The sequence below is a fragment of the Hyaena hyaena genome, unplaced genomic scaffold (genome assembly GCF_003009895.1).
Source record: "Hyaena hyaena isolate Hyena2069 unplaced genomic scaffold, ASM300989v1 scaffold_794, whole genome shotgun sequence".
In the NCBI taxonomy this organism is placed as follows: domain Eukaryota; kingdom Metazoa; phylum Chordata; class Mammalia; order Carnivora; family Hyaenidae; genus Hyaena; species Hyaena hyaena.
Genome location: NW_024081427.1, coordinates 442,591 through 514,679, shown reverse-complemented (window position 1 = coordinate 514,679; position 72,089 = coordinate 442,591). Strand labels below are relative to the sequence as shown.

Genomic DNA, 72,089 nt, shown 5'->3' with positions numbered 1-72,089 from the left:
AGCATCTGTGGAGAATTGGGAAGGGGACGTTTTCTGGCAACATGCTTATAACCAGTATCTCCAATCGTTTTATGGCAGTGACCAATTGTAAGTGTGTGTGTGTATGTGTGTGACAGAGAGAGAGAGAAAGGCGGAGAGACAAAGAGGAAGGGAGAGAGGGACAGAGGGAGAGACAGGGAGAGAAAAGGAGGAGAAGGAGGGAGAGACAAAGAGGGAAGGAGGGAGGGAAGTAGGAAGGGAGAAAGAGGAAGAGAGAGGGTGGGAGAGAGAGAGAAACCTTAGAAGGACAGGAGGAGTTGCTGTCTACCAGCAGTGGAGACGGTGTTGGGGGCCTGGTCCAGTGGGTTATGAGAAGGGCTGTTGTGTATTTTTGACATTGTCTAAGTGGAGACTGAACGCCCTCCCCTTGGGAATTATGTGGACTCTGGTTGATTTTTTTTGGACTCAGAAAACCGCTAAAATATATATATTTTTTGGTGAAGACATAAATCCACCCATCCATCCTTTTGTACATCCACCCCCTTATCCATCCGTACCAAAACTTCAAAGAGCAGCTCTCACAGGAAGTTTACAATTGTGTAGATCTCATCATTTTTCCAGAAATATCTCTGATAGTTACTATAGGCTCCCTGCTGCCTCAGTACTCTTATTTTCCCTATTATAATTTTTGTCCCTCTTTACTCCACCTGCGTATTTTCTCGTAGGTCTCAGTGGCCAGCCTGTGCGCTACCTGTTCACCTGTATGCCTGCCGAGGCCAGTCCCACACTGGGCAGTCAGTCTGGATGCAGCCATCTGTCTGGCTGTATATAAACACTGCTTTCGTTTGTCTGTTGAACACTGACAAGGTTCTCTGGCCTTATTCCTCCAAAATTACCCTCAACCCTATTTCTTTTATTAAATGATGCTGCCTTTAATATCTTGCCTCTGTAAGAATGTGCAAAAATAAACAGCATAGTCTTCACTTTCCTGACTGCTGTGCCAAGAAACACAACAAGAAGGTATATTGATTTTTATTTCTTCTGGGCTTCAGCCACACACGTTCCCACACAGTTCCAGACATTAGCAACTGAGGCAGGCCCTGGCATTGCAGTTCTGGGAATTTTAATGACAGCGTTGGCCTGCATAGCTCATTCATCTCAGGACCTGTGTCTCCATCTGCCAGGCTGAGGTGCTTTTTCCAAGATGCACTCAAATACACGGAGAGCGTGTTCGGTGATGGAGAGTCTCTGTGTCGGCGGAATACTCCAGGCTGACGCCTCAGCAGCAAAGAGGGCTGAGCAGAGTGCTGAGGCAGATGTAGCAGAAGTAATACACTCTCTGGAGAGGAGCGGTGACACTTTTGTGAAGGAAAACAAACTTCACACGTGCCTAGCAGCTTCTCTCTTGAGAAATCCATATTTTAGTAAGAGCCAGAGAAGGGGTTGAGGGTTGAGAGCCATGCTTGCCTATATCTGTGGGGATGGAGAGGTGGTACCCCAGTGAATAATCTTCTTGAACATTTCCTAGCATGTGAGCATTTGCTGTCTCTTTTCTGGTGTGGAGCCAGTTGTTTGGCCTGATCTGAAAGCCAGCGAGTGAGTGCTTTTCTCAAAGGATATATGTTTGGCTACCTGCGCACTGGAGAACCATAAGATATAATTGCTTCCTGTTTTCTTCGTTTTCCCTCTATATTAATTATTTCCCTTTTCTTCCATCCGATGAAAAGGAGTCCACAGGACACAAAACTACCCTTTCCCATTTGGTCTTAACTAACAACGCATTAATGTTCAGTGGTTGGGGGCACAGTTGATGGAGTCTGTGGAGATTAGAGCTAGAGTTACCCAGCTCTGAAAATGGCACAATTTTAAACTCAGAGGGAAAACGTCTTCTGTAAAGTCCCCCTAGGAGATAGGCAAGTGAATGATCTACTTTAGAGCCTGCTTAAATATTCACCTTTGTGGTTGACTGCAGCATCGAGCGGAGGTCTCCATTAGACTATTTGCATGGCGATATTTTAAGAGAATCAGAGCAGGGAGGTCAGGCTGGGAAACTCATTTTGCCACACGATGGATGCAGAACACACACAGTTTGCTCAGACCAGTGCTTTGAGCCTCTGAATTGTTTGCACAAATCATCTGAACTCTAAGTCCCCATGCAGGACATGAAAAGTAACTTGGAGAGTGATTTACATTCTTCAGCTTGAAATTGGATTATGATCTAATTTAACATAGGGTTTTTTTTTTCTCTTTAATTCTTAATTTTTTTAAATTGTGGTAAAATACCCCTTACACAGAATTTACTATCTTAACCATTTTTAAATGTACAGTTCAGGGGTATTACATACATTAATAATGTGGAACCATCACCACCGTTCATCTACATTGCTCCTTTCGTCATGTAAAATGGAAACTCAATACTCATTAAACACAAACCCCCCATTGTTCCCTGCCCGCAGCCCTGGCAACCACCAGGGTGGTTGTCTACTTTCTGTCTCTATGATTTTGATGACTCTACATACCTCACGTAAGTGTAATCACATAATATTTGTCTTTCTGTGCCTGGTTTATTTCATTTAGCATGATGTCCATCCATCTTCACCCATATCCAATATCCATGTCCAACATGTTGTAACATTAACAGAATTCCCCCCCTCCTTTTTTTTTTTTTTTTTAAGGCTGAGTAGTATTCCATTGTGTGAATATACCATATTTTGGTTATTCATTCGTCCATTGAAGAACACTTGGGTTGCTTTCATGTTTTAGCTTTTGTGAATAAGGCTGCTAGAACATGGGCATACAAATATCTCTTTGAGACTCTGCTTTCAATTCTTTTGGGTATATACCCAGAAGTGGAATTCTGGGTCAGACGGTAATTCTATTTTTAATTTTTTGAGAAACTGTCACTGTTTCATTTCTATTTCTCATCCTTCTTCAGATGCGAAGATAGATCTGAATGTATATTGTGGCCTTGTCTTTTGATCATTTTCTTTGCCCACTATTTGTTCAGTCTCCTATATATGTCTTGGGGCATATATTGCTGCTAGTAATATTAAGTGGACAAGACAATATGAACTAAAGCCTTGATTTATAGGTGATGTGGATTAAGGAGTACATTTGTTGTGATGATCACTGGATATTATATGTAATTATTAGATCACAAAATTGTACACCTGAAACTAATTATTACATTGTTTTTAACTAAAATTTAAATAAAATCTTAAAAATACATATGTGAGATAATTAAAAGACTTTAGGGCTGTGTATAGGCTACATAATAATCATTATTATTTACTGAATGTTTTTTACATGTCAAGAGCTTTATTATGCACTAAGGCTACACAGTAGGAAAAACTCAGTGCCTGCCTTCAAAGAACTCATTGTCTGGTGGAGGAGAGATATATACACAGGGATTTCAACATCACAATTAATGTAATGGAAATATAATTGTGTATAAGGCACAATTGGGAATGTCAAGAAGGAGCTTTAAAGTTTGCTTGGGAGGGAAACCAAGAGATAAGCTTTTAGTTGAAAACTGCAGTAAGAGTTTGTCAACTGGGAATGGGCCAAGGACATTCAAGCAATGGGAGGATGGGGTACAAAGGGAAATGCCAGAAGTTTAGTGTGGGTGGAGTGGAGAGTGGTGAGACTGGATAAGAGCAAGAGATGAATAAGTAGGCAGGAGCAAGATCACAATAGATGCCGGACTATCATAGCTCTTCCCTTCAGTAGTGGGAAGCCGCAGAAAGGTTGTAGGCAAGAATAAATAGTATCTGAGTTGAGGTTCAGAATGTTCCATGTATAAGACTGAGTGGTAAAGGCTTATTCTGGAAGGAGGGAGAGCATTTAGAAGATGTGAGATTGGTTCCAGAAAAAAAAATAATTGAACTTAAACGAAGGCACCAAGGCAGTGTTTTGATAAAAAGGAAGGATATGGTTTTGGGAAATATCTTAGAGTAAAATATATAGGACTTATTAAATCACTGGAAATAGAATGTGTCTTCCAAGGAAATCCAAGATTTTAGTTTGAGTGTTGCAAAGACAATGGTTTTACCATTCAAAAAAAATTCAAAAAAAATATTTATGATATATCTATGGGTCCCAAGAAAAGTGGAGAGTGCTGAGGATACTTAAGAGACAAAAGATAAGATCTGCCTTCGGGGAGTTTGAACTTTAGTAGGAGAGATAGATATCACAACTTACAGGTAAAATGTGGCACTTGCATCATGAAGTTGTAACTGTTACCTCCAATAAGGACCCCAACGTCTTGAGCTTAAGGAACTTGCAAGATATCCAATGGAGATGCAGCAGACACCCGGTTATATGGGAGCAGGACTCAGAAGACACATATTTAGGAGTAATCAGGGTTGAAGTCATAGTCAAGATCTTGTGAGTGATGATATCATTAGGGAGAGTGGGGGTGTCATAAGAGAAAATGGGCAAGGAGAGAAGCAAATTTTAAAGGAGTAACTGAGGAAGAGTTGCCAGCAAATAAGACTGAGAAGGAACTGTTAGCAAGACAAGAGGGACACATTTGCATCTTACCTTCCAAAGTCCTGCTTTGGTGGCACATAGGAGAAAAGTACCCCTATCTAGATACCCAGTATCTATTTTGGTGCCTAGCTTAGAGTGGGCACTAAAAAATGTTGACTTAGTTAAATGTAATAGGGGTTAGGAAATTAATTCTATCCTAATAATGTGATGAAGGAAGTGGAGAAATAATGTGATACACAAAATTGGAAAAGAACTGAATTGGTGTTTATTGAATTTGTGATCAGGGAAGCTTTAGTTCACAACTGGCTTCATCAACTGCGGGGCAAGTTACTTGTCCTTCAATATTGTATTTATACTATGTGCTTCCATGTTGTCCTTGGTAAGTCAGGGCATTGGGATAAGAGGCAAAGTCTTATTTGGTTCTAAAATCCTGAATTTGGAAACATAATCAGCATGTCAAGCTGAAGATGTGATATATTATCAAATGGAGGTATCCTTGTCTGCTTTCACTGATATATTATCTTATAAAACATTGGGACATTAAGTATTTGATAGCGGAACTCTGGATATTGATTTTGCCCCCAGTCATAAATGGCCTTTGCTTCTGAAGAATGGTAGGCATTGCAGAGTTGTTTATACCAGTAGATTGCGTCCCTGCAAAACGAATGTCAAACAGTGCATCTGGGTATTGTCTTGATAAATTACATGACTCAGTGATCACTGACCCACATTTTGTAATATGATTTTATAAAACCCGCGTGACAACGCTAATGGAGATAGATGCACTATAGTTCTTACACAGTAGAGGCCAACAGTGTTCTTGGAAAAAAAATGAAAATAGGAAATGTAATCACAGATTTGCTATTATAAGATTTCATCTAAAGAAAGAATGTTAGGTGGGTGGATATTCTTTACAGGGATGTTGTTAGAATTTCAGGCAAATTTACTGCATGCCAACCAATAATACTGCTTTGTCAAAATAATTGTTTATTTCTGTACTTCTAGAATTTGCACCGCCACAGCACCAGGTGTGGGATAATAGGTTTGCACTCTGTACATATGCTGGGGTGCATGAGACTTTGGTGTGTGCAGTCTTGGTCTGGGATTTCCCTTTTATGACTTCATTTTTCTTGTGGCAGCCTCCATCTGAGGATTCATTCAGAGCAGAAAAAAGAGACTGACCTTATCAGCGAAGATTTTAGCCTCACTCATCAAAGGAAAAAGAGAACCTTAGACAACAAATTCACTTGTGTTTACAGCAAAAGCATTAGGAGAGTTTTAAAGATTTTTTTTTTCTTGAAACACAGCAGCTTGAATGGTTTTGTCATGTAAACTGCCAAGAGAGAAGGAGGAATTTAGTGGGCTTCAATGTACCAGACTTATTCATAAAAATCCTTTTTGTGTTTTGAAAATGGAACATTTGAATTCTCAGAGTTTTGTCTGTAGGTTTCAGTTTGGAGTCCGAGTTTTTGCCTATTGAAAAAAAATGCAATTATGGGCTGCTGACTGCGTGTGATTATAGCTACCCTTCTAATTTCACTTCTTCAGTAATGGAAGGAATCTAAAGAAATGCTTGGTTTTTGATCACTTTCTGAGAACAGAGTTTCTAATCTCGATTTGCTAAGTGTCCTTAATATTCTATTATTTTTCATCTTAGTAATTCATTGCTTATAGATTCATTAATTAAAATCCTGGTAGGAAGGTGAAGCCAGATAAGAAAACTGGACAGTGAAGGTTTACAATAGGACTTTCCCTGCTCTGTTTCTTTGATGGGTTGGGGACAAGGAAAATGATGAGTTCAGCCTTGGTCACTTTGAAGTCATAAGCTTATAGCATATGCAAGTGGAGATGTGAGCCTGGAGGTCAGATGTCATCATCGACGGTACGAGTTGAAGGTTGTGCATGGAAGAGATTACCCAAGGGAGAATATGAGGAATGAGATAAGTAAAGCGCTGCAAGTAAAATCTTAGTAAAGATCAATTTTTAAGTAGCTGTTGGAAGGAGACAAGGGAACTCAAAAAGAAGAGTCAGCCAGTCACAAGGAAAATCTTGAAGGTTACAGCACAAGGGAATTTTAAAAGGAAGGGAATGGTCAAAAATGACAAACGCTGCAGTAACATAAAGTAATAATTGGACTGGAACGTGTCCATTGCATTTGTCAACCACAGGATGAAACTGACCATTGAGAGAACCAGTTTAGTGGAACAGTTGTGGCAGAAAATCAGATTGCAATAGATTTAGGAGTAAATAGGAAAAGAACAAATAGAACAAATACTATTTTCCTTTAAAAGAAACTAGTCTTTCTTCAATGAAGTTGCAATATGCTGTGTGGGGGAGGGAGAGGTTGTAAATTAAGATTTCAAGGAGAAAGAAGATTTTAAGAATGTTGTGGTGATGGAAAGAAAAGTATCTTGGGCCAGTTTGGGGATTTTTATCAAGACAATAAAATTTGATAGGATGTGGTGGTGGGTAGATTCGATGCAGGATTATTCCATAAACTTTCTTGGAAGAACATGGAGTGTAAGCAAAGAAACAAAAGGAGGAAGGCAAGGGCTGGAAGTTGAACTGAGTAATGGAGTGAAGCTCTTTTTTTTTTTTTTTTAATATTTTTATTTATTTCTAGGAGAGAGAGAGAGAGAGAGAGAGAGCGAGAGCGTGAGCAGGGGAGGGTCAGAGCGAGGGAGATACAGACCCTGAAACAGGCTCCAGGCTCTGAGCTGGCAGTCAGCACAGAGCCCGATGTGGGGCTCGAACCCACGAACCGCGAGATCATGACCTAAGCGAAAGTCGGACGCTTAACGGACTAAGCCACCCAGGCGCCCCTGAAGCTTTTTTAAAAAGATGCAGATTATAGTCTGTATCACAATGGAATTCCAAGGTCATAGGTATGGGAAGATCGTTCTCAGAGCCCGAAGTAAAATTTGCCGGTAGCTTTGAATACTGAAGTTTTTGTGAAGGAAGGAGACTGGAGGCAATGGGCTGTAGGCGTGGCAAAAGTATAGTTTCAAGTAGTGCAGGTGGGGTTGTAGGAAATGGTGACTCTGACAAATGTATGAGAGATACCTGTAGTTGCATTTGAAATTGCTCTACAGGGGTACCTGCGGGGCTCAGTTCGTTAAGCCTCCAACTTCACGATCTCATGGTTTGTGTGTTTGAGCCCGGCGTCAGGCTCTGTGCTGACAGCTCAGAGCCTGGAGCTTGCTTTGGATTCTGTGCCTCCCTCTCTCTCTGCCCCTCCCCCCCACCCCTCTCCCACTTGTGGTTTCTCTCTCTCTCTCTCTCTCCCCAAAATAAATAAACTTAAAAAAGAGTAAGAATAAAAAAGAAATTGTTCTACATGTGAGAGGTCCAAAGTGACTAGGGCACCACTTTTAGGCTTGTTTCCCAAAAAGTATATATATAACGCTGAGGCAGGGGTCTTGTGAAGCAAAGGCACTCATGGCTCATGACTGGAACGACTAGCTCTTACTTTAGAATTCCTTAAGAGTAACTCATCCCCAAAGCTTAGATATCCTTGTTTATTTATACTACTACATCTGAGACAATGGAAGTACCTGACATTTTAAGGGAACATAAAAAGTGATGAAGAGATGTTTGAGACCCTTTCAAAGAATGTCCAAGAGAAAGAGGAATCAATTCTCCAAAATGTAAGATAACTACTGAAGTAAAGGTGAGGATGAATCTAAAGCAACAAAATTGGCACGTGGTAAAGTCATTCCCTTTTAGTCTTTTAGTGACACAGAGGTCAGTATGGTTATGATAAATTGTTTATAATAGGGTCTCAAAGTGGGAAGAGTCTAATCTTTCCTTCAATTAAAAAAATTCCCTAACAATTGGGTGAACATCTCCGGTAAGTCAGGTTCATGACTAGCCACAATCATCGTTAGTGTACATCTCTGAGTAGGAAGATCATAGCTGTAAGGCTGTCCCTTCCATTTACAAATTCTAAGTTCTTGTCCACCAGTGTCCAAAATCCTCCCAACCTCCCAAAATTAGTTTTTCGAAAAATGTCTTACTTATGTAGAGATTTCACTCAGTGATCCTATTTTATGTGCTCTGGAGTTGTTCTTGTAAAAATTTAGTGACCTCTATCTTTTTCCATATGTATCTTTCTATCATTTTTCAATATCATATAGTTTCCAGGTCTTCCAATTCCTTGTCATTGGTATCAGGATATGGACCTAGACAGAATTCTCCAGATGTGAGCTGCTAGTGTTAGGAGAGCCATTGCTGATCTTGATTCAAATACAATGATATCATCAACAGAGTCTGGGGGATTTTTTGTTTTTGTTTTTGTTTTCTTAACTCCTAGCAAGGGGCTCATAGGCCTCTCTACTATAGCAGTTTTTTGACCTTAGAATTTAAAATTTCACACAAAGTGATAAAAAGTGGGGATTACCCATTTTATCCTTCTACAGTAGATTATATTTTAAATGTGAATACAGTTGGAAATTTTGTCTTGCTGGTTTCAGCCTACTTGAGAGCTTCCCAAATCTTGATAATGCTGGGCAATACATCTGCCTCCTTCCCAGCTTTGTGTCATCTGTAAAAAGATTTTGCCCTCATTCTCGATACATTCATTGAATAAAAAGAGAGTCAAGGAAAGGGTGTAGAAAATGCCAACAAACCTCTTTCTACTTGCTAACCATTTTACGCACTGTCATACCATAGAGCAATTTTCCAAATAGTTACAAATCCACCTACCTCATTCCTGCCCATCCACAGCACTCCACTGTGTCTACAGTAGTATTATGAAAGTCAACCAAATGTCTTGGTGAAATCATTATGTGTTTTCTGGCTTGAAGATCTTACAGAGATTCTCCGTTCCTCTCAGAATAAAGTCTAAACTCCTCAACACGGCTTTCAGTTCTGATTTTGCTTGTTTCTCCTGCATTTCTCTCTTCATTCTTCACTCTCCACTTGAATTCTATGTTCCAGTCTTTCTGAACTACTCACAACTCCATAAACCATCGGCCTCCATCACTCCAAAGCTGTTCACCTTTGATTCTCTTCCAATGGTGTGTCCTTGGTCCCCAGTCCCCATGCCTTTTGGCCTCACTTATTTCTCTTTGTCCTTCCCCTCATACAATGAGACTATTTTCTCACTTCCAAGAGCTTCCTTTCATCTTCCTCCATTACATCCGTACTTAACCCCATAAAGGCTGGCCTTGTTTTCTTTTCTAGCTCTCCCTTTAGACTGAAATCCCCTAGAAGGCAAGAACTGGGCACTTTATCCCCAAAGCCTCTCTGGTACCTAGCACATGGTACCAGATTTTTTTAGAAAAATCAATTCTGACTGGTGTTTGAATACATTTTACTTGTAATATTCTTTCCATTTACTCTCCTGCTAATGTAGTAAAGTAGTTTGCACTGAATTGTTTTTGGCAACCTCGTGCTGGCCTCTGATGCTCACCTCTTTCCCTTCTAAGAGCATATCAATCATCTGGTGAAGAATACACTTTAGGATGTTGCTGGCTTCGAAAGTCAAACTCTTCTGGCTTTAGAATACAAAATCTCCCTTTTTGAAATCTGAGGCATTTGCTTAGCTCTGATCTGGCAATTTTCCCATTCTCTGATTTTTTTTTCCCAGGACACTAGCAGCTGTGATAACAGCTGCAAATTGTTTTAATTGTCTTAGATGTAATGCATCTGGACTTGAACACATTTTAAAGCTGCTAGACACTCTCTTACTATCTCCCCTACTAAGATTTGTGTTCCATCCATTGCAACCTCAATATTACTCTCCTCTGAGGAGGAAAAATGGAAGCAAACCAAAGAGAGAAATTTTCTGCTCTTTTTCATTCATCATTATCAAGCAGTTAACTTATCATTCCTTTGTCTTATTATTAAAAACATAACTTTGTTCTTTTAAGTTTATTTTTTTGAGAGCGTGGAGAGGGTCAGAGAGAGAGGGAAAGAGAATCCCAAGCAGGTTCCTCATTGTCAGTGCAATGTCTAACATGGGGCTTGATCCCATGAACTGTGAGATCAATACCTGTGCCAAAATCAAGAATTGGAAGCTTAACCAACTGAACCACCCAGGTGCCCCTAAAAATATAACTTTAAAACAATAATAATAACAACATTCTTATTTTGGTCTCATCTGAGTTACATTCTGGAAGGTTTTATCAGCCAAGTGGTTGGGGTAGGAGGAATATAAATGGATGTAGAGGAGACAGGACTCATATATTCTCTCTTTCTTTCTCTCTCTCTGTCTCTCTCTCTTTCAGACCTGCTTGGTTCCAGTCATTGTGATAGACAGAGATCTTGCTGTAAATATGATTTATTCTCTGTTCTTAGGGAGCTCACGGTCAAGGGTCAAGTAGAAAATGTTAAAGATCATAGTGTTGTATTTGAGTTAGCTGTGCATCAACCTTGGCAAAAAAGAGGTGCTGATAACTATTTTTGCATGATTTAGCTTTTTATCCATTCTTCCATATATCTTCTAAGTCGTGGCTCTCAACCATAGGTGTGTGTTAGAATCACGGAGGGATTCTGGATTGAATAGCAATAAAGTAGGTGGACTTGGAACTATTTGGAAACTTTTATAACACAACAAACCAACTTGATCAGGATCTCTGAGGAATGAAGTCTAGGGGTGGTATCTCTTGAAAGCTCCCTCAGAGAATCCATAGTCAGAGAGTGGATTACCTTGGGAAGTACTTACAATCTGTTTAGTAGTTCTGTGCCAGGAACTGAGGAAGACACACAGTGTCTTAATGTACCACAAAGTCATTGCCAGAGGTAACACTTTGAATAGACAAGGCATTCTCATGGAAAAGAGCAAATTAAAAATGCACGGTGGTATATTGTATGATTAAGAGCCCAAGTGAGCAGTAGAAGTAAAAAACAAACACACACACACATGGAAGTTATAGGTAAAGAAGACAAATCCTGGGCAAGAGTTGTGAGAAAAGAGTTGGGGCAGGTGGGCTAAGGTGGACTTTGAAGAATGCGTAGGATCGCTCAGGTGATAGGCTAGAGACATGCTGTTCCGACCAGGAGTATATAATGAACAAAGGCTTGGTGGCAGGAATGAATGTGGAGTATTCTGGGCATTTTGTGGGCTGGATAAGCCAAAATGGAGCAGAAGTTTAATTCTGAGGACCAATCAGACTAAGGTTATGGAAGTAAGGTCCAAATATGGAGAACTTTGTATGCTATTTTGAAGCATTTGTCTTTAAAGTATAGGCAGCACTTTTTTTTAAATTTTGAAAACATAACCATAGTCCTTGAACATTTCTCAAACCTCTTTCAAATGACAAAATATTTTATGGCATTGATCAAATGCTACTGAGTTTAGAATCTGTGATACAAGCTTGAAAAGGAGAGAGGAAGCTGGATCTCATGGCCAAGTGTAAGTCTTCTCTGATGCTGAGAGTCCTTTGTGTCAGTAGTGTCCTGATGAGTGGGTAACAACCAACACTCTCTAGGGAGAAAAAAATCCCTGATTTATAGTGTTTGCCGATTTCCATGGTGTAAATACTACCACTGTGATCAACATGAAGACAACCATGGGTTTAAAAGCCACTTTGCAAAATTCCTGGAAATTTAACATTGACTCTCACAAGCTGGTATGAGCTGGCTTCAACATACCACTGCTCATGTTTACTACATCAATTCTCTCAATAATGATTTGTTTCAGGGAAGAGGGTCATTGGGGCATGGGAGATTTGCCTTCGAAGTATAATATTCAGTTTAATCTAAATTTATGTAACTCATTAAGAAATGGGGGTGGTGGTGGTGGAGGAGGAGGAGAAAATCCCTGACACCTTCACTAGAGCAAATAGAAAGAGCACGTGAACATCCAAGTCTTAGGAAATGTGATTCCAGATGCGTCCTCTGCTGACAGAGGGGCCCCTGAGTGCGTTGTGGCTGGGTGGAGTGTCGCACCTTAGCTCGCGATGTTTTCCAGCAGAGCAGCTAAGGGTTTAGAAAGCCTGGGGAAAAATACGAGTATGTTGAATAAATCCAATTTCCATGCAAGGGTGCTCTGTGTGCCCCAGGAGGAATCACAGGCAATTGTATTTGTGTGAAACTCAGCTCCTGCTGTAAGGGACCCTTTCAACTTTGGCCTCTGAACCCACGCCCCCTCGGTTCCCAGAGACAGCCCAGTGGCACCAGCATTGCCTCTGAAAACTCTGTGAGATCTGGAACGCCATCCGACCTGATCCGATCGCAGTTGCCCCTCCCCAGCGCCCGGGTCATTCCTGAGGCCATTTAGCTCTTGCCTTCAGTACTCCGTCGCGGCCACGTGGGGGTGAGAGCTCAGGGGTCCACTCGGAGCGTCCAGACGCCCTCTGGGGCCTGCGCCCAGCCTAGGCGACCTTCCGCGGGCAAAGCCGCCACAAAGCCCGCCGCTCAATCCACCTTTCCCTTTTCTTCCCTCCTTCAAAAACAACTCATGTGTGGGTAAAAAAACAAAAAAGCCGTTTAGTCAAAAATAAAGACTAAAATGTTTTTTCCTTCTGATAATGTTCCTGGTTCCGTCACTCGGCATTATGCTCCATAATGTGCCGCGTGCAGCCATTTTGTCATCGCTTTGGGTCATCCTTGCTCACAATTGGTTATTTACTCAGGGGCTTTTGAAATTATTGAGTTGACACATCTGTCAGACGGCAAAAGCAGAAATGCTAAAAGGTCACTTGGAGAGAAACCAGCTGCTCCAGACAAACCTTTCTGCCTCCAAATAGCACAATCATTACAGCCTGGCAGATGGGGCCTCTGCTTTCATTTCTGTCGCTCCCCTTGCCTTCAGGTATTTAGCTACACTACCTCATTGCCAGGTCAGCCAGGCCTCCTTGTAATCACCCACACAATAGGCATCTCTCTGCTTAAGAATAACAGCTCCATTTTCTCTAAATAGGAAACCAGTTTCCTCACAGATATGAGCTACCCAACACTTGCCACAAACTTTCCTATTAACAGATTCGTTTTGACAGTGGTAAGTATGTTTCTATTACTTCTGCAGCCTTCATTATACCTAGAAACATGAGGTTTGGCCTGATTTAACACTTCGGAGGGCTTTTGAGGGTCTGAGTAGATGGCCTCTGGGGAGTAGGGCTGGGATTCCCTTTCCTCTCCACGGATCCCTCCTCATCCTCGTCTCCTTCACCTCTGTTGTGCCCCCAAGAGTTGGTGTCATGTCAGGAGGAAAAGGGCAAGAGGTGACGCCTGTTTGTGCTGCTCCATGGGGAGGTTTCATTTAGACGCCTTTTCTGTCAGCCTGGCCCCCTGAGGCCTCAGGATCTGAAAGTGTGTGTGCACACGCGTGCCTCTGTTTACTGCACTGAGAGATGATGTAAAACAAAAATTAAAAATAAAAGTAAGCTGATATCGAACCTCAAGTGTATAGGGAAGAGAATCTTCCATAAAGCAGGTTCTCATAAACTGCTTTGGGGAACAATGACTATGTCAGCAGCTATAATAACAGTGTCTTAACCTTTCTGAATAATAACAAATAAATTGTTATTTATATATACTATATATATACAATTTTATATGTATATATTTTATATATTGTACTTTGTATACATTCTGTACATTTTTGTATATACATTTTGTATATATTTTTATATATTGTATTTTATATACAATTTTATATACTGTATTTATATACAAAGTAAACGTAAGGCAGTGTCTCTCAATTAGTGGCCATGGCGGTGTTTTTCAGAAAACCTAATTTAAATATGGTTATTTTCCCCCGAAGTAGTAGTAGTATCCACAGTAAGGTTAAAGTTTGCTCTTTGTCATTAGGGACACTTCAGGGGATAAGTTTGAAAAGCGACACATTGAGATACATGCACGAGGCAGAATGGAAAGGGATTTGAGAGCTGGCTTGTGATTATGGTTAGAGTTCTGAAGTCATCACATACTGAGTAGATCACATGACCTCAATATCCCCTTTCAGCATGGTGGGGCTTCCCACATTAGTAGACGTGAACCTGGAGACTTCACTTGGGAAATGCTATCAAAGAGCTTCAAACAGAAAAACACTAACAAAACTGTCGACAACCCAAGATCGTGACAACTCATGACTGATGCCCCAGACATTGATGTTTTCACTTTTGTTTCCCGTTGATCTGCTTACTACCTTACCCTTCAGACTTCCATTTCCACCTCTGCATTCTCTTCGATCTCTTATTCTGAGGGCTAAGCAGTGACTCTACGGTTGCTTTAGGGTCTGTGAGCACCAAGAAAAATTGTGATCAGCAGCAAAAGTGGGGCTCTCCACATTGTACCTCCATTATCCTATAAGAATTCAAAAAAGTTCCATTATATATGCCGTAGCCTGAAACTAGCTGTGAATCAGGAAGGAAGCAGAGAAAAGTTTGGAAGTCAGACAAACTGACAACTGACCAAGTTGTTCTAGGTGATTCTTCCTTAATAAAATACTGTAAACTAGTAAATGGTTTTACTGTTTGCTACCAGAAATTCTTGCAAATTAGTTTATCTGGGCAAAGAGTTTGGTCACATGGGTAAAGAGTTCTATCAGGATGAGAGATTGCTCATGTAGGCAATGGTTCACTTACCAGACAGTAGTTAACACTACTTGCTTTAATACATGAGTGTTTCTGTATTCATCAATTCTACATTACTGTGTCATAAACTTTGTCTAATCTCAATGAATCTCTTGTCTTGGAAGGCTCCCCCTCAAACCAGATCCCAGAATCCTAGAAATGTCTTCTGATCTCGGTCTTGTGAGATATTGCGAAGATGCTGTCAAGGTGTTATCTCCATTACTGCAGTGAGTCTGATAAACTTAGCTCAATCAACAGCTTCTCCAGTGGTCTCGTTGGGGAAGTTGATAGTCAACAAAGTGGACCGGTGTCCAGTCGTGGAACAATCACTACAGAAAGAGAGAGTGCTCTGAAGAGATCCCCAGGAAAGTTCTGATGCAGCAGTAATTCTGAACATGAGCGATGGGGCAGGACACAAGATAGATTTGGAGGATGTATGTATCCTATAGGGGTTCCCAGAAGTTATCATGGAGAGAAACTGGTCAAAAAATAGACGTCCTATGATTCATGGGACAAAAGTTAGAGTCATTACAAATTTATTATTGAAGAATAAACGGTGGGGTGTGGGGCCAACTTAGTCAATAGAGCCTGGGACTCTTGCTCTTGGGGTCATGAGGTTAAGCCCCATGCTGAGCCTAGAGCTTACTTAAAAAGAAAAAAGAATAAATAGTTTTACTTTAAGATCACCAGCTGTTGAAACTCGGGGGCATATTGGGTCCTTAGTCAGAAAGGATATATTCTGGAGCTGTGGAGGGAAGACTTTATGCAGGAGGTGGCTAGCATTTGAGGTGGGTCTTGAAGAACGGGTAGAATTTCTGTGTGCGTGCGTGTGTGTGTGTGTGTTTATGCGGAAATGGGTCATGAGGACATTTGGAATAGAGCAAGATGTAGGAGGCAGCATAATGAAGTGGTTAAGAGAATGAGCGCATAATTCAGAGACCTGCATTTAAAGTCTAATTCCACCACTTACAATTGTGTAGATGAACATGGGCAAGTTGCTTAACTTCTCTAAGTCTCATCCATAAAATGGGGATATGATACCTACTGTATTAGGGTTCTTCTGAGGACAAAAATGAGGTACTGTATGTGAGGTAGTGAGGAAATTATGTGGATATAGTTAAGACTCACTAGATGATGGCTATTATTATCATTCATTATTATTATGATGATGATGATTACTATAGGGTAACACAAAAGAGAAGTGAATGGAAAGAAAGTTCAGGGCCCATTCTGGGACAGACTGAAGCTGAAACTATGCATGCAAAAGTAGGAGAAAACAATTTAGGAAGAGTCAGGGCCAACTGTAAAAAAACCTTGAATTTATTTTAAAATATCTATTCAGTAGGCAGAGGGGGGCCCATAAAGGATTTTGACACAGGGGAGCAATGATCGGAGCTATCCTGGTAATACATGAGTTGAATGAGAGGAGAGGAGAGACCAGTTTCAGAGACCCGTGAGCTAGCAGGCTGTAGCAGAGTCAAGAGTGTGGTTTCTAATGCGGGAAGAAAGAATAACTGTAAGAGAGTTTTGGAAGGGTTTGGGGATTAAAATGTCCTCTTGCCCATTTAATTCAGGCTTAAACAAATCAGCACAGAGCTGTAAGCCTTTAACCTAAAGCACATCAAATGAATTTTAGCCACAAGTTTAAAACTAGCTCATCATGCTAGTGTTGTAGTTTATGCTCTGAGCCTCCCGCTATATGACACCTGGTCCCCAGAACACTGGGCATGTGGCATGAATGCGTAGCAAAAGCAACGAGCTAATGCATCTGAACTCTGTTTAATTTATAATATATTTACATTACCTAAGAGCTTGCCATGGAATTGGAGTCCTTTGAATAGTAGAGTGTGTTGCTTAGTTTTACCTGAGTTCTGCAAATTCCAACCTACTCTTTTTATTATATAGGATGCTAAATTTGATGCCCTCCCCCTTCCTTCTGAGTTCATATCAATTTAGGAAGGAAGTATTAAGAAATCCACTGCATATAGTATTTTTTGAATCAGTTCTTGCCAGGCTTTACCTATTGGCATTCAAATTTATTTAATTAGTGGGCTTTAATTTGCACTAAACAGAAAAGCCAGGATTCAGAGCCAGCATCAGGTGACACTAATGTTAGCCTAATTGGTCGATCTGTGTTAATTATCAGGTAACTTGGCTAAATAATAAAGCCATTCACAGACAAGGACAAAGTGATTTTAAAAGTCTCTTTTTAACAAGGCCTCACTTCCCTAGAACAGTCTAGCAGCTTTTAGAGCCACAACGGGTTATTTATAACAGCTCTTGTTAGAGATTCTATTTTCAGATGGACGAGGAGTATTAAGGATTGGGATGTAAGACTGGGAGATACAAATCAGTTAGTGGAAGCCACGTAAGGGAGGGAGATCGGCTTCAAGGATTGCAATGATATTTAGAATGAAAATGAAGAACGTAATGTGTTTTATTCTTAAATAATTATTAAACTTTGGAAAAGACTGAGAACAATCTAGATAAAATCCAAACCACCTTCAAGAAAAGGTAACCCTCCCCTCCCAGGACTGGTATCATGTTGTGCATATGGTGTGGTTTTCTGATCCTTTTGCGTAACCATCTGAGAGCATTTTTCCCCATAGTATTAATTATTTCTCAAAAACATTCGTCTAACTTCACAATTAAGTTGGCTAGATCATAGGTCATATTTTAATCTTCTTATATGAGGAAGGAGGTAGTGAACCAGCTCAGGGTGGGAGAGGGTTATTTGTAGGGTCCAAATGGTTACAGAGAAGTGCTTTATGTAGAGAGGAGGGAGGCGGCCCCTTTCTATCTTCCTGGGCAGTTAAAATAAGATGATGCTGGCAGAGTGTGAACACTACTCACCTAACTGACTTAGGCACGTTTCTTCCTCCACAGCAGAACTCATGAAATCGTCCTTTCTAAGGTTAGGTTTTAGGATTGTTAAAACAGGAAAATATGACCTGGGGACCAAATTTATGCCCCTGCATGTTTTTAGACAGTCCATGATCTAAGAATATTTTTATCTTTTTAAATGATTATAAAATATCAAATGAAAAATATTATTTTGTGACATATTAAAGTTATATGAAGTTCAAATTTCAGTGTCTTTGAAGTTTTACTGGAACCCAGCCATTCCCATTCATTTGCGTGTGGTCTCTGGCTGTTTTCTGAGGCCACTTCCCTAGAAAAGTGGTGAAGCCCAGTGGTTGCCACGGAGTCTGTCTGGCCTGAAACACCTAAAATATTGACTGTCTGGCCTTTACAGTGAAAATTTGTCCACCCTTGCTCTAGAAGATGAATTTTTATGCTCATACCCACATGTCTTCCTAGACTTTTAAAAGGAATTCCAAGCCTTCAATTATAACTTCCTGACATCGCGATCTCATAGCCACTTGTTACTGAGCATATTTGTTTCAAATAATTAATCCTCACTAAGAAGAACACTGCAGGCTGGACTAACTTTCCACAGCGGCGCTAACACCTGAGTCTTTAGCCTCACTTCTAACTCACTCAGACTACATATTATCACACAATCAGAATCATTCACTAAGAGAAAAAAAATGACTTTTATTAGTTTTTTCATTAAGCCGAGAAAGAAATTTTAAATATTATGTTAACATAAAAGTGATATGATGTTAATGACTTTGCAAAGCACCTTGAGACGTCTTGGATGATAATGAGAACTGAATGTGTACTGGGTAAAACTACGTGACAGCTATTTATTCTAACACGTATTTACACACTGGAAGATAAAATTACCTGGAGATTATATCCTTTTCTTTCTCACTCTCTCTGTCTCTCCCTCTGCCACATACATGTACACATACACACACACACACACACACACACTTTGTGCATGCGCCCCCATACTCAATGGCTGAAATCCAAACTGGCGTTCGTTTTTTCTTTTTTTAAATTTTTTTAATGTTTTCTTTATTTCTGAGACAGAGAAACAGCGTGAGCAGGGGAGGGTCAGAGAGAGAGTGAGACACAGTATCCGAAGCAGGCTCCAGGCTCTGAGCTAGCTGTCAGCACAGAGCCTGATGCGGGGCTCGAACCCATGAACCGTGTGATCATGACTTGAGCCGAAATCGGACGCTTAACCGACTGAGCCACCCAGGCGCCCCCAAACTGGCTGTTCTAAAGACAATAGTGATTGTCGCACACACAATAGAGCATGTATTTTCATGAGTCATTTGAATCAAGAGTTATATGGCAGCTCTTCTTGCCTTATAGACTGTTCATTATTTATGAAACATACGGAGAGCAATGTTTTTATGTTTAGCATGTAATAAGCACTTAATAAAAGTTACCTATTACTGTTATTAGTAGTGGAAACTTGATTAACTCGAGTATGTCTCTAGAAAATATTTTGGGGGCCAGCTAATAGAATGCTGTTTGTGACTCTTGGTGGCACAACTGGAGAATATATTAGAGATTAGATTTCAGGCTGTGATGTGTCTCCAGTAAAGTTTTGCTATATGTAAGGCCCGAAATCAATTGTTTTCGTGGCCCATTTAGAGCAACTGAGATAGTAGAGAAATATAATGTGCTTCTCACAGAGTCTTGGCAGAGATTAGTTGTGGGAATCACAGACTGGGGCCCCAGGGTTGAATTTGGCTCAGAGTAGCTTTAATTAGCAAAGTAAGTATTGGAAAAAAGTAAATTTGAGTATTTTTAGACAGGCCATGTACTCTCAGCTTTGCCATTGTCTTCACTATAGCACATTCCCCGACATGGTGCCCCGTCTTATCCCTCAAGGCATTTGAATTTGTAACTCTTGATCAGAAACATTGTTGAGGTATCTATCCATTAGAGGGATGTTTTAAGGGACTTGGATCTGCATGCCTGTGTGTATGCATGTATGTATATATAGGTAAAGAATTAGTTTTGGTGCTAGATTCCAGATTTCAAGACCATATAATTTAATAAAGCACCCCAACTAAAAAGAACTTAAAGCAAATTCTGTAGTACAATTCTTTGTTTTTTTTTGTTAAAATTTTCTCTTTTTTTTTTTTTTTTTTTTTTTTTATAATTTAGTCTTCTTACTATTTATTATGTTCAACGGTAAAAGTCGAACAGCATCAGCTCACAGAAGCCTGGCTCGGCTCTGAAAATATGTGCATCCTTGGGTTACATGAATTTGCTCTTCTGATCTGAGGGTACTATACTGCCCCTTAGGGAAAGAACAGAATGCTTTCCTGTCCAGAGAATTTTGAACACTGCCCAGAGTAAATGAATGTACTCTGGCTGAATGATGAGGCTCAGACTTATATGTAGACACCTGTCCATTAAATAATTGTTAGACACAGTCCTTTTGCTCTTCAGTGGCCCTGGGTAAGTCTGATTTCTTTTCCAATCATATATTGTGGGATATTCTGAGAAAATGACTTGGTTATCTTGGAGTTGCTAATGGTAAAGGAAGAAAATGTTAGATAGAGTCCGACAAGGTACTAAGGTTAGAAAGAGAATTTTTAAGAGTTTACATAATGGTTTCTGTTGCCAGAAACCATGGAAAGAAATAGTACTCAAGAGGGGAAGGAAGCTGTAAAAATGAAATATGGACTATGGCCCTGGGATGGCAATCCAGGAACACATCTGCTCTTTGTGGGGACGTGGTCCCTTTAAGACAAGGACGTTCCTGACCAAAAGTCAATTGGTGCCACTTGCGTCTGTGGGCAGACTTGAACTTTTGTTTCTAACCTCGGTTCAGCACCTACCCAGTTGCCCTCAGGTCTCTCACTTCAGTCGGGCCTGTTGGAAACTCATCTGTCTGTTCTTTAGTCTGCCTGTCATGCCTTTGCTGTCTGGTCTCCTTTTTCTCTGTCCTGTATTGCACAAAACCAACTTTGGATCACATACTGTGCAAAATTTTGAGGTAGATAAAAAGATCGCAACTTTTACTTTTTTTTTTTTTTTTGAGGTTTATAGTGAAAGAGAGAGCCAGATGTAGGTACCAAAATAGAGATAAATGCAAAGAGCTAAGGGAAAATGAAGGAAGACTCTGTCCCTGTTATTTACATAGCACTATATAGTCACAAACATTATCTCACTTAATCTCTCCGTTATCCTGTGATGCAGGCAGAATTCTCGCGACAACGAGAGGAGAACAAAGCTTAGAGGTGAAAGGAGAGACAATATATGAAAGATTAAAAAGCTCAGAATGCAGTAAGATTGGCAGGGGAAGGGGACGCTAAAAAACCCCAAAAAGTTTCTCTTCTGTGGCTGGAACAAAAGGGAAGACAAATAGGCCCAATTACAGGAGCATTTAATGTTAAAATGATAGAAAATAGAAATTACTACAGAAGCGGGTCCTATTTGGTTTCTGTGTTCTATAAAAAGAATAAAAATCCATTGACTGTCAAATTCCCTGGAAAGACACTAAAAGACACCATTGAGAAAACAAAGCAGTAAGAGAAACAACCTTTTTGAAAGAAAGAGGGCAAAAGTGGGATATTTATGAGGTTTTTAGGGGTATGATTTAAAGTCTTTTCAGTATGGGGACCTGACTGGGATTGAGCAAAATTCACAATGTGACTGTTTGGGATTAACAAGGTGGATTTTAAAGGATAAACAATCACGCAGTGAGTCTGGTTGGGAGGCCTATTGTCTGGGGAAGGGGCTATTAACTCTGAGGAGGGTAGTAGAGTTTTTCATTGTTTGGAGAAATGGATTTTCAGAATGTTCCTGAAACAAAAACAATGCAACGTTATTTTCTTGGAAAACTTCCCTGAAAAATTTTCATGGAATATTAAAGTCCTATGAATGCAGACAGGTGAAAAGTAGAGTCATGGTAATATAAACAGTGTTGCAGATGGTTTTCATTCTCTGCAGGGAGAACCTGGAAGTGATGGGGGAGACCCACAGTGTGGCCTAAGGCAAAGCTCTGTCAGGCTGTCCCTGTGTGGAGTTGTTTGGAGCCCAGGCAGAGTGGGTTGCTGCAGTGGTGGGAAGAATGGGGGCTGTAAGAAAAAGGGTTCTGAAATGGTGCACAATACAGTAGGATTATTTAGGACAGAGACTCTCTTCATTGACTTTCTTATCCCGTACCCAACATAAAATGCCTATGTTTGAGAATATTTCTGAATTTTTGCTTATGATGCTGGAATTTATTTTATTTTCATTAAACCACATTTATTTATTTATTTTAAGAGAGAGAGAGACAGAGAGAGAGAGAGAGAGAGAGAAAGCAAGTGAAATGGGGAAGGGCAGAGATTGAGAGAGAGAATCCCAAGCAGGTTCTGTGCTTTCAGCACAGAGGCCCCCATTCGGAGGTCTGATCCTGTGAGCCCTGCCTCACGAACCATGAGATCATGACCTGAACCAAAGTCAAAAGTTGGACACTCAACCGTCTGAGCTACCCAGGTGCCCCATGGCATTTATTTTAATTTGGAGCAAAATTTATCCCACAATTAGAAATAAAAGTTGGAATTGTAAGTTGATATGTAAGGATACAATGACCCACATCTATCACACTGAAGAGTAATCAAGCAATTGTGGTACAATTATCTAATAGTTGATCTTTTCCTGATCTGACAGAAAGAAAGGGAAGTTAAAAGGCATGGGCATTGGAAAGTGGGAGAAAGATTTACTGATGAGAACACAGGGTAGAAAAGGGAGCTGGAATTCCATCAGCAAATATTGAACACTCTGTATTTGCTAGGCACTCTCCTAGGCGCTGGGATAGAAAAGGTTATGAAACAGACTACATCTCTGTGCTCTAGAGCCCACGTTGGAGGAAGGAACAGACATTAAGCAAGCAATCATAAGAAAAATATGTCAATGAGGACAAGTCCAACAAAGAAATATAAAGGAGGATAGGTATTATGGAAGGTGTTATTTAAAATAATTGAACAAGGGATCTTCTAAAATAAGGTTTTATTATTTTATTTTTTATTTTATTATTATATATAAACATGTATTTATATATACAAATGATATACATATATTATAATTTATTATGTAAATAATAATCATTATAAAACTTATTTATTAAATAAGTTTTAATAGAGATACAAAGCAATTGAAGGGGGATGACATGCCAAAGACTGGACAAAGAAGCTTCTCCACAGAAAGTATGGCTTGTGCAAAGGCCCTGAGCCAGGTGCATGCTTATCATATTCAGGGAACAAGAAGGCCAATGTTTCTGGAACAGAGTGAAGTAGGAAGAAAATGGAGGAGATGAATCCAAGAATGGCCTTGGGTGGATTGAAAAAGGACAGATTGTTTTTTTTCTAGACTGACGTTTTTAAAGAATAATCCCTGTTTACTTCATTTGAGCATAAGTACATAGAAGGTAGCAGATATACACTCCCAGTTTAATGAGGCATCACCCTGAAGCACTGTGTGCACCTTTGCTTGCAGTATTTCCTGAAGCCCTGCCTCATACCTTCCATGCTCCATAGGTGACAGAAACTTTTACTTCAGAGAGAAAAGAGTCCAACATGACTCTCACCCACTACCTATGACTCAATTGTATCTGCTTTCATCAATACATGACCTCCATTTTTATTCCTTAAGGCAAGATTTGTCCTTCATCCTGCCCCTGTGAGCTCAGGGTCCCATCTTCTGAGCGTCCTTGTTTATAAATCATCTACTTCCTCTCTTTATTGTCAACTTCCCCTCTTCCATTTGTTATTTGTCATCAGCTTTTAGAAAGACTCAGGTCTTGCCCATCTCAAAACAACTCCCCATTAACCTGATGACAAATTCTAGCTCTTGCCAATGTCTTTCTTCTCTTTCATGGCCCACATCTCTGTCATGATTTGACTCATGCTCTGTGGTTTTTCCATCACTTTCATTCTGCAGCCCCCTAAAGTCACGACTTCATACCATTTCTCCACAAAACCCCCTTCTCTCAGTTCAGCAGTGACTTACTCTTTGCCCAAACCGGCTCACACCTTTCAGTTTTCATTCTATGCAAATTCTCTAAAGTCCCCTTTTTTAAATGTTTGTTTATTTTTGAGGGACAGAGAACGCTCAAGTAGGGGAGGGGAAGTGAGAGAGGGGGGACAGAGGATCTGAAGCGAGCTCTGTACTGACAGCAGTGAGCCTGACGCGGGGCTTGAACTTGCCAACGAAGATATCATGACCTGAGCTGAAGTCAGACATTCAACCGACTGAGCCACCCAGATGCCCCCTTCTCAAATTCCTTTTAACAGTTCTTTCCTCTTCTGTGGCTACTTCTTGGTTTCCTTTGTTCTTTTCCAAATGCCTAAATGTGTTTATTCCATAAGACTGAGCTTCCCAACCAGCATAAAAGAGTGATCCCCTTAGTTCTTGCTTTGACCATAGCCCCCAGGCTATTTGCCTGCAGACCTGAGCTGTCTTGTCTGTTGACCCCACTGGGATGCCCAAATACCTATTTGTACTGACATGAAAAAATGCGTGGGAAGTACCGCCCTGGGAGTCTATCCTCAGCCTTCCAGATCTGATACTCTGAGTGATCTCATTCACACAACTACCCCCTATGGGGAGATGAATTCTAAATCTATCTCTAGCATTTCTCTGTTGAATTCTAGACCAGTATAATCAAACCAAACACCTCATCTTGGATTATCCTCAAATTAACATGTTCAGTATTAAACCTTTTATCCCCAGTGCTGTTCTTTTCAGTGAATGATGTCACCAACTATCTCCAAATGTGAGTGATTCTCAGTCCAATTGCATTACTCACACATCAAATCAGCCATCACATCTTCTTGATTTGGGTTTTGTTCTATCATATCTAGTCTTTTCTGTCTTCACTCTGATGCCACTTTAGTTCAAGTCTTTATAATTCTTTACCAAAACTATTGTGGTAGACCTTATTGTTCAAAGTATTTACAGCTCTTCCCCAAAGTATTTCAGTTCCCTTTCCTGTGATAAGCCTTCTTGTGGGAGAGTTATACAGTCTTCCCTCAATGAATTCAGATGGTGTGGTCTAGGGTTTGCTTTGGCTAAGGAAATGTGAATAGAGTTAGCCAGACAGCAAAGTTTGAGGGCACAGCCTTGAGACTGCCAACTCTACTCAAGGCTTCTATCACCAACTACAAGGAGGTAGGGTCCAACTACAATGGAGGGAAAATCCAGATAAGGCCACCCTCACTTCTGACACCAAATGCAAGTTTAGGGGTTCCTCAAACCACTTTCAGGTTTGATATTTGTGGAAAGACTCAAAGAACTCACTGAAAGCTATTGTACTCATGGTTACAGTTTATTATAGGAAAAATATACAGATGAAAGATTAGCCAAGAAAAGATATGCATAAAGCAAGGTCTTTGGACCTAGGAGGGTTCCAAATGTAAAGTGTCCATTATACTCAGGACATGTCACCCTCCCAGCATTAATGTGAGACAATATACCTGGAGAATTGCCAACCAGGAAAGTGTACCTGAGTTTTGAGTTCAGAGTTTTCACTGGGCCTCCATTATATCAGCATGTTTAATTGATTGCCCATGTTATTGACCCAAAATACTTATATCTCTGGGCAAGGGCAAATTCTTTACTACATAGAAGTGAATTGGATCACTGCTGAGAAGCAGCTTTAAACACCAGGGTAAGATTTGCTGTTTCCTTCCCCCTACCATCTGACTAACAATGTTGCAGATAAGTAAGTCTGGGTCTAGAGTGAAAATGGCAAGGAGCTGAGTTGCAGCTGGCCCAACATGGCTGGGTGACATGAGCAAGACATAAGTCTTGGTGTTTGTAAGCACTTAAGATTTGGGAATTGTTTGTTACCACAGCATTACTTGTAGCATGGAATCATCTCATGGATGAAGCAATTGGCATCTGTCACTTGCTTTTTTTTTTTTTTTTTTTTCCACTTTGATCTCTTGGACCTGCTTGAGCCCAGGCATCATGAAAATCTGTGTTTCCAGTCTCTGGTGGCAAACAGGCCAAGAATCACAGATTTCTCTCTCTCTCTCTTTCTCTCTTTTTTCATTTTACAGAGAAAGAGTGTGCCAGTGGGGGAGAGAAGCAGAGGGAAAGAGCAAGAGAATCTAAGCAGGCTCAATGCTCAGCATGGATCCTGATGTAGGGCTCAATCCCATGATTCTGGGATCATGGCCTGAGCTGAGATCAAAAGACTCATGCTCAACTGACTGAGCCACTCAGGCGCCCTCAGAGAGCCCAGATTTTTATCAGGCCAGGCTAGATTTCTGCTCACTTTATTCCAGCTCCTCCAGTTAGTCACAGGCTATTTAAGTCAGGGGAATATAGGACCCAGTTTTCAGGGAGGGAGGAGAGAAGCCTTGCAACATTCTCCAATCCAGCTTTTTGAAACTATAAAGTTGATCAGGGATTTTGATTCTCCTCTGGCTGCTATTGTCTGCTCTCAATAGGTTAAGAACCCAGAAGGGGAAAATTGGTTGCTCAGACACCCCCAACCCTAGATACCAGTAAAGGCTAACTCTGCTGACTTCAGTACTTGCTGGAGGTCAGGACTGGAACTGGTAGGAATTGGTAGTTCAAGTCGATCCCATTGGTAGTCCATCTGTAACATGAAAGACTATTCCCAGAACAGAAAATGGACAACAGTCTACTTGCTCCAAAGGCAGACAGGAAGGAGCTGGTGGGGTGTTTCAGGAAGAAATAGACATTTTAGTGTAATCACTTTGGGTTGCCTTCTAGGGTAGAATCAACTAGTGGTGAGGCAGTTGGCATTTTCAGTGAGTCTGAGGCTGTCAAATGCACAAGCAGGAAAACCAGAAAGAGGCTGAATGGCTGGTCACAGTGCAGCCCGTCAAGAGGGCGAGAGAGTCTCTGCAAGAGGAGCTGGAGTGGTGGGAGGCTCTGAAGAGGAGGCCAAGAATCTATATTTGATCTGGGAGGTAAAAGGACAAAGTGGTTGAAGCAGTTCACATAAGAATTAATTTCCAGGGAAACAGGATACTTAGCAAATTGTCTCTTTTCCTGAATTGACAGATATGATCGGAACTATAGTAATACATCTCAAAGGATGAGCAGTTTATTCCCAGGGGTACTTTATTTACTGAAAAGTAAATCTCACTGAGAACCCGGCTGGAAATATCTTTTCATTTACTATGCTCTTCGCCTGCCTTGCCTTTAATAGAAAACAAGCCAAGAATGTTCTCAAATAAAACTAAAGACCATACGGCCACTAGTGAGTTCCAGAGGAACATTTATAACAATAATTGCAGACAGAGGATCATTCTTTCAGAGACTGCAGTTCCCAGGCCCCCTCGCTGAAACGGAATAGAGCAATACTGTGCAACCCTGGGGCCGATGCTTCCTATAAAGCTCAGAGACAGTCACCTGGGACTCAAGGGGAAAGAAAATGTGAACAGAAAGAAAATATCCAAGAGAAAGATTTTTTTAAAAGATAGGATGACCTTACAGGAAGTATGTTGAGCTATTCATTAACTCATGAAGAGCTACAACTTGCTCCTTTACTCTCTCTTCTTTTTCTTCTTCTTCAGCCTCCAACCTTCTCCTACATCTGTTTCCCCAATCCCAGTAACCTCAGTAGCAATCCCTGGAGGAGACTAAAATTAGGACAGCTTTTAGAAGCACTGATAAAATTTGGAAAACTAGTAGGGTAATGACAATGACAAAGGCAGAACAACCATAACGAAATAAACACATATGTAAAGTAGCTGTCTTCTCTTCACGTGGTAATCTTCATCAATATGTTTGAGACTTGGCAGAGAAAGTATACATTTCCTTTTTTCTGTCTTTCTTTTCTTTCCTTTTCTTCCTTCCTTCCTTCCTTCCTTCCTTCCTTCCTTCCTTCCTTCCTTTCTTTCTTTCTTTCTTTCTTTCTTTCTTTCTTTCTTTCTTTCTTTCTTTCTTTCTTTCTTTTATTTATTTTTTTTTACTGAAAGGCAGAGAGAACCGCTCCCGAGGTGGTTGTGGTGGGTTTGAAGCCATCATATGGTGCACATGCCTCAAAATATTGCCTCTCCATCTTTATTCTTGGAATCTGAAAGCCACTTTTCATGCCATTAAAATTATTTCTTGGGAGCCTGCTGAAGACATACATCTTTACTAAGCTAAGCCATGGGGCCATGGCATTATCTGGAGGGAGTGAATACATGTGTTCAGTACAATGCTGTCAGAATACTTCTTTCTCCTCTTCAATCATCTCTGTGAGGAGAGCAGCCTCGGGGGGAGTGGGGCCTAGGCTGGGTAGATTTTGATGGGTAAGCTGAGGTCTGGAGTATAGATGGACTTCTGTCAGGATGTGGTGAAGATGATGGAAGATGCTGGTCAAGCACAGGGTTGCGTGAGTGTTCTACATGTGCATGCATGTGTGTAGGGGGAATATAGACAGGTGACACCGAGTGATAGATGAAAAGGGGAGAGTTTGTAAGACAGAGATTTCAAAATTTCTTATTTCTTGATCATGCCACATTAATTTATGAACTTTATCTCTAGTGGTTCCTGTAAGGTGTGTGTGTGTGTGTGTGTGTGTGTGTGTGTGTGTGTGTGTGTTCTCAAGAAAAATGGATCAGGTATCAGGTAGTGGAATTCACATACACATATCCTTCTGCCCCCAAATAGAGTTCCCTTATTATCATTTTATATTAGTAAAGTCTCTTAGTTACAATTAGTGCACTGATACTGATACATTATTAACTAAAGTCCATGGTTCATATTAAGTTTCATTCTTTGTTTTGTGTAGTCCTGTGGATTTTGACAAATGCCTAATGTCATGTATTTGCCATCATAGTATCGTACAGAATAGTTTTACTGTCTCAAAAACCCCTGTGCTTCACCTGCTATTTCCTCCTCCAAGATTCATTCTTTACTTCAATATAATGATGAATGGAATAGTTAATTAAATGTACACACATGCACATAATATATGAATATGTAAGTGTATAAGTGTACATGTGTGTATACCCTCATACACGTGTGCAATCTTGTATTTAAGCTATGTAGTTTCCTTATTCTATCTTCAATAAAATAAGAAGGCACATATATGTAAAACCTTTATGTTTCTATCTTGTGCTTGAGGTATTTTCTATAACAGGACCATCATCTATCATTAAATCCACAGAAGGTCAAACTTCTCACCTGACACTAGCATCATGATCCTTAAGATGTCCTTGTAGAGGCTCGGTGTCATGGCAACCAGTTTTATATATCAGGATGCAGTGCTGCTGAACTACTCTTAATAAATCAGGCATAATTGGCATATATTCACTATAATTAATTAAAAGTTATTCAAGTGGAATGATTTTATATCGTGCAACATTAAGTCATTAAATTTACTTGTCCTGATCTTCCTTCAGTGTTGGTATTCTTGTTTAGCTTAAAAAAAAAAAACCTTACATTTTTAGTATCAGGTTCTTTAAAAAGTAGCTATTTACGGATACTATATTGTAAAATAGACCAACGCATTATTTATTTATTTATTTTGATATGTTAATATTAAATTCTGGCGGGTTTTGGTCAGAGAAGAAAGAGGTATAAGACTTTCTCTCCATTCTTTAATAGACTGATGCAGTCTGCAAGGCACCTCTGTGTGGTCAGGCATGGTGCTTGTTAGCCCTGTGGTAGATAACTACTGCCTGGGCTAGATTGCATGGTTGCCAGAAATGGTTAGCTCACATGCCACACCCTTAGGTTATCTTCTTGGTGTGCTCCAAATCTGGGATGGAGCCAAAAAAAAACCCCCAGTTGTTCAAAGCCTGAGGGCAAGGAGGAATTTAGGAAGGGCAAATGGCATCACACCTTGCTACTCAAAGAGTAATTAGAGGGCCAGCAGATCGTCTGGGAACTTGTTAGAATTGCAGAGCTTTCAGTCCCAATCCAGATAGACTGAATCAGGATCTGCTTTTGATGGTGATCTCCAGATGTCTCACATGCACAACAAAGTGTGAGAAGCACTGGCCGAGTGGTCCAGAACATGCACTCTGGAGTAGGAAAGCCATGAGCTTGAATTGCAGCTCTACTACTTTTTAGTGGTAGGGATTAGACACATTTCTCAGTTTGGGTTTCCTGATCCTTTATTGTGGGAATCACAGTGTATTTACCTCTTTGGAGCATAATGATAGAAATAGGTATAAAGTGTAAGGACAGTGCCTCTGATACAGTGGTGCATGTGCTAGCTGTGATCAAAACTGGTTGGAGAGTCAGTGTGACTAAAGAATGCCAATGTAAGTGACAGAGAAAGAGCCTGAGCTTGGAAATGTGAAAGTGAGTCTGAGTCAAAATCAGTAAAAAATGGTGAGCAACTTAGAATTTGGGAGATGCCAAAGGAGAGAGGAGGCAGTCTAACCCAGTTTCCTCCGTGAGTTATAGGGCCAGATCTACCTTACAAGTACATTTCGGCTTCCCTAGTATTTCAGATCATCTCAGCTATTCAGTAATCCAGTGTCCTTGCCTCAGTGGTTCTCACAAATTAAGAAGAAGGTAAATGAGCAGATGAGAAAGGAAGCATCCCACATTAGAATCACAAGAGATCAAGTTTGGAAGGAACCTGAAAGGTGATCTAGCGTGATTGTCTATTTCATGTTTTGGTTCCCACCAAGTTGTTGCTCAGTCTATGGATGAAATTGCTCTGTGACTGAAAACCCACCAGCTCCACTGACTCAACTGTAACAAGGCCACTGTTTGTGGGCAGAAAAGTGTTTTACAAGTCAGTGGACTCAGATATGTAGCATCCAATATACAGACAAAACAACTAGAGAATTTCAAACAAGTTACCTGTTTGCAACCACACTCATTGAAGCATCTACTATATTCTAGGCATCAGGCTAGGTGTTTGAGATAAAAATATGAATAACACATAGAGCCCATAGGTTTGCTAAGTTCATAGTCTGGATAAGTGACAGACATGTAAACAATAAGTATAGTGCAATAAAGGCAATGATAGAAGAATGAATGAGTGGGTCAGGTCACAGAGCAAAGGACCACCCATTCTGTTGGAGCATGTTGGGGATCTGTTAAGATGATGATTTTTGATATGTGTCTTTATTATAGACCTTTAGTGTTTGCTGAATGAATACATGGGTATATGAATTGTATGCATTTTTGTGTGTGTGCACACACGTGTGCTTCAGAATTAGGCAGGTGCTCTTGAAAGGAACATAGCAAATGTGTACTTGCAGTCCTGAGATTGGCTCCTACTCCATTCCTTCTTTGCTAGGTGATGTTGGGAATATTTCTTATCCTGAACCTCAAGTCTAAGCAGTTCTTAGTGTTTTCTAATAAATAATACTGCTCTTCAAAGTCCTCTTTATTTATTTTAAAAAGTATTTACTTACTTATTTATTTATTTATTTATTTTTCAAGTTTTTATTTAAACCTAATTAGTTAACATATACTGATTTTTAGAAGTAGAATTTAGTGATTCATCACTTACATATAACAAACACCCAGTGCTCATGACAAGTGCCCTCCTTAATCCCATTTATCCCATCCTCCACCTACTCCCCTCCATCAACCCTTTGTTTTCTATAGTTAAGAGTCTCTTATGGTTTGCATCCCTCTCTGTTTTTATCTTATTTTTCTTTCCCTTCCCCATGTTAGTCTGTTTTGTTTCTTAAATTCCACATTCTAAATTAAATCATATATTTGTCTTTCTTTTATTGACTTATTTCAGTTAGCATAATACACTTTAGTTCCATACACATCATTGCAAATGGCAAGATTTCATTCTTTTTGATGACTGACTAATATTTCATTGCATATATACACATCACATCTTCTTTATCCATTCATCAGTTGATGGACATTTAAGCTCTTTTCATAACTGTTGATAATATTGCTATAAACATCAGGGAACATCCCTTCAAATCAGTATTTTTGTAACCTTTGGGTAAATACCTAGTAGTGCAATTTCTGGGTCATAGGATAGTTCTATTTTTAATTTTTGATATTGTTTTCCAGAGTGGCTACACCAGTTTGCATTCCCAACAATAGTGTAAGGGGGTCCCCCTTTCTCAATATCCTTGCCAATATCTCTTGTTTCCTGTGTTTTTAGTTTTAGCCATTATGACAGGTAGGGGGTGATATCTCATCTTAGTTTTGATTTGTAGTTCCCTGGTGATAAGTGATGTTGAGCATCTTTTCATTTGTCTGTTAGCCATTTATATGTCTTCTTTGGAAAAATGCCTATTCATGTCTTCTGTCCATTTCTTCACTATTATTTCTTTTTTGGGTGTTGAGTTTGATCAGTTCTTTGTTGATTTTGGATAATAACCCTTTATGAGGTATGTCATTTGTAAATATCTTCTCTCATTCTGTGGGTTGCCTTTTAGTTCTGTTGTTTCCCTTGCTGTGCAGAAGCTTTTTATCTTGATGAGGTCCCAATAGTTTATTTTTGCTTTTGTTTCCCTTGCCTCTGGAGATGTGTCTAGTAAGAAGTTGCCCCAGCCGATGTCAAAGAGGTTGCTGCATGTGTTCTCCTCTAGGAATCTGATGATTTCTTGTCTCACATTCAGATTTCTCATCCATTTTGAGTTCATTTTTGCGTACGGTGTAAGAAAGTGGTCCAGTTTCATTCTTCTGCATGTTGTTGTCCAGTTTTCCCAACACCATTTGCTGAAGAGACTGTCGTTTTTTTCCATTGGACATTCTTTCCTGCTTTGTTGAAGATTAGTTGACCACATAATTATGGGTACATTTCTGTGTTTTTGGTTCCATTGATCTATGTGCCTGTTTTTGTGCCAGTACCACACTGTCTTGATCACTGCAAGTTTGTAATATAGTTTGAAATCCAGAATTGTGATGTTTCCATCTTTGCATTCCCTGTCAAAATACCACCAGCATTTCCCACAGAGCTAGGACAAACATTCCTGAAATGTGTATGGAACCACAAAAGACTCTGAATAGCCAGAGCAGTTTTGAAAAAGAAAAGTAAAGCTGGAGGCATCGAAATATAAAGTTCTCTTTAAACCTATATAATGTGTGATAATAGAGATTTAGAAAACATAAATAAGGCTATGATTAGACACATAAACTCACTCTTCATTTTATAGGAGGATTTATTTTCAGAATGTTTGTATTTTCTCTTCAGTGCATTTTAATTGTAATTTGACTTACTTTTTTATGTAATGTTGTGCTTTTTAAAGCAATGTGTATCTCCATTTACTCTTGATTATAATATAAATATTTGAAATAACAGAGAAAAATAATTTGTGTTTGTAATGTATGGATCATGGAAGCAATTGGAAAAAAATGTACTGAATTTAAAAAATTCTAAGGGTATCCCTTCTGTTAAACCATTCATCCATCCACCCAACCCAGTAACCCATTCACTATTTCAAGTCAAGAGTTATTATTTTTTCCTAAAGTTATACTGATATTGAGTACAACAAACTTAAAAATTAATCTTGAGTATTGAAAATTCTAAGATATTGTCTAGTTGTTTCTCCACTTTTCTCAAAAATAAAATTTGGATTGCCCATATACTTATACTTGCGGTAAACCATCAGATAACACAACAGATTATTTCTTTTTGGTTCATTTTCAGGTATAAATCTGAATTTTAGTGTTTGCCTGAAATGAGTGTTACTCTCCAAATATTTCAAACCTCTTTCAAATAAATTATTCTTGTATGCCTACTACTTGGACCTCAAATATTTTGTAACCCATTTGATACATTTCACCGTATTTACCTAAGAAAAACTTCTAAACATCTGAACCACTTATAAGGATGTCTGGCTTTTTGGACATCAACTTGGTACAAAACAACAGTTTGTTACAAAAGATGTAAGTGAATTAGAAATGGATAATATTTCTGTGAATAAATATAGTTAAAGGTTTAAAAGCTTGCAGTAAAATATGCACTAAAACCAAATGGCTGAACAGTTAGCCTAGGAGCTATAACTAACCTTAAATAGGTTAGGATTCCCTTCCAAGTCAATCTCAAAGTGTTTGGTGGGTTACTCATATCTGTTTAGCCACATATTCAGTCAGTGTTTGTGACTAACTGGAACTGTCAGACAGAGTTAGAGTACCTGACACACACGTGAAAGAAAGTGTGCTTTAAGCCACCTCATCATAGCTTCGACATACCAACCATGACAGTTAGGAATCACTTTAATTTTTCTGCTATAAATGTACACTTGTTGCATCCAGTAACTGCTTTCATTGAATCTATAGGATAGGCATTATTGGGTCACATCCAGCGTTTGCTCAATTATGAACCAACAAACTAAATTCAGAAGTAGGTCTGATGTTTGAGATCCAGAAGAGGGCAGTAGGACACAGTGATTAAATCCCACTCCACCAGTCACTACAACAATGGTTGCTAACAACTACTCAGCGTTAGATCTAACACTTACCTTCCCTTTGGCATACCATGAGCATGATGTAGCTAAGAAAAGAAACTAACCCTTCTGCATCCCTACTATATGTCAAGCACTAACTAGGTATTGTTCATATGTGTTAAGTCATAACAGTCTTGAGAGGTAGCTGCCATATTATTACCATTTGTATTAATGAGAAAATCAATGCTCAGAGAGCTTAAGCAAGTTGCCTGAGGTCACACAACAAGTAATAGAACCAAAATGAAAGTCCAGATCTGACTGCATAGGTTCTGTTTAACCCTATTAGAATTCGATTACTGACCCCATTATTTATAAACTTAACGACCTTGGTCAGGCAAGTAATTAAACTGTTTAGAGCTTCCTTTCCTTTCCTTTCCTTTCCTTTCCTTTCCTTTCCTTTCCTTTCCTTTCCTTTCCTTTCCTTTCCTTTCCTTTCCTTTCCTTTCCTTTCCTTTCCTTTCCTTTCCTTTCCTTTCCTTTCCTTTCCTTTCTTTTCCTTTCCTTTCCTTCTTTCATTGTTTTCTTTCTTTTGTTCTTTCTTTCTTTCTTGTACACATAATACACATGAACACGTGGGGGAGGGGCAGAGGGAAAGAGAGACTGAGAGTCTTAAGCAGGCTTTCTACTCAGCATGGTGCTGGACATGCAGTTCAATCTCCATGGCTATAAGATCATAACCTGAACCCAAGTCAAGAGTTGGATACTTAACTGACTGAGCCACCAGGTGCCCCATAATGTTTTAAAGTAGAATAAAAAGTTACAGAAAATTAAATCTAGAAGGGAAACAAGAGCCTATCCAACACTTACAGATGATGAAAAGGCCCAGAGTGTTTCAGTGACTTGGAGACTATCAGAAAGCTTGATAGTGATGGACACTAGAACTCAGGATTGACAACTTTTTTTCAGCTTTATTCTCTCTTCTCTCTGTGTCATTTGCTAGAGATATAGACACATGGAGATTTTCATGATGCTGCTGCTGATGAGGGTGAAGATAACAATAAATATGCCTGAAGAAATTATAGAAGTTATTTTATTTTATAAGGAATTTATTTCATTAGGAAGTTCTGCTTCCCTGGCTCTGTTCATGAGGGAGGCCACTATAAGGCTAAGACTGAGTGAGATTTGCCCAAGACTGCTGATTGATAGGAGGGTGGGAAGGGCACAATTAAGATACTCTTCAAATGGGAAATGTGAAAATGTGGAGCCCAATCAATATGAATGTTAGATTTATTTGTTTCAATCAGTTTTACTGGTTTTTTCAAATCTATGATGGAGAATCTGACCACTTGGAAACAGTAGAGATTGATCTAATGTAGCAGTGATTCCTTTGAGAAAATTTTGTGTTATCAGCCATATTTTATCCCATTTCTTCTAACTTCCTCTTTTCTGAGTTTGGTATAATCCTAGTCCTCACAGTACGTTCATTGGGATTCCAGTTAGAGAAAGAGAAAAGGAAAAAAGAAAAAAAAAGGAAGAATTGGGAGAAGAAATGCTTCAGTATCCATCACTAAGAGGGTAAGAGGCCCAAACACCTTGTATATGTGTTTGAAGAATCCCCTAGGTTTCATTGGACTGTGGATTTATGGACTGTAGCTAGGAAAGCTGATCATCATTTATATAGATATAGAGCCTTTCTACTTAAAATACTTGTAATCAGAGCTAATGGTTTTCCTAATTTACCTAAAGGTAGCTTTATGTGTTAAAATTGTTTGAAAATAGAGGTTTCTAGTAGTTTAAATGGTCTTTCCCCTGGCTCACCTTAGGGATAGTTTCCCAGATCCCATTCATGTCTCTTATTTCATCAGATCCTTGGGGCTTTTCCTTTCCCTTGCAGTGCTAGAAAAAGAACTTCTCAGAGGTCTGGAGAAAGGCAGCTCAGGTGGTGAACCATGAATACACATTGCAGGAGCGATAGCACTGTCTTGGGGGCTGAAGGAAAGGGCAGTGATGTTTTGCTTCCAAACTCAGCATTGGAACACCTGCATTGTTCACTGACCATTAGTCATGTAGTACATCTTCCAGTTTTCTGTTATCACTGGCCAAAGCTTACATTTTCTTTGTGTTTTGTGATTATATATCTTATCTCCATTATAGGAATGCCCAACCTCAACTCACACTCAGGATCTAGAACAGTGCCCTAAATGCAAGGTTATGATACTTACTGATCATTTTGAATGACCCTCTGAATAGGACAAAAGTTCTGACTTCTGTCCAGTCTATATGGAATGATTGGAAAGGTGGATTTTGGGAAGTGAACTTTAAAGAAATAGGGGAAAAAACAGTGGTTTAGTAATGTAATCTGGTATCTCTGGATGCAGAGTATAGCATATTAACAAATGACAATATTACCTGTGAAGTGCTGAAATAATTCCTGATATGTTGCCTGCTGAAAGGCAGCAAAGTGTGAGACAGCACTGCTAATGGTATGGGAGATGAGAGATGATAGGTTCTGGAGTGTGCTTATTCTACGTTGTATAGAGGGCCTGCAGCCTCAGGACACTATTATTTAAGCATGATAGATGTTTGATGTAAGTTATAATAATTTCATCTCCTACAGCATTCCTGGAAGACAGTTGATAGGACACACACACACACACACACACACACACACACACACACAGCAGAGCCTTTAGTTATCCATGAGGATATTATAATTTTAGATGTTAGAATGACTACAGAAAAAAAATAATAAGGTTTGAGAGAGAAATTATCACAATAAGTATTACAAGGCTTGTATTGTCTATGATAACAAATAAGGAGCTGTTGCTCCTTAAAACACGATCAGTTGTATAAAAGGTTAACATGGTCAATAGTATTTAATACAGGTTGGTGGTGTGTTGAGTTATGAGAAGAACAAAGGTCTGACTTTGCCATTTGTACAGTAGGTCCAATGATGGATATTCAGAATATCTTGTGTCTCATCATTCTGTAACACCACTATCATTTTTATCATAAAAGAATTATGTTACTCCATATATGAAAAATGCATTCTTGAACCACTGTGAATTAGTTTTTAATGTACTGTGACCTTGGATTGCCCTGGGATATTAATGCTAAATGATTACTTCTGAATGCTTTTTGAATAGCTGCATAGTGCAATTAAATGTGCAATACATCATAGATGACATAGCTAAATGCCTCTTCTGGTCAAGGAACCCAAAGAGGTCTTGGGAATGATGGTAATTCTGCATTGTTGAGGATGGGAGAGAAAAGGATCTCTTGTTAGTAGAGAAATAAGTACATACTGAGTGGATGATAACCTTTTCCTGGGGTTAGTCAATGGGAAATAAATTTTTGATTAAGAACAGTAAAGGAAGATGATTTTTCATCACTGCCAAAGTAGTGTCCCATTATATCTGCCAAATGTGCAAAGTGAATAATTATCATTAGTCTTTCTGAGTGACAAGTTGCCAAACAGTATGCCTGAATATGTGTGTGCACATGTATGTGTGCACGTGTGTGTGTGTGTGTGTGTGTGTGTGAATGTAGAGATGTAGATAAAGAAATAAAGAATTTGGTTCATATTCTAGCCATCTTTCTAGAATGGGCTTTTATTCAATTACCGCTTGCCTCAGTGTGGAATCTCATAAATCTTGCACTTAATCAAATCCTTTTTTTATCAAATTATTGGGCCTGGGGAAATATGACAGATGAAAGGGTGGTGTGGAAAAGCCAAGATGAAGTAGAGGGCCTTTTACCTATTGGTCAGTAGTTTAAATCCAACCTTGTTGGCTGGTGGCTGAGGGTGGTCACTGTCCTGCTGGTTGTGGGCTGGTGGCCAGAGCCCGGTTGTCAGCTGACTCCACAGTCTTCAGAAGAGCCTGGAATTTTGGGCCCCTGGTGGGAACTGGGCTCAGTTCTCTAGCAGACACTCTTTGTCTTTAGGTGACAGGAGCTACTCTGTGAACAGGCTGCTGCCGAAAGGCCCAGCACTAATGCGGTTGGCTGAGTGATCTGGGATTTGAAACTTTGAACCTTTGAGCTTGATCAACAAAGAGAACTTTTTACTAAGGCAGAACTCACTGAATTTCTCTTTAACTGGTGACATTTTAAAAAGGAAACATTAATAGGGATTTTGGTTCTGTCTCATGAAAATGAGCCACAGTTGTGCAGACCAGTCTAAGTTCAGACCTCAGCCCCAAGTGTATCACCTTTCCCAGGGCCAGCCTTACCATGGCCTCTTGTGAGACCTACTTGAGGTGCTGGGTCAATACCAAGGTGCTCCATTAAGCCCCTTGCAGAGATCCCCTGGGGCTTTATGGCCTCAATGTGCCCAGAGATAGAAAGGGCTTGGGTTCCCTATTCCTAAACTCCCATTCCTGCACCTGCAATTGGAGACCTTGCTTGCTGTTTGAAGAATGTGACCTTGTATTTTGTCTGTCTATCTATCTATCTATCTATCTATCTATCTATCTATCTATCATCTATCTATGAAATAAAGAGCACAAGCAGGGGAAAGGGGCAGAGGAGGAGGAGAGAGAGAATATTAAGCAGGCTTCAGCTTGGCATGGAGCTGGATGCAGGGCTCGATCCCATGACCCTGGGATCATGACCGGAGCCAAAATCAGTCAAATGCTCAATTGACTGAGCCATCCAGGCACCCCTGTGACTTTGTATTTTATTTTATTTTATTTTACTTTTTTTAATGTTTATTTATTTTATTATTATTTTTTTTTACAAATAGTTTATTGTCAAATTAGTTTCCACATAACACCCAGTGCTCATCCCCACAAGTGTCTTTGTATTTTAAATGCTAGTGTTTGGGGGATAATAGCACCAGCCTAGATGTACTAATACTTTTTTTTTCTAGAATGATACTGATATAAATTAAATATAAACATATTAGTGCCTATATCTCAACTGATTGACTTCTTGGATGAGCCTTCCAGGACGTTTCTATGAGTGTACATGTACAGCTTCTATTACTGAGTTTGGCATTCTGTTGCTGGTTTATTCATAGAAATTTGCATTTTGTAATTATTTATTTGCTTATATATTTATCATGTAGGCTGCCAGTTCCTTGAGGCAAGGATTTTGTTTTGTTCTTATGTACCCCACACCTAGAGAGTGCCTTCTACATAATGGGCAGTCAATAAACATTTTGGGGACGAATGAATGAATGAACACATTTCTTAGGAACATATTTACATGTATGAGTGGAGAAAGGGGCCTAGAAAGAGGAAAAGGGTAGGCGAATAATTTTATAACTAATAAAGTTATGAGTTTGGAACTTAATTACAAAAGATACAATGTGAATGCAAAAAAAAAAATTCAAAGATCTTCATTGAGGCAGAGTTGAATCAGAAAAGCTTTGGTGCTTCCTTGCTGGCTTTGCAGTTCACCAGTTTTGAGCTAATTTCCTTCTTAAATGTTTTTGAAAAGCTTTATTTCATTCATATTTCAGAGCAGCAAATAGGTCCTGTCTCAGTTCAGACTCAGTTCAGTTTCTCACCTGGATTGTAGCAAGAGCTTCCTAACTAACTTCCCTGATCCAAAAGAGGAGCCAACCCCTCTCACATGCTTCCTCCTTAGAGCTGCCAAGGAAATCTTTCCAAAAGGCAGACCTGACCCATGCTATGTCCCAGATTTCTGATTGGCTGTAGGACAAAAGCCAAATCTCTTTTTCTTTTTTGATGTTTATTTATCTTTGAGAGAAGTGGGTGCAGAGAGCGAGTGGGAGAGAGAATCCTGAGCAGACTGTGTTGTCAGCACAGAGCCTGATTTGGGGCTCGAACCCACAAATCACAGATCATAACCTAAGTCGAAATCGAGAGTCGGATGCCCAACTGACTGAGCCACCCAGCTGTCCCCAGACTTAGTGTGGCCTGCAAGGCCTTTCTCAATCTTCCTTCCTCTGTTGTCCCACCATCCTGTCTATCAGTTCATTTTTGTTTGTTTTTTATGCTTACTCTACCTCTCACTTTACTACTTAGACTCTACTTCTCACATTTGGCCCTAATACTCCTGCCTAGAAACATTGCTTCTACCTGTATTGCCTTAGCCAAAGCAAGCCCTAAGTGGAGATATATTGTATTCTCATGGGAGAGAGTGGCAGTAATTATTGTGAACAGTGACGTAGCCTATCACATTTCCCCCATTGTACCACAAACTCCTGGAGGGCAGGAAGGTTGGTGTTCTCACAATCCTGGAACCTGGCCAGATCATATTACTTGTTTTCCTTGAAGTGAAGAGCAGAGGTGGTATGTTTCAGAAATAATGAAGACTTATTTGGAATATCATACTCTTTTTGTTTTTTTGTCATCAGTTATATTTCCGTTTGTGTGATCTAATTACTTAAAAGCCCTTATTATTTTTTCCCAGTTAAATATTTAATGCTTGATATTCATTTGAATGTGTTAATTGGTTGCTTGCTACAGAACTCTAGTCAACAGAGGTATGTCCTATTCCCCCAACGAATCTTGACCCATTTCTCGATGCTAGCTCTCTACTTCCTTCTCCACAGTAAATCCCATAGTTGGTACTGGAGGCCCTCTGTGATCTGGCACCAAATGATGGTGCTTGTGTTGACTTCCACATCTAGGCGCACTGAGCCTTGCCCCAAGGGTGTTGCATGCGTTTCCCCTTTAGTGTCTTTGCTCTGGTTATCTCCTCTGCCTGGGATGATCCTCTCTCCCAGCAGCATCAATTCAGCTCCTTCTCAGTCTTCACAACCTAGGTTAAGTACTCCTTCTCCCATAAAGTCTTCCTGGCACTTAGGGGATGTGATCCACACTTTCATGCCATGCTTTTTCTCTTCCTCCTCGGGCAACTCATTTGTTTTATCCTGTGAAGGAGGTTAGGACCACAGGATTTGTATAGTTAGAACAGAATTTGAACTGAGGCTCTGCCACTGAACTACTTCTCAAAACTGGGTTGAAATTCTTATCCTCTGAGTCTCAATTGCTTCATTTGTAAGTAGGGGGTAATAATAACTGTCTCATGGGATATGTTTGATAAGTTATGTAAAGTGATTTATCACCATCCCTGACATGTAGGAAGTGTACAACTAATGAAAGTCATTATCTGATAGAGTTATGTACTACTGGGTAGGATTTCTTTGCTTCACCCTTCTATCTCCCTCAGTGACATTGCACAGAGTAAAATGAAGATATTTGTTGAGTGAATTAATGCATAGTAGAATGATGCTAGAGAGATGGCCACAAGGCTCACTTTTCAGTGAAATTCATTACACCAGACAGTCTTGGTTATTTTCCCTGAGGTTGAGGTTGCCTAAGTTTTTAATGGGTTAGGTCTAGTGGTGGGGGTCCCAGATCTAGTGATAGGGCAGGGAGAGATGCAAACTGTTCCAAAAACACTTGAGAGGTGTCCCCTGGTGGAGGATCAAAGAAAGTGGAACAAAAATTCTCCTAACATATTTATAATAAAAAAATTACTGTCCAGAGACCCAGATAAAACCCTTTTATGTATCATCCCAACAGTTTACTAAACGTATCTTATTTCTTCTTCCTTTCATTATGGCAGACTGAACAAATAACCACTTCAAAGACTGCGTCTAAAATTTGCACCGTAAATCCCTGACATTGCAAACATTTATTGAATGGTAAGTAGCAACTACAGAGCAATCATTTACCTGATTAGGAGAATGCTGTTTGGAGAAATCACAAGCTGTATATTTCAGGAATCTTGTAATACATCAATGTTTTCAAATAAATACAATTTCTCTTCTATAAGCTGTAAATAATATCACAGTTGATTTAAAAGCACTATATTTATTTAACTCTTCAAACAGTGACTATTTTAAATCAAGCTCAGTGCCACTCCTTTTTTAAATTGGCAATGTTGTCGAATTTTTGGATTCCTGTTCCCCAGTGAGGACAGCTGTAGGAACTGCCTGAGTACCAGCAGAGGAGTCCAGGTGTTAATGAAGCTGGAAGCCTCCACTCCATGCCAGAGTGGGGCTCAAACCCAGGGGTTGTCCTCCGTACATAGATAACTTAATCTTGGGACAAACTTTGTAGTGAATCAGGTTCTTTCGTGTGTGTTTCCTGTTGCCATTGTAACAAATTACTAGAGACTGAGTGGCTTAATACAACACAAGTATATTCTCTTGTAGTTCTGAAAATGAGTCTTATGGGGGCTAAAATCAAAGTGTCACCTGGGCTCGGTCCCATCTGGAGGCTCTACGGGAGACTGTTTCCTGCTTCTTCCAGTTCTAGCCAGGCTCCGGACTGCTTCTGTAGCCACACTGTCTTCCCCTCTACTGTAGTCAAAATTCCTTCCATCTCCTTATTATAATGACATTCATGATTGCATTCAGGACTTGCCCCGATAGTCTAGGATAATCTCCCTGTCTCAAAAATTCTTCAGTTAACCACATCTGCCAAGTCTCTTTGCCATAGAGTGTAATAGTCACAGTTTCTGGGGATTAGGACAGGGATATCTGGGGGTGCCGTTACTCTGCCTACCACGCCTTGCCTTTCAAAAGCTTTTCTGTATATAGACGATCGTATTGACTTTTTAAAAACAAAGAATAAAGTACTGGCTTTCCCAGAGGGAAAAGTAAGGCATTTCAAAAGGCTGTATATACAGGTTGCGGGATGAGGAGTAGGTTGGGAAGATTCTTTTTTTGCCTGAAGCATGGCTCAGTTTGGTTACAAACAGCAGTTTGTCCCTGTCATTGGGTGAGTTTGTGTTTGTTTCTATATCCAAATGCAAGTGATGAAAACCCATGGATATGATTTTGAAGAATGAGAACCATCATAGGATTCGCTTCATCTTGCACAAAATAGGTGTGTAGGCGCTTAGTGGTCTAATCAAGTATCGGCATAATCCTTCCACTGTTCCACCTATAGCCACTGTGTAATCCTAGGGGCTGAGGGTCACACTGCAAACCTAATAAATGGCTGTTCAAAGTGGAATTGATTTTAAATCTGCTTGAAATTAGAAATGGAAAAATTCATCTCCGCCTTCTCCAATTATTGTATCTTTCTTTATAACTCTGGGTAGAGAACAGTTTAAACCTTAATTCTGATGGTCCTTAATTTTATGAGTTTCATTAAAACCCTTGAGAGTCATTTAATTTTATGGAGTTCAATGTTAATATCAAAATGCATTCCCTCTAAAATAGATTTTTACCTTGTATTATAGAGATTGAGCCTCCATTTTTAACACATATGTTCTTAGTGCTTATGCAAATTTCACTACTTATCTTTAAAATTGGCATATCATTGTTATTGTTATTATTATTATTGTGTATTGACCAAGTTGAATGCCTCATTCTCAAGGGATTGCTGTCAGAGTTATATAACACAAGAACAATGGGTGAATGTTGTTCATTTTAAATGTGAAATTATAAATCAATTACAGTGGTGGCTAAAACCCCTTCATGACATGCCACAATTTACTTCCAATGACATTTAAACCTATCTCACATGCTGAACAATCTGTAATAAATTATGATTTTTTTTTTGCTTCTGAAATGAAGCTATAATTATGACAGTTGAATTCTTGTTCTGGGAAATAAGGTGGCATTTAATTCCTTGAGAACAAATGACACTCACAAAAGAACAGTTAATTATTCTCAGCTGCAAAGGAAGGGAGGAGGGGAGAGAAAAATTATGAAAAAGAACATGGTAGCACTTTATGTGAAGTATCTATTAACTAATCCTTAACTAAAGCTGAACTACAATTGAACTTCTGGGGCTGCCCCTGGGCCTAGGTAACACTTTTCATTATTTCAGTTCTCCATAAAACCCAAACAGAAGGAATTAGCAACCTGAAAAGTTCTCTATTCCTTGACAAATATTCTCCCAATCAGCCTTGACTCCAAGAATGTAGGTCTACCCAGTAACCCAGTTAAATCAGACTTGGGCGGTTGGGGCGTGGGGAGTTGCATGGTATCAGTTTTCAATTACAGCTGTCCTAATAAAGGTCTTTAACTGCTGTAGTCATTCAATCAATATTGCAAATAAAGATAAAGGAAAGCATTGTACACCCCCCCCAACCCGAATTTTTTATGTTGTTTGTTTCTAGTTCAAACAGCAACTATACTTCTATTGGCTTTCCTCCGATAGCCCTTTCCTGTTCATTCTGGCAAGAAGCCCCAGTGCAATCGAATATGCCAGCAAACACGAGGCCACTCTTCAGAGCCAGTCCTGACACCATCAGCTGTGATGTTAGCAGCCTGCTATTAGAGACGCCTCTTTCTTTGACTTCCCTTTCTTCCTTGGGAGGAATAGATACTCCAGAGAAGGACCCTGCTGAGTGGAATTCCCCATTTTGACTGCAATTAGGGATTGTGACTTGATTGATTTGGGGGCTCTCTGAAATGTAGCAGGATCAACACAGTTGCACACAAAACAAGGCATAATCCACTGGGTTAAATTAACGTTAAATCAGAGATGATTGGATTAATTGCTATTACATTTTATCTTCTGTGCACATGTGCTGTTGGCAGGCTTTCAGAGCCTTTTTAAAATTAGCTTAGAACTGGATGGAAATGGTACAGGTGCAAATGATTTGTGCACTGGGTCTTTCAAGTACACAGTGGGCTCATAAGAAGGTGCATTTTTTTCCAAATCATATTTTGGATGTGATTTACGAAAACTGCACTGAGAATAAACTTGGCATCACTATACAGGAGCTATGGATGTGTTAAATGGCAAAAGGACCCTGTTGGCTAGAAGATAACTTGGAAAGTGGATCTCCTTTGTACTGTGGCCTTGGCACTGTACCTCTCTTCAGTTTCTTTCCCCTACATGCTTTTCTGCCCTCATGGGAGTCTGTAGGGTCCTGGAGACTGATGCATCCAAGCACTTAGTGTGACATTTGATATCCCGGAATATATTCTTCAAAAGCCCCATCCTTTCAACAAATTTTCAAGATAAAATGGTGACATAATGGCTGTTAACAGGATGAATCTGTTTAACAGAAATAGTGTGGAATATGCAATTGAAATATGGAATGATCAGGTTAGGGACACAAAGCAAAGATAGTCAAAGGCTAGTATCTTTTTTTTTTTTTTAATATTTTTATTTATTTCTAGAAGAGAGAGAGAGAGACAGAGAGACAGAGAGACAGAGTGAGCAGGGGAGGGTCAGAGAGAGAGGGAGTCACAGACTGAAACAGGCTCCAGGCTCTGAGCTGGCAGTCAGCACAGAGCCCGACGCGGGGCTCGAAACCATGAACCGTGAGATCATGACCTAAGCGAAAGTCGGATGCTTAACCGACTAAGCCACCCAGGGGCCCCAAGCTAGTATCTTTTTATGTGCTCATGTGGCCATCAGCCAGTGGCTCAGGCTTGCTGCCAGGCTGACGGTGTGAAAACCTACTAAACCACTTGGAAGAAAGGGTTATGTTTTTATGTTTGAGGAAATGGGGGTGAATCAACAGCTCCTTTTTAAGACCATGGTGTGCACAGCACTATAAAACAGGTATTGTGGAAGAGAGAAAGATTTCATTTCTGGGGCTGATCGTATTTTGGATCAATACAAATAAATGAGTAAGAGCATGATATCTTCTCTTCCTTGACCTGCTAAGCTTTGCCAGCAATACCAGGCCCATGAGAGCAAGCAGTGACTATTGACGGGGTTTTCCCCTCCTGTGCAGAATTCCTTCTTGGGTCTTTTGCATATTAAGCATTTGCTTCTATCAGCATGCCTGACCCGAGCATCCTGGCTTCTCCTATCGCTTTGTCATCCCTGTCACTGGCCCTCTTCAGACTGGTGCCTTTTGCACTTGCGCTGGCTTCTCGAATCTGTCTTTGCTTTGCCCCTTGTCTTTGTTACTCTTCATGCATACTTGTCTCCCTGCTTCTCCAGGCAATGTCAGTTCCCAAAAGAAAGGGTGTGATGATACATACAAATGTCCAAATGTAACAATTGGGAACTTGGCTCACAAAATTATTTCAACTTACTACATATACATACATACATACATATATATATGTATATGCATATATCACCTTTTAATTTATTCTAAGTTCACAATTGCCAATAGTTACACTGAAAAGAAAGTTTCCTTCCCATCCATGACCTGACCGCTGGTATTCCAATTCCCCATTTCAGAGACAGCCACTGTTTCTGGGTTTTATATTTTACCCATTCTTCTAGAAATATATACATTTATAAACACACATGCATATATGACATACCTCATCCTTACACACAAAGCAAATGATGACATCTCTGCTCTCTTTTATATTTCCTGCTTACTGTTTGCTTAAATGGATTTTGGAGATTGTCCCATATTTGTGCACATAGGGATGCCTTATTCCTTTAAAGTTTCTGTCATGTCCCTGGATGTGTCATAATTTATTGAGCCAGTCATCAACTGATGAGCACTTACTCTGGTTTTCAGTTTTTTGATTTCATAAGTCATGCTTGCACCTAATTTTTAATATGCTTAGGCATTTGCATTGTATCTACAAAACAAAATTATTAGAAATAAGGTTTTATGGATATATCACAAAACTTCAATAATACACACTTAAGAAAGGTGAATAAGTCATTGCTAGTGGAACGCCCATAGAACCACTGCTTGGGTCAAAAAAAGACTTGCTGGGGCACCAGGGTAGCTCAGTTGGTTGAGCGTCCAACTTTGGCTCAAGTCATGATCTCTCAGTTCATGAGTTTGAGCCTGACATCGTTGGGTTCTGTGCTAACAGCTCAGAGCCTGGAGCCTGCTTTGGATTCTGTGTCTCCCTCTCTCTCTGCCCCTCCCTGACTCTCTCTCTGAAAAATAAATAAACATTAAAAAAAAAAAGCGACTTGCCACCACCTGAAAGAGCCCATTCCTGGCGGCTTCCATTTCTTACCTGTTTCCTTCTTCCACTTGCATTACGTATTAGTTTTTATTGCTTTTGCACTTTGTGTAATTGACTTACACAGTGCTATAACCTGCATGTTTGTGTCCCCTACAAATTCACAGGTTGACATCTAACTTCCAATGTGATGGTGTTAGGAGGTGGGGCCTATGGGAGGTTGTGAGGTCACCAGACTGGTGCCTGCATGATGGGATTAGTGCCTTTATAAAAGAGACCTTGGGGAGGCCTCTCACTCCATCTCCCATGTGAATATAGTTGAGAAGATTGCCTTGTATGAACCAAGAAGAGAGCCCTCGCCAGACACTGAATGTTCCAGCACCTTTCCAGATTCCAGAACTGTGAGAAATAAATATTGTGCAAGATGTTCAGGCTATGCTATTCTGTTATAGCCGCTGGCATGGACTAAGACACACACAGTGTGCGGGGTTTGGGTCTGGCTTTTTTACTCATTGTATTTGTGAAGGCTCTCCATGTTGTTTCATTGTCTCATTGTAATTGGAGATTTTTATTGATATATATTACTTCATTGAATGAATACATCACAATTCATTTATCTATTCTTCTGCTAGTGGACATTTGGGTTCTTTGGCTGTTTAGAATAATGTGGCTAGGCATACGCTATTGTGGGGTACACACATACCCTAGGAGTGGGTTGTAGTATCATGGATTCCATGTACGGTAAATTCTGGTATGTAATGCCAACATGTTTCCGCAAACCATATTCATATTGGCATGCATAAGAATTCTTATTGCTCCACGTTCTTTCAAATATAGATAATGGCATTTTATTTTTAGGCATTCTACTAATTGCATAGTGATATATCATTGGGGTTTTAATTTCTATTTTGCTGATTATTAAAGTGGTCTTGGATATGTTTCCTTATTAAAATATTCTCTTTGTGAAGTATCTGTCAAAGTCTCTAACCCATTTTTCTTTCAGGCTATAAAGAGCTCTTAGAGCATTTTATATATTCTTGATACAAGCCTTTTGATATATATGTATGTATATATAACATTTTCTCCCAATCTATGGATTGCTTTTCCACTTTCTTAATGTTATCTTTTTGTGAAAAAATTTCCTAGTTTTTTTCTTAATAGTTTATTGTCAATTTAGTTTCCATATAACACCCAGTGCTCATCTCCCACAAGTGCCCTCCTCCATGCCCATCACCCTCCTCCCCCTCTCCCCCATACCCATCAGCCCTCAGTTTGTTCTCAGCATTCAAGAGTCTCTCACGGTTTGCCTTCCTCCCTCTCCCCAACCATTTTTCCCCTTCTTCTCCCCCATGGTCCTCCATTAAGTTCCTCCTAATCCTCCTATACGTGCGAACATATGGTATCTTTCCTTCTCTGCCTGACTCACTTCGCTCAGCATAGCACCCTCAAGTTCTATCCATGTTGCTACAAATGGCCATATTTCATTCTTTCTCATTGCCATGTAGTATTCCATTGTATAGATAAACCACATCTTCTTGATCCGTTGATGGACACTTAGGCTCTTTCCATGTTTTGGCTATTGACGAGAGTGCTGCTATGAACATTGGGGTACATGTGCCCCTATGCATCAGCACTCCTGTATCCCTTGGGTAAATTCCTAGCAGTGCTATTGCCAGGTCATAGGGGAGTTCTATTAATTTTTTGAGGAACCTCCACACTGTATTCCAGAGGGGCTACACCATTTTACATTCCCACCAACAGTGTAGGAGGGTGCCCATTTCTCCACATCCTTGCCAGCATCTAGAGTCCTCTGACTTGCTCATTTTAGCCACTCTGACTGGCGTGAGGTGGTATCTCAGTGTGGTTTTGATTTGTATTTCCTTGATGATGAGGGATGCTGAGCATCGTTTCTTGTGTCTGTTGGCCATCTGGATGTCCTCTTTGGAGAAGTGTCTGTTCATGTCTTCTGCCCATTTCTTCACTGGATTCTTTGTTTTTCAGGGTGTGGGGTTTGGTGAGTTCCTTATAGATTTTGGATACTAGCTCTTTATCTGATATGTCATTTGCAACTATCTTTTCCCATTCCGTTGGTTGCCTATTAGTTTTATTTATTGTTTCCTTTGTGATGCAGAAGGTTTTTTATCTTGATGGGGTCCCAATAGTTCATTTTTGCTCTTGATTCCCTTGCCTTTGGGGATGTGTCACGTAAGAAATTTCTGCGGTGGAGGTTAAGGAGGTTGTTTCGTGCTTTCTCCTCTAGGGTTTTGATGGCTTCCTGTCTCACATTCAGGTCTTTTATCCATTTTGATTTTATTTTTGTGTATGGTGTGAGAAAGTGATCTAGTTTCATTCTTCTTCATGTTACTGTCCAGTTCTCCCAGCACCATCTGTTAAAGAGGCTGTCTTTTTTCCATTGGATACTTCCCTGCTTTGTCAAAGATTAGTTGGCCATACATTTGTGGATCGAATTCTGAGTTCTCAGTTCTATTCCATTGGTCTATGTGTCTGTTTTTGTGCCAATACCATACTGTCTTGATGACTACAGCTTTGTAGTTGAGGCTAAAGTCTGGGATTGTGATGCCTCCCACTTTGGTTTTCTTCTTCAATATTACTTTGGCTATTCAGAGTCTTTTGTGGTTCCATACAAATTTTAGGATAGTTTGTTCTAGTTTTGAGAAGAATGCTGGTGCAATTTTGATTGGGATTGCATTGAATGTGTAGATTGCTTTGGGTAGTAATGTCATTTTAACAATATTTATTCTTCCAATCCATGAGCATAGAATGTTTTTCCATTTCTTTGTGTCTTTTTCAACTTCCTTCATAAGTTTTCTATAGTTTTCATCATACAGATCTCCTATATCTTTGGTTAGGTTTATTCATAGGTATTTTATGGTTTTCTGTGCAATTGTGAATGGGGTCAGTTTCTTGATTTCTCTTTCTTTTGCTTCATTATTGGTGTATAAAAATGCAACCAATTTCTGTATGTTGATTTTGTACCCTGCTACTTTGCTGAATTCATGGATCAGTTCTAGTAGGCTTCTGGTGGAGTCTGTTGGGTTTTCTATGTAGAGTATCATGTCGTCCGCAAAAAGTGAAAGTCTGACTTCTTCTTTGCCAATTCTGATGCCTTTTATTTCCTTTTGTTGTCTGATTGCTATGTTCAACAACAGTGGTGAGAGTGGACATCCCTGTCGTGTTCCTGATCTCAGGGGGAAAGCTCTCAGTTTTTCCCCATTGAGGATGATGGTAGCTGAGGGCTTCTTGTAGATGGCTTTTATGATGTTTAAGTAAGTTCCTTCTATCTCGACTTTCTCGAGGGTCTTTATTAAGAAGGATATGCTGTATTTTGTCCAATGCTTTTTCTGCATCTATCGACAGGATCATATGGATTTTATCTTTTCTTTTGTTAATGTGATGTATCACATTGAATGTTGAACCAGACTTGTAACCCAGGAATGAATCCCACTTGATCATGGTGGATAATTCTTTTTATGTGCTCTTGAATTCTATTTGCAAGTATCTTGTTGAGGATTTTTGCATCCATATTCATCAAGGATATTAGCCTGTAGTTCTCTTTTTTTGCTGGGTCTCTGTCTGGCATGTGAATCAAAGTGAAGCTGGCTTTGTAAAATGAGTCTGGAAGTTTTCCTTCGATTTCAATTTTTTGGAATAGCTTGAGAAGAATGGGTATTAATTCTGCTTTAAATGTCTGGTAGAATTCCCCTGGGAAGCCATCTGGCACAAGGCTCTTATTTGTTGGGAGATTTTTGATAACTGTTTCAATTTCTTCACTAGTTATGGGTCTGTTCAGATTTTCTATCTCTTCTCATGTGAATTTTGGTAGTGAGTGTGTGTTTAGGAAATTGTCCATTTATTCTAAGTTGTCTAGTTTGTTGGCATGTAATTTTTCATAGTATTCCCTGATAATTGCTCATATTTCTGAGGGGTTGGTTGTAATAAGTCCATTTTCATTTATGATTTTATCTATTTGAGTGCTCTCTCTTTTCTTTTTGAGAAGCCTGGCTAGAGGTTTGTCAATTTTGTTTATTTTTTCAAAAAACCAACTCTTGGTTTCATTAATCTGTTCAACTGGGTTTTTTGTTTGTTTGTTTATTTCTATATTGTTTATTTATGCCCTGATTTTTATTATTTCTCTTCTCCTACTGGGCTTGGGATGCTCTTGTTGCTCTCCTTCTAGTTCCTTTAGGTACACTGTTAGATTTTGTTGCGCTTTTTCTAATTTCTTGAAATAGAAAAAGTCCTGGAGTGCAATGTACTTTCCTCTTAGGCCTGCCTTTGCCGCATCCCATAGAGTTTGGATTGTTGTATTTTCATTTTCATTTGTTTCCATATATTGTTTAATTTCTTTTCTCATTGCCTGATTGACTCATTTGTTCTTTAGTAGGGTGTTCTTTACCCTCCATGTTTTTGGAGGTTTTCCAGACTTCTTCCTATGATTGATTTCAAGTTTCATAGCACTGTGATCTGAAAGTAGCATGGTATGATCTCAATTCTTTTATATTTATTGAGGGCTGCTTTATGTCCCAGTATGTGATCTATCTTGGAGAATGTGCCATGCACACTTGAGAAGAAAATGAATTCCATGGCCTCGGGATGTAGAGTTCTAAATATACCTGTCAGATCCATCTGGTCCAATGTCTCATTCAAGTCCATTGTTTCTTTAGTGATTTTCTGTCTAGTTGATCTATCCATTGCTGTATGTGGAGTATTAAATTCTCCTGCTATTAACACATTTTTTCCCCATAAGATTGTTTCTGTTTGTGATTAATTGTTGTATGTATTTAGGTGCTTCCATATTCGGTGCATAGACATTTATAATTGTTAACTCTTCCTGATGGATAGACCCTGTAATTATTATATAATAAGGCATCCCTTGTTACTGCCTTTACTTTAAAGTCCAGTTTGTCTGATATAAGTACAGGTACTCCAGCTTTCTTTTGACTTCCAGTAGCATGATAGATATTTCTCCATCCTCTTACTTTCAATCTAAAGGTGTTCGTGAGTCTAAAATGAGTTTCTTGTAGGCAGCAAATAGATGGATTTTGTTTTTTTATACATTCTGCTACCCTATGTCTTTTGAAGTGTCTTTTGAATCCTACAAAGGGCACAATGACTCTAAACCCATATTTTTCAATAATGGGTTTCAAATCATAGAGTTCCCCTTAGGATTTCTTGTAGGGCTGGTTTAGTGGTGATGAATTCTTTCAATTTTTGTTTATTTGGAAAGACTTTTATCTCTCCTTCTATTCTGAATGACAGGCTTGCTGGATAGAGGATTCTTGGCTGCATATATTTTCTGTTCATCACATGGAAGATTTCCTGCCATTCCTTTCTGGCCTGCCAAGTTTCAGTAGATTGGTCTGTCACCACTCTGATAGGTTTCCCTTTGTATATTAGGGCCCGTTTATCCCTAGCTGCTTTCAGAATTCTCTCTTTGTCCTTATATTTTGCCAGTTTCACTATGACATGTCATGCAGAAGAACGATTCAAGTTACATATGAGAGGAGTTCTCTGTGCCTCTTGGATTTCAACGTCTTTTCATTCTCCAGATTGGGGAAGTTCTCTACTACAATTTGCTCAAGGACTCCTTCAGCACCTTTCCCTCTCTCTTCCTCTTCTGGAACTCCTATGATATGGATATTGTTCTGTTTGATTGTGTCGCTGAGCTCTCACACTCTCCTTTCATGTTCCTGGATCAACTTATCTCTCTTTTTCTCAGCTTCCTCTTTTTCTATAATTGTGTTTTTTAAATCACTTATTCTTCTTTCTGCCTCTTCAGTCCATGCATTGGACACCTCCATTTTATCATGCATCTCATTTATAGCATTTTTTAATTCATCAAAACTATTTTCAAGATCCATAGTCTTTGTAGCAATAGTTTCTCTGATGTCTTCCATGCCTATTTCAAGTCCAGCGATTAATTTTATGACTATTTTTCTAAATTCTTGTTCAGTTATGTTGCTTATATGTGTTTTGAGCAGTTCTTTAACTGTCATTTCTTCCTGGAATTTCTTTGGAGGAGAGTTTTTCCATTTTGTCATTTTGGCTAGCTTTCTATCTCTAGTTAGTTTTAAAAGCTTGTTATGCACTCTGCACCTGCGAGTGCTGCTGTACCAAAGAAGGCTCTTTGACTGTCCATGGCCTGTCCTTTGAGAAAATGTTCTTTGAATGGTGTCTTTTGGTCTCTCTTGTTGAGACTTTGGTAATTTTATTTCCCTACTCGCAGTGTTATTTGGGACTCTCCACCATGTGTACTTTGGCTTGTTTCTTGAGGTAGCCCTGGAAAAGAAAACAGACAGACAAACACACAGGGACAAAGGCACACAGATGCACAAATGAATACAACAAACATGCAAACGGAAAAGGACAAAAAGAAGAAAAAAAGAAAAAAAGGAAAGGACCAAAAAAAAAAAGAAAAGAGGAAGGAGAGAAGACAAATTATAAAAATAAAAATACATAAAATATAAAAAAGAAGAAAAGAAAAGAAAAAAAGAAAAAACCCAAAAGACAAAGGACAGCCTAAAAGCATAGAACCAGAATTCCCAGCTACAAATAAGGAGCCAGGTGTATGCAGTGCTGATGGAAGAGCATATATAAAGAGAGAAATGACAGGGCGGGGAGGAAGTGAAATCGGAAATGAAATGACCAGGCAGAGAGACTAAGAGACTTAATTCAGAGAGAGAAAGAGGAGAATATGGGTAGGGTGAGGAAGAAATGAAGATAATGTTACTCAGAGAAACTATATAGACTGATTAGTCCAGACAGAGAGAGAGATAGAAAGGTAGAGATGGAAGTGTAGAATATACATCTAGAGAATGGATTAAATGTGACTGTTTAAGCAAGCCTGTGACCAGAATTAATCACGGTAGTGCATCCATGTTGGTCTTGCCCTGGGCTCAGTGTTAAAAAAAAAAAAAAGCAGCTCTCTAGCGGGGATGGGCGTGGTTTGGTGTTGGCAGGTCTTAGCCTCCACTGCCTCCTGCAGACCACTCCCTGAGGTCCCACCTTGGTGGTTGTGGGGAGGAAAATGGTGGCGTCCCAGTCCCTTCTCGAACCAAGCATTGCAACTCACTCTTTTGGGTCCAATATCCCTGTGCTGTGGGTGTAGCCAGGGTGGGCCATGCTCTATGTCTCAAGCCACGCCTCGTTTCTAGATCTTAGTCTGCGCGCCCCATTGATATCGCCTGAAATATAAACTTGCAGGTGAGTCCCTCAGAGCAGTTTCAAGCCTCTCGCCTCCCCACTGGGGATCGAGCCGAGCCAGAAGCACAAAGGCGCAGCTTTAGGCAATGCCTCATCCCCTCCAGGTCGAGCTGGCGAGCAGGAGCAGTTTCTCCCGGGGTCGCCTGGGACAAGTGCATCCGCCTAGGGTCAGCTGGACAGCAGGAAAACGGATCCCTCTGTGTCCCGAGCCAAGGTTTTTTCTTCTCCAGTGACAGGGACAGTGTCTTGAGGAGTTTCTGCCGCTCTTTCTTTTTACCCCTAGACTCACGGTGGCTCCCTGCAACGGGGGCTCCCACCCCTCCCTCCTGTCTCCGGTCCCGGCCCATTTTTATCTTCCCTAATTTGCATTCAGGCTATAAGGTTTTTCTCAGTGGACTCTGTCTCCTTTTCCCCTCAAATTCCTGGATTCTGTAAGGGTTTCTATGGCTTCAGGCCTTCTCCGTTTGAGAGATGGGGGCGAGTGAAATGTACAGAGCTCCCTACTTCTCTGCCATCTTGCCTCCTTCTCCCCCAAAATTCCTAGTTTTAATTTAGTCCAATTCAAAGATTTCCCCTTCATGGTGATTTGTCTTTCCTTGTGGTATGTGTGTTGCTAAAAATAAAACAAAACAAAAACAAAAAAAAAACCTAATTCAATCTAATGAAAGTATTCTCCTATATCATATACTAAAGTGTCATTATTTGTCTTTATTTTTTGGGAAATTGATTTGCTGTGCATGGCAGCAGGTGCGAGTGAAGTTTCCTTTTGCTTATAAGAATATCTAGCTGAGTGGCACCTGAGTGGCTTTGCTGGTTAAACGTCCAACTTCAGCTCAAGTCATGATTTTGCAGTCTGTGAGTTGGAGCCCTGTGTCGGGCTCTGTGCTGACAGCTCAGAACCTGGAGCCTGGATTCTGTGTCTTCCTTTCTCCCTGACCCTCCTATGCTCATGCTCTGTCTCTCAAAAATGAATAAGTGTTAAAAAAAAAATTAAAAAAACAAAAGAATATCCAGCTGATTCAGTGCCATGCTCTGGAAAGACTATCCTTTTACCTCTTAATTGCCTTGTTATGTTGTCATGAATCAAGTGCCCATATACTTGGGGATCTACTTCTAGACTTTCTATTTTGTTCTATTGGTTTATTTGTGAAACTTTTTACCAATATCACATTTCTTAATTATAGTGGCTTTAAAATAAGTCTTGCTACCTAGTGGAACAAGTTCTCTCGTCTTGTTCTTCAAGACAGTTTGCATATTCTTACCCACTTGCATTTTTATATAATTTGAAAAATGTCTTTTTAGTTTCTTCAGAAATAAATGCTGGACTTTTTGAGGGAGTGAGGCAGGGGCAGAGTGGAAGAGAGAGAGAGGGCGAGAGAGAGAGAGACAGACAGATAGGCAGACAGAGACAGAGAATCTTAAGCAGACTCCATGTTCAGTGTGGAGCCTGACTTGGGGCTGGATCCCATGACCCTGGGATCACGACCTGAGCTGAAAATGAGAGTTGGAAGCTCAACTGACTGAGCCACCCTGGTGCCTCTAAATGTTAGAGTCTTAAACATGATCTTTGAATAATATAAAAAATTTGAGGGAGAACCAATATTTCTATAATATTGAGTCTTGCTATCTATGTATACTACTGGAATCATATGTTAATGAGTCAGATTAGTCCGTAATTTCTTTCTTATAATGGTTCTGTCAGGCTTTGGCATCAAGCCTCATAAAAATACTAGTCATATGCCAGTGTCATAAAAATGAACCATTTTAATACTTTCTGAAGAGTTTGTGTAGAATTGTAGTTATTTCTGCAGCAATATAACCTGGATCTGGACTTTTTATTGTATATGTTTTTTTAAAAAAATTATTTTTAGAGCAGTAATTTTAACAAAATTGAGAGGAAGGTTAGAGATTTCCCATGTATCCCCTGCCTCCACTCAAGCATAGCCTCCCCATCATTAATACCACTCACCAGAATAGTACATTTATTATAATTGCCCAAGTCCATAGTTTACCTTAAGATTCACTCTTGGTATATTCTCTGTGTGTTTGGATAAATGTATAATGACATATAACGTATGTCTCTGTATTATCGTAGAGAGTATGCCCTAAGGATTCTCTCTGCTCTATCCATTCCTTCTCCTCCCCCAAATCCCTGGCAGCCAATGACTTTTTCATTGTCTCCATAGGCCTGCCTTTTTTGGAATATCATATAGTTGGAATCAGAAAATATGTAGCCTTTTCAAATTGACCTTTTTCACTGAGTAATATGCATTTAAGTTTCTTCTCATGGCTTGATGGCTCATTCTGTTTAGCACTAAATAATATTCCACTGTCTGAATGTACCACAGTTTATCCATTCACCTACCAAAGGACATCTTGGTTGCTTTCAACTTTTGACAGTTATGACTAAATCTGCTATAAACATCTGTGTGCAGGTTTTTGTGTTGACATAAATCCTACCTTTTGGGGAGTAAATACAAGGAGAATGATTGCTGAATTGCATGGTAAAATTATGTTTAGTTCGGTAAAAAAAAAAAACAAAAAACCCTGCTAAATGGTCTTCCAAAGTGCCTGTACCACTTTGCATTCCCACCAGCAACAAATGAGGGCTTCTATTGATCCAAATCCTTACCAACATTTGGTTTTGTCAGTGTTCCAGATTTGGGCTATTCTAATAGATATCTAGTTGTATCTCATTGTTGTTTTAATTTTCATTTCCTCAATGACATACACTATGGATCATTTTTTCATGTATTCATTTGCCATCTGTGTATCTTCTTTGGTGTGGTATCTGATGAGGTCTTTGGCCCATTTTTTAATCTGGCTGTTTTTTATTGTTGAGTTTTAAGAGTTCTTTGTATATTTTGATTAATAGTCCTTTATAAGATGTATCTTTTGCAAATATTTTCTCCCAATCTGTGACTTGTCTTCCAATTCTCTTGAATGTCTTTTGCAGAACAGTAGCTTTACATTTTAATGAAGTCCAGCTTATCAGTTATTTCTTTTCTTTTTTCAGCTATTTCTTTCTCAGATCATACATTTGGTGGTGTGTCAAAAAAGGCATCATCATTCTCAAGGTCATTTAGGTTTTCTTTTTTGTCATCTTCTAGGGGTTCTATAGCTTTGCATTTTACAGTTTGGTTTGTGATCCATTTTGAGTTAATTTTTATAAAGAGAGTAAAGTGTGTGTGTCATTTTTTCTCTCTATCTTCATTTATTTATTTATTTTTTGCATGTAGATATTTAGTTGTTCCAGCACCATTTGTCGAAGAGATTATCTTTGCTTCACTGTATTATCTTTGCTCCTTTCTCAAAGATCAGTTTATTATATTCATGGGAGTTCTACTCTGGGGATCTCTATTCTATTTCATTAATCTATTAATGTTTTCTTTCAATATGTTACTGTCTTGACTGCTATAGCTTTATAGTAAGTCTTGAAGTTGGATAGCATTAGACCACCAACCTTGTTCTTCTTCTTCAATGTTGTGTTTGTTATTCTAGGTTTTTGACTTTCTGTATAAACTATGGAACCAGTTTGTAAATATCCATAAAATACTGCTGAGATTTTGTTTGGGAATTGAATCTATAGATCAAGTTGTGAAGAACTGAAATTTTTGATAATACTGAGTTTTCCTACCAGTGAGCATTAGATATCTCTCTGTCTAGTTAGTTCTTCTTTGATTTCATTCATTAGACTTTTGTAGTTTTTCTCATATGGATGTACATATTTTTTCAGATTTATACCTAAGTATTTAATTTTGGGGAGTGCTAATGTAAATGGTATTATGTTTTTAATTTCAAATTCTACTTGTTCATTACTGGAATATAGAAAAGCAATTGACATTTTTATATTAACCTTATATCGTACAACTTTGATATAATCACTTATTAGTTTCAGGAGTTTTTTGGTCAATTCTTTGAGGTGTTCTATGTAGACAATCATGTCATCTGTGAACAAGGAGAGTTTTATATCTTCCTCCTTTATCTATGAACCTTTTATTTCATTTTCTTGCCTTATTGCATTAGCAAGGATTGGCAGTACAATGTTGAAAAGGAGTGATAAGCTTTTCACTATATTTCCAACAATGTTTTTCTAAGATTTTTTTACAGTATTGTTTTATAATCTCTTTAATGTTTTGTGATGTTTCTTACTTCATATCTAACATTGGTTACTTATGCCTTTTCTCTTTTTTTCTTGATCCATATTATGGAGAATGTTATCCATACATTGATTTTATAATGAAATACTTTTGGTCTTGTGAATCCTATTTATCATATATTTTTCTATTTTATTAGTTTCTATTCTTATCTGTTTAGTTCTTTTTACTATATTTAGGTGTAGAATTTTAAGTAGGCTGATTAGGGAAGACCTCCTTAAATAATTAAAGTTTGAACAAAGATATACAGGAGTTGTGGGGATAAGCCATGAAGGAATTTGCTAGTAGAGTATTTCCAGGCACAAGGAACTGTATGTGGAAAGACTCTCAGCCAGAAATGTACCTGATATGTTCTAAGATCAGGTAGGAAGCTGGTGTGACTGAGGTTAAATGAGTATGGGAGGGCAGAAATGGATAATGAGAGGGGTAATGATGTTTTTTATAATGAGGTAGTGAGTTGGGCGTCAAATAATGTCTCTATAGCCTTGTAGAAAAATTTTTGGCTTGTGATTATGACATAAAACCCAGTTTAAGAGACGTGATGGTAGTTGAATGCAAAATATAACTTTTATTTCCTTTTAGCTTGCATTTTTAGAGGGTTTATTATATACCATATTTATTATATGTATTAAGCACCTTACAAGCAAAATTTTATTTTATATTTGATATAAGAATGTAGGTTTCACACAGGTTGTCTTACCCAAGCTCATAGCTCATATGTAGCAATTCTGGAAGTCAAGGCCATGTGGTCTCTTAACCATAATTCAGTTATTTCTCGGACCCTATTGTTTAATGAGAGTTCACCTGGAGAGATCTCGCTCTGAACTCTATGGATGGGATTTCCTACTTCCTCTTCTTTCAGTACACACAGCATTAGCAAATGATCCCAAGAGACTTGTTTGGTTTGTCACGTGGGTCATTTACCTGCTCTATGTTTTAATGACACATGCTACACATTTGATTCTGGGCCATTTTTTCCCCCATAAACCTATTGCCAGTACACAAGAATGGACAAAGACATCATGGATGGTTAAATCCTAATTAAACATCATTACTGAAAAGAAACCATGTTCTTTAGAGGACATTGGCATATGAGTTATTTTAACCTACTATAAGATCTTTCATTTACATCTGACTGAGTAATTATGTTCCTTTTTTACTTTATGTAATACAAAAGAAAAAATTAACTGGGTAGACTATGTGAGAAAAACTTGCATTTGGAAGAATCTAATGTTGTATTTGTCTGTCACAAATGTGTAGCATATGCAGTCTTTAGTTTATCATCTCAGAAGGAGGGATGTTGGCTAAGCCAGCCCCTGTGGAACAATCAGAAGGTGGGGCAATCCATTTTATTTTGTACACAGTTTTGCTAGAAAGCTGAAGATTTATTGATGCAAGGTAAAATATTAGCTGGCAGGTAAAAATAAGCTTGTTAATGAATGTGATTAGAACAGCAGCTGGAATGAATTGCAGTGTTTGCAACATCAATGGAATTAGTAGACCTTAAAATATTCAGGGAATCAATTAAAAGTCTTCTTTGGGATTCAAAAAATGTGTGTTCATGTGCTTAACTTTAAAATGAGCACTGGGAGAAGAAATGGCCAAACCTTCTGTCAGAAAAACGCTTAAGGATTCCAAGGGCGTCTGACTGTTTCTGGGCCCAGCCAGCTTCTGACGGGAGCCCTGGTGGGCTGAACGGCAGGCATCTTGGAACACAAGCTCCAGACTGTGCTTCTGAGAATTGAATAAGAGAAGCACGTGAGAGCAATTGAAATGGGTGTCCTGGCCACACTCCCTGAAGGTTCTCCAACCTCGTTAACCTTTGAGAAGAGCACTGCTTCCAACCAGGATGAAAGACTAAAAGAAGGTGATAGTTTCTTAAATGTGTTCTTTCACGTGGTCACCCCAAGGACCTTGAAAAGTTTCAAGCCAGAAGTTTTGAGCTGAATAATCTTGTATAAAAGTCCTTGGGAGGAATTAATTGGACAGCATAACTTATAAGCAACTGAACATAGATATTATCTAGCATTCCCCAAACTAGATTAATTAACCTCCATTTCCCCACACTAACAAACAAGCTGGATAGGCTCTGTAAAGCTCTGCTTTTATGCTTTTACCTCCAGGGAAGAGCCAAAGGAAGCATCCATTGTTCTCATAATTGTTCTACAATCAAAAGTTGAAAGTTTCTCTTCAAATTAATGGAAAATAGAAGCATACGATAATAAAGCTGGGGAGATTATTTAGTTTTAGGCTATGATTGTCTAAGACATCTGTTTTAATTTGGGGGATTCATTCATGCCCTATTTCATGTCTAAGTCTGAAAGATGGGTACTTGTTTACAGGTTAACTGTATCCTTCACAATTTCTGTGATTTCCCCACCCCCCTCATCGTATCAGTAGGAAGCGGGGCAGGGTCAGAAATCCTGCAAGTCACAATGACTGTTTTTGTGAAGATGACATCAGGATTTCTGAACCAACAAATCTCCGACTGTTGGTTTTCTAAACCAACAAATCTCCTCTTTTGCACATATGGCTCCAAGTTTCAATGGGACCCCTAGATCCAAGCATTCAGGATCCTGCGTTGGTCCCATAATACTCAGGGATATCTTCTGGTTGCTCTTACTGGGGACAGGAGACAGTGGGGAGATGGCCAAGGGGATGTGCCCACCCAGTGCCTAGTTCCTCTTCTAGACCATGCTCTGGGGAACTCGAAATTCCTGATTAAACCTGTGAGCTGGTTTTCAAGGTAACAGTTTGTTCTTAAAGAGTGGATGTGGTACAGTGGGTGTGTGCATCTATAGATCTAAGGAGTAGACAAGGTGGGGGGTGGGGAGAGTGAGAGCGGGGAGAAGAGTGAATGGAGCTAAGATATGCAGGATGCACCCAGCATCTCAAAGGGGCCAAGTGATAGGGGTAGGGAGGATGGGACAACTTAGCCTTGTCACACAGTTAGGAATCTCTATTTGTGCTGGCCCTGCCAACTGCTGTAGCCAGCCCTGGTCATGGCCACATGAGAAGAGCTGCTGTGCCTTGGGTCCCTGAAAAAAGACAGTGAAGACACAACTTGCCTTCTTACCAACATTCTCCAGTTGTTTTCTTCAAAAACTGAAGTACCCAGTTGGAATTTTAATGCAGAGATTATCAGAAACAACAAGGGGTAATTGCACTATTTATTCTACTTTTGTTCTAGTCTCAGCAACTTGTCTCCTATTTTAGCATCTCCTAAGGTTTCTCCTATTTGGATATTCCTTTTCTGCCAGTGTCCCATTTCAGAGATCCAAGCATTGTATGTTACATCTCTCCTACCACAACATCTATTCAGGGATTTTCTTGTGATACACCCCCAGTGATCTTCGACTTCAGTCCCACTGATGGCTTCTATTATATTTGCCTTGGGCTAATCCACTTATCTTGAGATGATAACAGTTTCAAGTGGAAGGGAAGTGTGGTATAATCACACTGTGTATATATGTGTTTATGGGTAGCAGAGAGAGAAGGGGAATGTTCGGTGTACATTTTGCAATGCATACCTTGAAACCACAGAAACTTGAAGCTGCATATTTTTCTAGGGTTTATGATATTTTTCAATTAACCATTTGAAGACTCCTAAGAAGAGAACTGTGTTCCCTATGCAGAGCACTAAAGAGAGAAAATTATTATTCTTTTTTCAGACAAAAAAAAATAAAGAGTATATAAACATCTTAGCCAGGAGCTCAGACCCTGATCTGGGGACAGGTGAGATAGACATGTAGAAGGTAGGTTTAAGTCCAACTAATTCAGAAAAAGAAAAAAAAAAAAAAAAAAAAAAGACAGTAGGAGACGAAGAAAGTACATGCATTTGAGTAGTGAAAACATACATTGAACTCTCATGGGATAAGAGGACTTAATTATATCTCTTATCATCAACTACCTGTGTGACCTTGAGCAGTTTACCAATGACTTTCACCTTTAGGTTCCTTGTTTGTAAAATTGGCACAATGTCTTCCCTGCTGCCTTACAGGGTAGTTGTGAAGATGAACTGAAATAATGACTATGAAAATACTTTGTCTACTGGAATCTGCTGTGTATATGTGTTGGCGCCGTGCATTCCCTTCTGAACTCAGATGTGTCTAAGACCTGGACCTAGTCAAGGCTCATGCACATGGTTGTGCTTCTGCTCTTTGTTTGGGTTTTCCCACAAGCCACTATGCCCAGTACATAAAAGTTTTTTGGCTGAATGAAAATAATGCAAGACAATGTTCTACTCCCATCACACAGTCCTTTACCTCACTCTTTGTTTTATTTTGTAAATAGAGATCTACATATATTCTGCTGAGTGAACAGGATCACACCGGCTCCTCCTATGGGAAGGATGAGTTCAGTGTCCCCCAGGAGGGCTAATTCTATGGGACTTCACTGGTTTAAGGGCTAGGATAGCATCCTGGCCATTACCCTAGCTGTGGTGGGCCTTGGGCATTATATGACTTAGCCTATTTCCCTATCACCTTATTTCCTCAGCTATAAAATCAATATTTTAAATGACACAATTTCTAGGATCTTTTCTAGCTCTAGTTTCTAGGATTCTAAATCTAACATACATACATGCTCAGGTCTTCTTTTTCTTTTTAAAATGATAAAATAGCAAAGGCAGAGCCAACCAGAACCTAAACAATCAAAATAATTAACTGATTAATTACATATTTTATGTGGCCAACAATTGTTTCTTGAATATCAACTTTATACAAGTTCTAGGTACTGGGGACACGGGAAGACAAAATAGACAAGATCCTCACTCTTACATTGCTCACTCCTTAGTAGACAAGACAACAAAGAAGCAAGTAAGTGAATAAAGAAATGTTGACTATAGACATGTACTATAAAATAGGAGATTTTTAGATTCACCAAATTAACCATACATTGCCCTCCTCTAAATACCCAGATTTCCAATTGAGGATCTCCTTTTAAGCAGATTTACAGAATTCTGTTTGCCTATGTGAAAACAAGGAAGAGAAAATAATTTGAAGGGGCTTAGGGAATTCTGAATCTTTGAAATTATTAACTCTTTCAAATTTGGGTGGCCAAAAAAAAAAATCTACACACAAAAACGAGCAACTCATAGTCTTAGATACAGCATTGAATAGGTGAAGTTTGTCTATGGGAAAACACTGATAATATAGCATTGACTTACAGTAGGTCACTATTTAGGCATTCATTTGCATCTTGACCCGAGTCTGTTGATAGGAAAAAGACCCCAAATGTGATGGAACTAATTTGAAAACTTACAACACTTTATTAGCACAGTGAAACAAGTTAGGATATAGTTAAACTTTAAAAAGTGGAGAGAAGACAATATGCGTACAGTGTTAGTGAATAAAACAGAGAAGTTAAAAATAGGCAAGAAAATTTTTGAATTTATTTCGAATGTCTGCGCTTGAAGCAGATTGATCAAACCAGAGGAACATTTGATGCTAAATTAGAGAGAGAAGCCTTTGCAGGTGTTTTGAAGGGCTCAGTGGTCAAGATGCTGATTGCTTATTGTGCCATATTTCACTTGTGAATGTATGGCTTTCCTTTCTTTTGATTTTACAATGTTGCAGGACTCCACACTTAATGCTTCCCAGTCATGACTATAGTGAATTTATTTGACTCGTAAATGGAACAAAGTAAAAGGAGAAGAAAAAAAAGGGCATGGATAGTTTCTGAAGTCACCATGAAAGATTTTAAGGCGGGCTGAGAAGAAGGGTGGGATTGAGGGAGATAAGGATATGCGGATACCTCAGAGAGAGGGCCCAATACACAACTGGTAGGTAAATAAGTCCTGCATATCTAATGCATGAGCACAGTGATCACAGACGATATTGTATTATAAACATCAAACTTGCTAAGAGATTAGATGTTAATTATTCCCAACACAAAAAAGAAATGGTAATTGTGTGATGATAGGGGTATTAGCCAAGACTTCAAAGACAATCATATTATAATATCTAAATGCAGCAAAGCAACATGTTGAGCACCTTAAACTTAAACAGTGTTGTATGTGAAATATATTTCGATTTAAGAAAAATAAGAAAGAAGACCTGTCTAAAATCCACCAAATTGTGAGGAGTTGAAAGCTAAGAAGTGATTGAGCAAACAAGGGTATTTATTTGTTGGCCCAAAAGGAGGAAAAACCAGAAACTGCAACTGCGTTGGGGGGAAGCAATGCTGAGTAGATCATGGTGCTTGGTGCTGGTGACAGACTGCAACCTCCAATTTATATTTAGGAATCTTTGTAAATTGGATTTTGGTATGTTAGAGAGTGCCTATTTTTTGAACATTTGCCTTGGACCTACCAGTGTTTTTAGCCACGCTACATTTTCTTTTAAGACAAGCTTAATGCCGTTGTTTGTCATTCTACAAATCTACTGTCAGATGTGGATGACTCACTGACATTTTAGCACCAACTACAATCTATTTTCCCCACTAAATGCTGAATTAGAGGTTTTATGCATATAATATGGATTTAAGAAATTTCCCTGCAGAGGTTAATGTGCTTAAAGGTCAATGCAGTGGGGTGTGTTTTGGAAGAATATAATAGAAAGCATTTAAAAAATATGGATTTGACAGGTCTTTTGCAAGCTTTATTGTCTAAAACGTAATGCTTAGTTTCTGTGAGATTAATATACCCACAAAAGAAATCATTACTGGTACTTTGACAGACTGAGCAGTTTCTGAAGCTCCTGTAATGCCAAGAGTACAATATGCATGGGCAGCAGTGAAGCTATAACTCAGCCGTGTGTGATTATGATGTTTAAGTAGAAAGCAAGATTCGGGGAAAGTGTTTGGCAACAATGTCCCCTCCAAATAACAGAGTATTTACTGGTTCACCAAGAAAACATCCGTGTTCAAAAGGACTGTGGGTGTCACAAGCAATTAGTGTGTCTACGAAGGATCTTCTGCAATTCCCAGAGAGGACAGGAAAATGTTATATAGAATGTGAAATGTAGGGGTCATTTCAAAAGTAATGGATACTGACACAGAGCTACAAACAATTGTAAGGTTTACACATCACTCAAAGAAATTGGATTAGAGCCAGAGAAAAAGATGTTTTATATTACAGTTTCAAAAAAAAAAAAAAAAAAAACGTCTTGAGGGCATTTGGTACAAGACAGTATAATATCTACCTTCTTTTGAAATGTAATGTACATGAAAGCAAAGGGTTTTGAGGGAAAAATGTTACCATTTTGAGCATATTTCTTTCCAAAAGACTTCACACTAACAATAGACTATACATATTAAAATAGTTTACAAGTGGCATGTAAATGAAGTACCTAAATCCTAGTGTTCAAAGTGCCTCGATGTTCTGCTGAAAGAATTGCTCATCTGATGTTTCTCAGGCTTTGTCTAAATTCTCAAATTGGAGAAGGCTGCCATTTGTTTTTCTTGGGGACACATTTAACTAGTCTAGTGTTCTGACTCAGACTTGGGATGATATTTGTGGCACTAGTTGGCTTGGGAGAGTGTTTGACTCCCTGAGGCAAGGCTCTGGTAGCCAACAAGAATGTTATCTCTATGTATGTGGACATTGTAAAACCATTTAAATGGTGGCCTCCAAAAAGATATGTTTATGTCCTAATTTGTGAATCTGTGGATATTATTTGGAAAAAGGGCCAATGCAGATGTTAAGTTCAGGATCTGATGATGAAGAGATCATCTTGGATTATCTGGGTAGGACCTAAGTCCAATGACAAATATTCTTATGAGAGAAAGGCAGAGGGAGACTTGAGACAGACAGAAGAAAAGATGTAGAAGCTGAGGCAATGATGAGACATAGAAGAGATTGGACTGATGCAGCCACAAGTCCTGGAACTTAAGAAATACCATCAGCCACCAGAAACTGGGGAAGGCCAGGAAGGATTTTCCCTTAGAGCCTTCTAAGGGAACATGGCTTTGATCTTGAACTTTTGGTTGGCAAAACTGTGAGAAAATGAGTTTTATTTTTTAAGCCAGCCAGTTTATGGCAATTTGTTATAGCAGTGACAGAAAACTTATATAGCAACCTTTAACTTCTGGGGTTCCTACACACCAAAGTAAAACCAGGTTGCCAATTATCACCTGGGTGACTCAGTTGGTTAAGCTCCTGACTCTTGATTTTGGCTGAGGTCATGGAATCAAACTCCACGTTGGGCTCCATGCTGGGCGTGGAGCTTGCTTAAGAATCTCTCTCTCCCTCTTCCACTGCCCCTCTCCTGCTTGTGTACACTATCTGTTCTCTCTCTCTCTCTCTTTCTCTCACAACCCCCCCCCCACCACTCCCACCACCACCACCAACAACCAGGGTGCCATGTATAACATGGTCTAGCTTGCTCACCCTCTATCCTTCTACACTCACATGAGGTGATAATAACTCACTGAAAAGGAGAAAACAAGATGGATAAAGTAGTTCCAAATTCCAAATCCAAGATTGTAAAGGTATCTTTAGTTTTGAAATGAGGGAAGATAGGAACTATTTCTATCTGCACACTTACCACAGTATCTTTCTGATTCCTTCGTACTTGCCTCCTGTCCACCATTTTGGTCTGGAGGAGAGGAAGGCAGTTGAGACACAAAAGGAGGAAAGAATTAAAACAGAGTAAGGAGTAAGCTGAACCTAGTAAGGACTCTACTCTGATAAAAACATATAATTACAGTATACAGATGAAGAAATCTTGAAAATAAACACAAACAGCAACAACAATAAACCAGACAGAAACCCAGGATAGATATAAATGAACAATTAAATAGTTAATGAGACTTTTTCACTTTAACGTTTCATGAAGTAGATAGACTATGCCATCAAATTAAGAGATGAAATAGTTCCCTCTCTGTCATGCCAAGTTGTATAAAGATTCACCACAATGACTATACATAATACCATTTAATTTTGGACAGATTATTTTATCTGTCTGGAACAGTTTGGAGTATATTGTTTTGACCTTTATTGAAGTCAGAGACATTGTTCTTGGTTTCTAATTCTCTGTTATCTTTCTCTCTTTTTCTCTTTTTTTTCTCTATAGTTATACCTTTCAGGTAGGGTTCTGAGGGTTCCCTTAAAGGGCGTGAGCCCCTTAAATTTATTTCTAGGTCTCTTCAGTGAATTCAGTTTAGGATGTTGGTTTAACCTCTTAACTTGTCTCTTAATCTGTGCATTTTCAGCCCCATGAATTTAAGTAGATTACATCTCAATGTGTTATTAGGTGATTTGGACTTTACATAGACTTCATAAAACGGTGGCCCTGGACTCTAAAGTTTAAAGTAATGGAGTTTCTTCTAAGTGAGAAGCAATAACACACCTGGACCACGTGGTAGGCACCTGGAGCTGTCTTGTATCTAGGCACCATGAGGGGACTGGGGAAATGTGAGGATGTACCAAGGTAACTGCTCTGACAGTAGTACTTGCGAAGAAACTCTCTTCTTCTTTAGGTTAATAACAAGGCAGTGCTGTCCATGTGAAAATGGATTCAATTTGCTTGCATTCAAGCAGTTGTAGGAATAATTTTGCTGAGTCAGTACACTGCAAATGGCTCTGGTCCCTCATGGAGACACCCAGATGCTTCAAAAGATGTCTGCTCAAACAGCTCAATTGCTATTGTCTTAAGCAGGATCTTAAGGTCTTCCTGAACTGTCCACCATTTTTTTTTATTGTGTTCCTTGATATACCTGCTACTTTGACCAAACCTGGTCATTCAGCAGTGCTGTCAGGCCCTTGGGACCTTATCAGGGATATCTGCCCCCTCATTTCTGCCTAGTTGAGATCCTAGTCATTTTGAGCCTAAATCAAACCTCCCAAACCTAGTTAACCCCTTCTTCTTCTGCAGCTATGTATGTCACACTGCCAGAACCTCTCTCTTGGTCTCTCTTTGCTCTTGTATTTGCCCCACTTCACAATTTATGCTCTTTCTGACTGTATTTCTGAAATATTACTTCCTGGGGACTTGTGTCTTAGTCATCTTTCTATAACTCATAGTAACCGAAAGAGGAATTTTCCTCCTATAACTATTTGATAAACACTTTTGAATGAATAAAAAATGATAGAAAAATAGATGATCTGGGCACTTACAAAATACTTTTTGTTTCCCAGAGTTGCTGGAGAACCCTGAACGAATAGTTGCCTGGGATACCCAGAAACCAAGTACACGTTTGAGAGTCAAGACAGAAGTTCATTATTCCATTAGTATACAGACAAAAATGTTGGAATTAGCTCAGGATTTACCTTGTGCAAGTTACTTTAGATGGGAGAAACAAAGGTCATTACTGCCAAATTCTTAATGGTTTAGAGTGCCTTGCTTGGGTGGGGCCCCAACCTCCCAGTGGGTCTCCTTGCTATCTCCTCCAAGCCACAGTCTTCACAAAGGAATATTTATGAAATGAAAAACTGACCCTGCCTCGATCCTGCTCTCAGGATGAAGTCCAGACGCCGTGGCTTGTCATGTCAGGCCTTTTATGACCCTCCCCTGCTTGCCTTTCTAGTTGTATATCTGTAGCCTTTTCAGGTTTCCTTTCAGAATCATCGCTTGTTCTCAGATCCCATGCTGGCTTAGGCCTGTGTTCCGTTGGATTTTTTCCCCAGAATTTTCTTCCTCTTTTCATCTTTCAGCATAACTCCTTCTTATCCTTTCAGAATTGGTTTAAGCAAATTCTTCTGGTTGAGTATGTTCCATATGCACATGCTATTCTAAAACTTCTTAGCACAGCATTTCATACACACTCTCATAATACTTGATATCTTTTGTCTTTTTCCTCATGGAGGGCCAGGATCATGTCTTCCTCACAAGTCTGGAGCCGTGGGAATCCTCAGCACAGAGGAACAATGAGGTTCCCTAGGAAGAACATGTAGACTAAAAAGTGCATCAGGCTGAGAAAGGAGACCCAAGGAAGACCAGTTCTCACAGAGTCAGCAGAGAAAAGGTACTCACCAAAGGAGATAAAAAAAGGTAGGGGAGAATCAGAAGAGATCTGTATTTGGAATCCGAGGAAGGAAGATGTTTCCTGTTGAAAAAATGTGCAGCTGTGTGAAATATTATAAAGAGGTCAAGTTAAGTAAACAGTTTAAGGTACCCATTGGATTTGGTGCTTAGGAGCTCATTGGTGGTCTTTGTGATAGATCACAAGGTCTGTTTCTAGGGTATAGCATGCACATAAACACCATCACATCCAGCAGAACAAATAATTTTGACTTAAGATTTTGTAATGCCTCGGCTGGCATGTCTGCTATCCTTTGTCATTAGGAACATAGTCCAGGCTCTCAGCACAAAGGAAGATCTATTTCTATGCTTTGAATATGATTGCGATCCTAGCTTCTGTTGTCTGCTATAAACTGAAACACCGCATCAGCATCTCCAATCTTACCTGCTTGCCAGGCCCCCAACTGCCACTGACACAGGTTGGTTGGTCCTTCATGGGCCTGTGCAGTTTTGCTGCCTGAGGCAGGTCAGCTGAACTCGTGGGGTCTCTGTCCTCTCCAGCCACTTCCAGGCTTGGAAACAGCAGGACTCTGCAGTCCTGGGATGGGCTTCTTCAGCAGCTACTGAGGGAGTGAGGTGACATGACTTGGGATTTGGGGGAAAAAACTCCCTTTGTAATGAGTTTAGGAGACTAGCGAAGGGAAGTAGCCATGCAGATAGATTCCCCCTCCTTCCTCCTTGAAGGGACTGCTTTGCACAGCTTCAATGCACAGTCTGTCTGGAGACATCCCAGGTGGCTGAGTAGCTGCACCTGCTGAGCAACCAGCTGTGTGTCTTTGAGGCTTATGGTAAAGCAGTGGCCAGTACGGTGACATGCAGTGGCTCTCTAACCTTCCTTGTCACACTTCTCTTTTCATTAACTCTCACTGCCTCAGGACTTCACCTTTCAAATGAGGCACTGCTGTCCGGGCTCTGTTTTCAATGGAGTCCAGGCTGAGGCATTTCTTTGTCTCCCTTGCCCACCTAGGATGATGGTCGTTGTGAAAATATCAACAGCAAAGCTTGGACTTTCCTAGTCAACAGCTGACCTGTCCTCTCCTTTCTGACTTTACGGCAATGGATAGAGCAAGGATGTCACATAGTCTGAATGCTGTGAATAACTGGCCAGGATTTATTTGACTCACACCCTGCCTATTCTGCAGGCAGAATAAAGAAACTTTTTTGAATAAAGAAGTTGCTTATTCGGGAGACAAACCCAGGAGCCACGTGCCAACTCATCACTAGGGCACCAGGCTCTGACTTATTTTCTTGGCTATATATGGCAGGAGAAGGGGGCTGTTCAAACATCAGGAAGAGGAAGGTGATTTTATCAAGACTCCCTCAATCTATTGAGTCCACTGTCAGCTGGGTCCTATCTGCACAGATGTGAAATTGTACTTCTGTTGAACAAGAGTCGTTTAGGTTAAAATTAATAAGTATTATCTTACTTAATTGAAAGGTTGTTAGGACTGATACTTAGGCTTTTGGCAGATTTTCCAAGGGGAAAAGTGAATCCCTATATCTGGAAGGAGGGGGGTGGATTCTGGAATCTGAAGCAAATCTCTTAGCAGCTGGACAAGAGCTGGGAGAGGAGTGGGAGGTTCAGAATAGCTATTCTTGGATAAGGCCATAGATTGAGGGAAGAAAATAAAATCAATAGGTGCCAAATTCTACTTCTAGCAGTTTGGTTACGAAAGTTGGGATACCTAGGATGGTTGCTAGAAGAGGAAGCTAGGTTTAGGTTTTTACCTTTTTGTACCCTTTCAATGTTGAGTCGACTTTTGTCTTTCTAACTGATAAGGGGAAGGAGCTATCTGTTGAGTCAGAGTGTAGCCACAAATAGAAAGTGTCTCCTTTGTCAGCCAGATGACTACTGGCCTCTCTCACATGAGTTCTGCAAAGTTACAGTAGTTTTGCACATCTGGGCCTCAATTTCCTTTGTTTGTAAAGTAACAACACTATACTAGGGGGTCTCCAAGATTGTTTTGGTGAATGGAAGTTTCCTGGCCATTCATTTCCCTAGTAAGGCCTCTATTGACTTGTTCTCAGGTCCCCCCCTGGATTCCAGGGCAGAAGCTCGCACGCCACTGATTCCTTTTATTCTGATGTCAAGGTTACCATTATGAAAACTTCACATGAAGGAAGCACTAAGATGGGATAGTAACAAAACATTTTGTAAAAAAGAATACTTTGATAGGTTGGCTGCACAGATTCAGAAGTCCTGATATGCCCAAGGAAGATAGTTCAAGTGCAGATAAATAGAAATTAGGCTAACTTTGACAGAGACAGAGATAGGCAAGGGGAGAGGGAAAAGGAGAGGGGAGGAGGAGAAGGAGAGAGGGAGGCAAGGAGGGAAGGAGAGAGAGAAAGAGAGAGAGAGAGAAACAGATAGACCCTAATGTCTTTTCTACAGAAAAAAGCATTAGTAACACTAAGTTCTGTTTGTTCCCAGATGGGCAAATCTATACTATCTCTCAGACTTACCAGCCCTCTTTAAAATTCTGTCACGTTTCCCTTTTGTCTCTCTGCAACTTGGTGGGATGGATGTGCAGTCAGAGCCTTGCAGCTTTTTCTTGGTTATTCTCATTCATTGTTCCAAACAGCTTCTGTGACTGTTAGCTGGCCAATGACGCCATGGCTAGGGACACAATTGAGATAACCTCTCAAGTGGAGGTAAAACATCTATGATTTGGGTGAATGGAGGTGGCAGAGCCACTGGCTTGATTATACTGTACTTACGGCACACATGCAAGATATTAAGCACTGCACCTCAAGCTGGTACACAGCAGTGAACAAGACCAGTTGGGGTCCCTCAGCTCATGGAAGCATCCATCTCCAGA

The 72,089-nt window shown here is 39.6% G+C and overlaps 1 long non-coding RNA gene across 1 annotated transcript; it reads left to right on the top strand.

The window, feature by feature from the left end:
* Positions 1-35,659: 35,659 nt before the first annotated feature.
* On the top strand, positions 35,660-69,209 carry LOC120221641. The gene is made up of 3 exons (XR_005525853.1): positions 35,660-35,722; positions 41,690-41,768; positions 69,056-69,209. It is a non-coding gene; the product is annotated as an uncharacterized LOC120221641 (long non-coding RNA).
* The last annotated feature ends 2,880 nt before the right edge of the window (positions 69,210-72,089 follow it).